Genomic DNA, 72,089 nt, shown 5'->3' with positions numbered 1-72,089 from the left:
TAATCCATAAACACTCTCCAAGTTGACACATAAAATTAACTATCATACTTGAGATGGCTGCACAAAGTCTGTTCTCTCTCTTAAGACTGGGAAAAAATTAGGAAAAAGAATGCTCTTTACGAACTATGAGCATATAAGTTTCATCTTAGTAGCCTTAGTGCACCGTTAGCCACAGATTCTTTGGAGGACCTCACATAGCTTTGGGCCAGTGTTTGCTAGAATTAGATGCTTATGTGAAGGAAGATAGCACTTTTCAAAGAAATGAACAACTTTCCTGTCATGCCTAAGCAGCTGTGGCTTCTATTCTTAGCAGACAAGGGGATAATTTACTAAACAAAATATATTGAGGCATGAAAGCATCCACGCCTGACAAGGTGAAGCGTTATTGCAATGACAACTTTATTGCTTTTTATCCCTCACCCTGAAATGAGTTTCCTAGGGATGGGGGGGGGAGGGTGCCTTCCATTCACCAGCTGCCATGCACCCACTCTATCATGCCAGTGATTGTTAAGAGCTACTATAAGACCATGGATGACATAATCTGAATATGACTTACTCATTTTGGAGACTGGTGAAAATATCATTCAGATTCTCCCAAGATTTGGGGTGAGGCTGACAACCTGGTCTTCTCAGAGGCAGATTTCTTCTCAGTGGGTTAAGATAATGGTTTCTGAATGATGTTATCAGACACAGCTTTGACCAAATACATTTCCTGACCCTTGGATGGAGCCAGAAACAGGCTGACAGTGTGACTGTTGCAATTCAGAACCTCCAGGGCCCTTTTCTACTTCTGGGAGAGCAACATGGCTTGGAATTGACAATGGACTGTATTTATTCTTATTTTTCTTTCATATTAATAAAATTTCCAAACATGCACAAATGTAGAGGATAATTTAATGAATATACCCATCACCCACTTCAACAATTCATTTCGCCAACCCTGTTTCATTTATAACCCTCTCACACACCCGCCTTCCTTACCTTCTCCCTCAAGCATTTGGAAGCAGATCTCAGACATAATATCACTTTATTTATAAATACTGCAGTCTGTTTCTTTAACAGACGATATTTTAAAAAATAACCATAATGGCATTTTCACATTCAACAAAACTTGAAATAATACTTTAGTATTATTATATATTATTATATATACAGTCTCAACAAATCTCCAGTTTTTACAGCTCAAAAATGGCTTTTAAGAGTTTACCCACTCGAATTAGGACCCCAAAAGTTTCAACATGGAGTTGGTTGGTATGTTTCTTGTGTCGTTTTTTTTCTCTTCCATCTTTCTTATTTATTTATTTATTTTTGTTTTTTTTTCATCTTTCTTTCTTAAAATAATATTTATTGCATTAAAAAAGTTTATTTATTTATTTATGAAAGAGAGAGAGAATGAGCATGCACATGAATGAGAGAAAGGCAGAGAGACAGAGGGGGACGGAAGGGGACGGAGGATCCTAAGCAGATCTGTGCTGATAGCAGAGAGCCCCATGCAGGGCTCGAACTCACAAACTGTGAGGTTGTGACCTGAACCAAAGTTGGATGCTTAACCGAATGAGCCACCTAGACACCCCTCCTTTTCTATTCCCCAGGCCACACAGTCACTGATGAGAAGCAGATGGTTTAAACAAAGTAGAATTGACTGCATGTTGCATCCATGAAGGTATCTTCAACATGTTGTAACTTGTGCTTAGTGGTTAGATCTAGAGGCTTGATTAGAATAAAACACTTTCTGGGGCCCCTGGGTGGCTCAGTTAACCATCTGACTTCGACTCAGGTCATGGTCTCATGGTTGTTCATGAGTTTGAGCCCCACGTGGGGCTCTATGCTGGCAGTGTACAGCCCACTTCGGATCCTGGGTCTCCCTCTCTCTGCTTCTCCCCTGCCTCTCCTCTCTCCCTTTCTCTCTCTCAATGATAAATAAGCTTAAAAAAATAGAATAAAACACTTTCTTGTTTTTGGCAAGAATACATCTCAGGTGCTGTGGTGTGCCTCCTATTGCATCACAACGGGAGGCACATGGTACCCCATTGTCCTACCTTCACAGGTATGGGTTTGAGCAATGGGTTCAAGTGTTGCTGGCCTAATTGAGCAGCCTAATGTTGCCCTTCAACTTCTTAGTGGTGTTCATATCCACCTGTGACCGTTTCCTAGCTCCATTGTCTCATTAGGGTCTGCCAAGTGGTGCTTTTCTAAGGCCATCACTCATTATTTAATAATTAGAATTCTTCTTTGAGGAATTTTCCACTTTCAACTGTATGGATACTTGAAACATGTTTGTATGAAAAATGTAGGATTTTTGATTCTTATCCTTTTCCTTTATGTACCAGTTTTCAAAATAATGAGCCAATACCTTAGCAGTTTCCAAAAATGTCCAATAGCGATCATTCTGTTTCTAGATTTTTCTGAAGCATGAGTTTGTATGGATTTGATGTTTTAATCAATTGCAACATCCCCCCCCCCGCCCCCTCTGCCCCCATCACTGCTCAGAACAGCTCCCCTTGATTGTTGGGAACTCCTTCCTTCAGGCTGAGTCCCTGACAAAACCCCCATGGCTCTCTACAGCCCTCTTGCTTTCTGGCCACATGAAATGTGCTGGACTTATCTTGAATAGTCCTTCCTCAGACTTGGAGTGCAGTTCCTTTTAGTGGGAAAATGTACCCAGTGGCCACATTCATGTGCAAGGTTCATTAAATGCTACTAGACTGTCATTAAATCTACTTGGGCTTTACAGTGGATACAGCTAGAAAATATGTCCTTGTTTTATGAAAGCAAGAAAAATAAATCAAACATAACATGAAAGAGTTTTTATGCTACTGATTTGTAATTATACCTCTTTTACACTAAAAATCTTTGTTCTTAACTCTATTAATATAATTGCTTACTTGTTCAATAATGTTATTATTTGCACAATTAAATATTTGCTCAAATATGTATGAATTTCAAAATAGCACCAATACTATTAATAACTGTAATTACTAAATGTGTTTGAAATTTCTCCATGTGTGTTTTGTCCTTAGAGCATAGTATAGTAAAATCATTGTATTTTAGAGTCATGAAAATATTTTTTTTCTTTATGGTTAGGTTACTAATTGGGTATACAGTAAAGGTCATTTTGTTCATTAATTTTCTTTTTTTTTTTTTAATTTTTTTTTTTAACATTTATTTATTTTTGAGACAGAGAGAGACAGAGCATGAATGGGGGAGGGTCAGAGAGAGAGGGAGACACAGAATCTGAAACAGGCTCCAGGCTCTGAGCGGTCAGCACAGAGCCCGACGCGGGGCTCAAACTCGCGTACCGCGAGATCGTGACCTGAGCCGAAGTCGGACGCTTAACCCACTGAGCCACCCAGGTGCCCCACGTTCATTAATTTTCAAATTTTAAATGTAGATTTTGGGCTATGATGGGGGTGGGAGAAGGCAGACACATCCCACTCCCCACCCCCACCAATGACAATGACAATCCTTTTGTCACCAGGCACCTCTGTCTCTGGGGAGGGGGGGGGTCTCCTGGGCACAGACACTTTTCCAGGGTTCCCACTAGGAATAGCACTATGCTTCCCATCCTCACCCTTTCAAGGATCCCCTGGGATACATGAAGCAAGATCTGGGAGAGGCTCTTTGGTGCAGTTCACTACTTTCTTACATTGCTTGCACTCACCCCATCTGTAAACCTACTACAAATTGTACTTGAAACAGTACTAAAGCTGATCTTAAATTAACCTCCAAATCCAGATCAGCTGGAAATCTCAAGGTTTTACATAGCTTTGTAAATTTAGCATGCTGCCTACCTTACAGTCCACCAACACATCATTCTCCCAAATGTTCCCTATTTTCCCAGCACCTGGACAACTCAAACTGAGGTTGATTTCACAGTTTCTATTCCAACCTGGACATGCCCTGTGGACCAGTTCATAACCCAAAGCACCTCAGTATTCCCCTGGTTTGACCCTTTCTACGCCTTTGCCAAGACCAAGTTCATAACATGGTCAACATTGCCCTTTGGTCTCCTTCTTTTCACCTTGGTGAGGATTTCTAGCCTGGGTGGATATTTGCTGGCCTGGAGCTGGAGAGAGTATGAAAGAATGAATGTTCACCTTCCTTCTTCCTACCTCTTTTTCCAACATCTTGTATAAAAAGCTGAGTATGGGGGCACCTGAGTGGCTCAGTCGATTAAGTGCCTGACTCTTGATTTCTGCTTAGATCATCATCTCACTGTGGGATCGAACCCCGTGTCAGGCTCCACACTGACAGTGAAGTGATCCCTGCTTGGGATTCTCTCTCTCTTCCTGTCTTTCTGCCCCTCCCCCAATCTCAAAAGAAAGAAAGAAAGAAAGAAAGAAAGAAAGAAAGAAAGAAAGATTTAAAAAAAAAGCTGTGTTTGTTCTGTTCTGTTGCCCCAATACAAAGTTATAAACTCAACCATGTCCCATAGCTGCAGGTGTTTGTCTCAGTGGCATAGTGGCATTCCCTTTCATCACACTTGAGGTTCCTTTCAGATTCTTCTCTGGCTACTGTAGCTCACAGAAGCCCAAGGGCCTTTCTTTTCAATGCTGCTGTGGAGCAGACACTCTCTGGACATCTGAACTGGCTTTGCAAATACCTGACCCAGTTGGACAGAGACGGAGGATGTCCAGTGGCTGGGTACTACACAGAGGTTGCCGTAAAAACCATTTTATTTCCAAAAATTTAGAATCTCTCAGGTATATTTGCCAAATATAGAACTTTGGGTGATAAATAGTTCTTTAAATGTTCAAACTTTGCAAGATTCATATCACCAGAGAATACCTTTGCTAGCTGAGCAGTCACTGGTTCACACTAAGAACTGCTTCACTTGGCCATAAGTAAGAGACATTTATCATTTGTTATCTTTAGACCCTCTCCATCCTATCTCGGCTCTAGAAATATATTTCACCAAAGAGCTGTCCAGGTAAATGGATGATGCTTCTCTGTGTTAAAATTATGGCTCAATTACAATCAATCTTACACTATCAGCTTTCAGTGCCTGTATGTAATTAATATAAACAAAGTAGTGAACCATCATTTCTTATGCCACCTTGTTTCATACTGAAGAAAAAAAAATGAAATCAATGCCTGCTTTATAAATAATTGGCTCCAGCATATGATCTTAGATTGTCCAGGTAGGCATAATGGGAAAAAGAATTATTTCTTTGGGTATAATGTATTCATTTTGTGGGTTTATAAGTGACATTCACCTTGGTTAAGTTAACAGTTCAGATCATTGTTTTCTCTCTACCCCTCACCATTCTTGGAATATTAATTGGGTTGGGGGAATCAAACCTGCAGAAGTCAGCTTCTAAAACTTCCATCTGAAGTATGGAAAGTGTAGTGCTCAGGTGAGCTGTATCATGTTAGATGTCCAGCACAAAGTGACTCTCTGATTGTACAGTTACATGTCACTCATGAAGCATTGTGGGTGAGCATTTATATCTTACTACATATCTATCATGATAGATCATTAAGGCAAAGCCTTGTTAATGATTTGCCTTTTAAACCAAAAGAATGCTATGCATTAAACCAATTGAACACATTTCTCTTATTATAACAAGGCCATTCAATTAAAACAAAATGGCTCACATAGAGTGACTTCCTGGCATTTAGATGTTTAGAATTCTGGATCCATATGCGCAGCTGTTGGCCATTTATGGTCTATGGCATTTTAGGGTCTATAAAAGAGATTGGACCTTAATTTTTCCGCTGAAAACTTTATTAAGCTTTCTTTTGTATGGCCAGATAGACATCTGTGTTTCCAGATTAATGTATTAAGCATTTTTAAATCCTAGAGACACATTTAGCTGCTTTGCAGACATTTCAATATGTGCCCAAAGGATTATCACAGATCTATAGAGGTTATTATTATGTATATTCATTTGCTTCCCTGCAAAAGACTGAACCTTACAGCAAACCTTTATTTAAAAAAAAACAAATCAGCAGAGTTTGTGTGTTTTGGCAATGGTGTGGATTGTTTGATAATAGATGTCACCTTGGCCCTTCACTCTGAGAGTTCTCAAAATGTATTTCCTCCTGAATTTAAATTGCTGATACATGCAGTGTGACTATATTTATGCTGCTCTAAAGAACAGAAGAATATTTAATGGAATAAAAATTAAACAATTTAGAATTAACTCAAACATATAAAAATGAAAGTCAAATGAAAAAACCAGCATCGTATGGTAACACATATAGTAATGTGTTAACTTCCCTGTTATGTAAAGCATCTATATGAATTAAGAAAAGAGTGCACATTGTAGTTAGAAAAGTTTGGGTGAAAAGCATGAACAAGTAGTTTAAACACAGACAGGGAATAAATACACACAACATGTCAGCCTTGTTAGAAACCAGGAAAAGGCTGATTCAACAATGAGAATCTGTTGTTTTCTTCTGAGATCCCATCATGGGGAGGCTGTGGGAACACACACACTTCCACACTGCTGGAGTGAGCACAGAGCCCTCCCATAGTGCCATTTCTCAGCCTGCAGTTAAGGCTCTAAATGAGTGAACGTTTCTTCAATCCATCAATTAGAAAAGATCACAGAGTGCATATGTGTAAAATGTCCCTATATCACAATGTTTTGGAGAGGAGGAGAAAATAAAAAGAACTGAAATCTATAAGGATGGGATATTGATTAGAAAAATGACAGTATAATCATTCAACAGCACCTCATCCGGTAGCTTTACAGTAAACACCTTTGCTTAGACATCTCTGTTCCCAGCATTTTCACTGCAAATATTTTCACCATGCAAACCACTGGCTGTAAGGCAATTTTGCTGTAAAGGAGAAAAAATAGTAATTGGTTGACAGTTTGGTTGGACAGTTTGGTTTCATTTCTCCATTGATGTAGTATTCCAATTTTTATATGATATAAATCTTAGCCCTTATAATGGTCTAAACTGTGGCACAGATTTTTGAAACCACATGTCCCATGGAACTTTGGAATATCCATCAACAGACATGTGACCATATGCCAAGAAATGAACAGAAGTGTAGAAACCATTTACAGCACACTCTAAAGCTCAGTTACAAATATACATCCTAGTATTTGGAAACCAATGCCTCCCTTAATGAAGAAATTTTACTGATAAAGAGAACACATGAGCACTGAGTAATGCATAGAATTGTTGAATCACTATATTGTACACCTGAAAGTAATATAACACTCTATATTAACTATATAGGAATTAAAATTAAAAAAAACAGAAAAAAATGTGATGCTCAATGAGAAGAATCAACAAACAAAAAAAAAAAAAAAAGAAAGAAAAGAAAAAGAACAAGTTTAAAACAAGTTTGAAAACAAGTGCTTAGGTACAATCCACAAAATAAAATCTGTTATTTGAGCAGCATTGTCATGAACCTACTCACATTATAAATGCATTCAAATATTTTATATTTTGCAATAACATGTTTTTAATTTTATTATTCATTTTTCGTGTTTCATTATAAAAGAATGGCCCTCTTTCATTGTTCATGATTTTATCTTCTTACAGTTAAATTTCCTTACAGCCAATTTGTCATGCAACAAAATATTTGCAACAAAAATAGTGGTGGTGAAAACACTTGCAGCAGAGAGAGTTATAGTGAAAGTACCTAAAGCCATATAACAGGGTGATAGACAGCTCCTAAAATGAACTTACAGAAATTTATTTATTGACATGAAAAGATGTTGATTGTATAATTTCCTGGAAAAAAATAAGTTCTAAAATATCCTGGCAGTGCAAAATTATTTTCAAATAAATTGTAATATCAAAAATATTAAAAAGTTTGAAAGCGTATACGCCATGTCAATGGCAGACTGAAGCATGGTTTCTTTTGCTCCATTTGGCTTCCCTGTACTCTCTTCCTCTCTTTCTTTCTTTAGTTAGCAAATAGAACTTTTGCAATATAAAAATAAAAGTTACATACTTTTAAAAAACAATTCATGCATCCAAATAGGCATTATCTCTTATTGCCACCTTGGGAAACTATAAAAATCTAATGATTTGGTATAAAATTACTTTGTGCCTCTTCACTGGACTCCCGTTCCTACCAAAAAAGGATCAGTTTTCATCAATCTTGCTAAGATGCCCTGTTAGTATTTATTTATTTTTTTTTAATAAAGAGTATACCCTTTTTTATTTTTAATTTTTTACATTTTTTAAATGTTTATTTATCTTTGAGAGATAGAGAGAGAGGCATAGTACAAGTTGGGGAATGGTAGCGAGAGAGAGGGACACAGAATCTGAAGCAGGCTCCAGGATCTGAGCTGTCAGCACAGAGCCTGATGCGGGGTTCGAACCCACGAACCGTGCGATCATGACCTGAGCTGAATTCGGATGCTTAACCAACTGAGCCACTCAGGTACCCCTCTCTTAGTATTTATTTCCTGTGTTTTCTTATGAAAAGACCTCACCCCTGGAGTAACCTGTGTACATATCTGTCCTTAGGCTGCAAAGATCTTAAAACATCTCTGTAATGTGATTAAGAATGAAAAGTTGCAATGATGAAACTATCAATAAGATTCCTTTGATAAGACCTATGTATATTTTTGACATCGTGTATTGTTTTTCTCAAAAATGTAAGTGCACAACTGTTATGGTTTTGTTAAATGAACATGGTAAGTAACAGCCCCAGGGTAAAGGATGATGAGCCAAGTTTCAACCAAAAATTCCAAACGAATTGAAATGAAGAGGTATATTATTCACACATACTAATGGGAGTATACAGCACACATCAATGAGCCATACCGGGAGGCCAAGGTAGGGTGCAGGCAGACAGAAAGGCAGGACCTGGGGTGCATGCCTTTATTAGTATCCAAGAGTAGAGTGTTTTGGGTTTCCTGAGTTAAGGCTGGATTGGCCAATTCAACCCAAAAGATGTGGTTTGGTAAGCTCCATGGGGTCTTATCTAACGGGTGCATAATGGGAAGGTCCTGGATGGCAGAGGAGACTGAGCACAAGGACCATTAGGGAAGTCCTATTGGGGACCAATATTTACTTGTGACTCTGCGGCTGCTGTCTAGGGCATAAGCTTGCATGAGGGGCTAGTGTCAGTGTAATGCCCCTTCAGGCCACTTTGGCCACACAGAATGGATGCCAAGGCAGTGATACTATGGAGTAGCTGAGCTAAACTCTTGACCAGAACCATTTAAGATACATTTTGAAATTATGCTGCTCATTGTTTAAATTTTAAAAACGAGTGCATAGAGGTTAAGGGGAAAATGATGATGTTAGAGGAGCCAGGTTCCCCACCCCCTCACAAAGATCAAGGATTGAACAGCCAGCTCCTGAGCAAAGCAGTTCTGGGAGACCTCTTGGGTCTTTCCTTTGGGGTTTTAGCAACACCATAGAACAAATTAGGAAAACAACTTCATTTTTTGCCTGCCTCATCTCATCCCCCAATCTGGTATTATTCAGAACCAGGGAGAAACTTCCCAGTTAGAAAGAGTGCCTCTCACCAGGACAAGAAGAGCAGGGTGAGGGATCAGCTTGTCCAGCCTCTTGGGGTGCTGTGTGAAGGTGCCCCTTTCAGTTTTGTCCCACTCAGACTGAAAAGCTGGTGAGGAACACGGAAGAAAAGCAGTCTATTATTAGATGACAGGCAGTGGGACCAATTGGGGTTCACAGAGACCTGCTCTGCAGACAGACTCAGCAGAATTTTGTCACTGATGGAGCCAGTGGTCAGCACCACCACCATAGACACCCTGCAGATCTGATCAGTTTTGCTCCATAGTTACATTTGCTGACACTAACCACCTGAGTCCTTCCCTACTCCCTGCCCCCTCTACTCCCGCTGGAGCCCGAGACCTTCACCAGGAGCCATCCAAGTTCTCTGTAGCTGTGCAAGTGTAAGATGCTAGTCCCTCTCCACCCTCACCAGAACCAGGAAGCCACACTCGCAGCTAGCTTGGGCTTCTGTGGCTGCTTGGGTATAAGACACCAGACTCATTGGAGCCTCAGAAAGAGAAGAGAGGAGGAAAGTTGGTAGAAAGCTTATTTAAAGAAATAGTAATTAAAAACTTCCCAGACATGGGGAGAAATTTGGACATCAAAGTTAATGAAGCTAATAGGTCACGCTAAAATTTCAATCCAAAATGATATGCTCTAAGGCATAATAATAAAGCTGTCTAAAACCAAAGGCAGAGAAAGAATTTTAAAAGCAGCAAGAGGAAAACAAAAACTCATTAAAAGAACACCCAAAAGACTACAGGCAGATTTCTCAGCAGACCAGGAGAGAATGGAACGATATATTCAAAGTAAGAAAAGGACACCTGGATCAGTTGGTTGAGCATCTGACTCTCGATTTTGATTCAAGTCATGATCCCAAGGTCGTGGGATCAAGCCCAACATCAGGTTCTATGCAGAGCATGGAGCCTGCTTAAGATTGTCTCTTCCTCTGCCCCAATACCCCACCTACACACCCCTTTTCTCTAAAATAAATAAATAAATAAATAAATAGATTAAAAAGGAAACTGTCCATGAAGAATACCCAGCAAAGTTGGCCTTCAGAATGTGATAGAAATGGGATATGAATGTGCTATAAAGATTTCCCTAATAAGATATGAGGGAATTCATCACAAACCTAAAATATTTTATAAGAAATAATGAGGGGCGCCTGGGTGGCGCAGTCGGTTAAGCGTCCGACTTCAGCCAGGTCATGATCTCGCGGTCCGTGAGTTCGAGCCCCGCGTCAGGCTCTGGGCTGATGGCTCAGAGCCTGGAGCCTGTTTCCGATTCTGTGTCTCCCTCTCTCTCTGCCCCTCCCCCGTTCATGCTCTGTCTCTCTCTGTCCCAAAAATAAATTAAAAACGTTGAAAAAAAAAAAAGAAATAATGAAAGGAGTTCTTCAAGCTGAAACAAAAGGATGATAATTAGTCAGATGCAAACATATGAAAATATATAACATGCTGGTAAAGGTAAGCATATAATCTTAATCAGAATACCCTAATACCGTAATTTATGATGTGTTAACTTCTTCACTCCATACAATTGTTAAAGACTAAGTACTAAAAATAGCTCTAGCTTCAACAATGAACAAATTGTTGATGCATACACAACATAAAAAGGTGTAAAATGGTGACATCAAAAACATAAAAGGTGCAGAGTAAAGGAAAGCGTTTTCTGTATGCCATCAAAGTTATACTTATCCACATTAAATAGACTGTTACATATAAAATACACATTTGGTAACCACAAATAAAATAGATGCACAAAAGACAAAAAGAAGGGACTCAGAACATACCACTACAGAAAATCATCAATTTACAAAAGAAGGCCTCAAGATAGGAGGAAAATAAAAATGGAGCGACAAAGCAGTCAGAAAACAATAAGTAAGATGGCATTAGTAAGTCCTTATCATCAAAAATTAATCTAAATGATAATGGATCAGATTTTCTAATCAAAAGGCATACAGTGAACAAAAAACAAAACAAAACAAAAGCATAAGACCCACTTCTATGCTGCCTACCAGAGACTCACTTCAGCTTTAAGGATACACATGGGCTCAAAGGATGGCGAAAGCTATTCCACGTAAGTGGAGACCAAAAGAGAGCAGGCATTGCCACTATAGTTGTATCAGATAAAATATACTTTACAAGAAAATAATGACAAGAGACAAAGATGGTTAGTATATAATAATAAGGTTGTCAGTTCATCAAGAAGATATGGCTATATATATATGCAACTGACATCAACTCCATGCACCTAAATATATTAGGCACATACTAATAGATCTAAAGGGACAAATACACAACAATAAAGGGGGACTTCAACATCCAAGTTACAGCAATTGATAGATCGTCCAGACAGAAAATCAGCAAGAAAATGTCAGTCTTTAAACATATGCAGAACATTCTCTACAAAAGCAGCAGAATATACATTCTTCACAAGTGCACACAGAACATTCTTCAGGATATATTAGATGACAGCTCACAAAATAAGCCTATGCAAATTTAAGAATATTAACTTCCTATTAGATATTTTTTTCTGACCACAGTGGTATGAGGCTAGAAGTCAATAACAGAAGGAAAGGTGGAAAATGCACAAACAAGTGGTAGCTAAATCACATGCTCCTGAACAAACAATGGGTCAAAGAAGAAATCCAAAAGGAAATCAAGAAATACCTTGAAACAAATGAAAATGGAAGCACAACACATCAAAACCTATATATGCAGCATAAGCAGTTCTAAGAGTAGTGATAAGTGCCTATATTAAGAAGAGAGACCGGGGCGCCTGGGTGGCTCAATCGGTTGAGTGGCCTACTTCGGCTCAGGTCATGATCTCGCGGTCTGTCCGTGAGTTCGAGCCCCGCGTCGGGCTCTGTGCTGACAGCCCAGAGCCTGGAGCCTGTTTCAGATTCTGTGTCTCCCTCTCTCTGACCTTCCCCCGTTCATGGTCTGTCTCTCTCTGTCTCAAAAATAAATAAATATTAAAAAAAATTAAAAAGAAGAGAGACCTAAATAAACAATCTAAATTTACCTCTCAAAAACCTTTTAAAAAACCCAAACACAAATATAAGAACTAACTAAAATAAAAGCAGAAGGAAGGAAATAGCTAAGATCAGAGCAAGAATAAATGAAATAGAGATCAGAAAAACAATTGAAAATTTCAATAAAACTAAGAGATGGTGTTTTGAAAAAATAAACAAAATTTACAAGTCTTTAATGAGACTAACTCAGAAAAAAAGAGAGATGACTCAATAAAATAAAATTAGAAATGAAATAGGAGACATTAAAACTGATACTACAGATATATAAAGGATTTTGAGACATACCTCTGAATAATTGTATGTCAACAGACTCGATAATCTAGGGGAAAAATGGGTAAATTTCTATAAACATACAACCTCTTGAGTTTGAATCAGGAAGAAATAGAAAACCTGAACAGAATCATTATAAGTAAGGATTGAGTCAGCGATCAAAAACCTCCCAGCAAGGAAAAGCCTAGGACCAGATGGTTTCACTGATGAATTCTACCAGATATTTAAAGAATTACACAATTCCTATCAAACCCTTCCAAAAAAATTGAAGAGGAGGGAACACTCTCAAACTCATTTTACAACTCAAACTCATTTTACAAGGACGGCATCACCATGATACCAAAGCTAGATTAGGACACTACAAGTAAAGAAAATTACAGACCAATATCCCTAAAAAATATAGATGCAAAAATTCTCCACAAAATATGGAAAAAAACAAAATTAACAGCACATTAAAAGGATCATACACCATGATCAAGTGGAGTTTATCCCTGGATGCAAACATGATTCAACATATGCAAATCATTGAACATGACACACATTCATAGAAAGAAAAGTAAAAATCATACATACGGTCATCTCAGTAGATACAGAAAAAGTATTTGGCAAAATACAACATTCTTTGGAGATAACAATTCTCATCAAAGTGGTATAGAGGGAACACATATCAACACAATACAGGCCATGTATGACAAGCCCAAAACTAATATCATCCTCAATGGTGAAGTGTTGAAATCTTTCCTTGTAAAAGCTGGTACAAGATAAGATGAGATAACTCACATCACTCTAATACAACATAGTACTAGAAGCCCTAGCCAGAGCAATCAGGCAAGAAAAAGAAATAAAATGCATTCAAGTGGAAAGTAAAGTGTCTTTGTTTGCAGATGATATAATCTTTTATACAGAAAATCCTAAAGAATGCAACAAAACGCTGCTCCAATGAACCAGCAACTTCTGAAAATCAACAAACAAAATGGTTATGCTTCTATACTTTAATGGCAAAATATCTAAAAAAAAATAAAATAATCCCATTCACAGTCACATTAAAAACAGTAAAATACTGGGACGCCTGTGTGGCTCAGTTTAGCATCAGACTCTTGATTTTGGATCAGGTCATGGTCTCATGGGTTCATGAGTTTGAGTCATGCATGGGCTCTGTGATGACAGTGGGGAGCTTGCTTGAGATTCTCCCTTTTTCTTTGCCCCTCCCCTGCTTACACTTTCTGTCTTTCTCAAAATAAATACATAAACTTTTTTAAAAATACTAAATATTATTTAGTAATAAATAAATGTGGAATTAATTTAACCACAGAAGTAAAAGATCTCTACACTGAAAACTATAAAACTCTGATGGAAGAAATTAAAGAAGACATAAATAAATGGAAAGATAGCCTGCATTCATGGATTGGAAGAATTAGTACTGTTAAAAATGTTTATATTACCCAAAGCAATCCATAGATTGAATACAGTCACTTTCAATACTTTAATCACATGTTTCTCTCAGAAATAGAAAAGAATCCTAAAATTTTTATAGAGTCACAAAAGAGCCTAAGAGCCAAAGCAATCCTGAGAAGGAATAAAACCAGAAGAATCATGCTTCCTGATTTCTAACTATACTACAAAACTATAATAAAACAATATGGTACTGGTGTAAAAATAAACACATAGAACAATAGAACATAATTGAGAGCCCAGTAATAAAGTCTTGCATATGTGGTCAACTAATATTTGACAAAGGAGCTAAGAATACTCAATGAAATTGGATCTGTCTGTCACACTACTCAAAAATTAACTTGAAATGGATTATAGATTTAAACATAAGGCTAAAAACTGTAAAACTCCTAGAAGAAAACATAAGGGAAAAGTTTGTTGGCACTGGTCTTGCAGCAGTTTCCTGGATACGACACCCAAAGTGCAAGTAATGGACCACATCAAGCTAAAAGGCTTCTATGCAGACAAAGAAACCGTCAACAAAATAAAAAGGCAATGTTTGGAATGGGAGAGGATATCTGTAAGTCATATATCTGATAAGGAATTAATATCTAAAACATATAGGGCGCCTGGGTGGCTCAGTCGGTTAAGCGTCCGACTTCGGCTCAGGTCATGATCTGGCGGTTCGTGAGTTCAAGCCCCACGTCAGGCTCTGTGCTGATGGCTCAGAGCCTGGAGCCTGTTTCAGATTCTGTGTCTCCCTCTCTCTCTGACCCTCCCTCGTTCATGCTCTGTCTCTCTCTGTCTCAAAAATAAATAAACATTAAAAAAAATTAAAAAAAATATCTAAAACATATAAAGAACTCATCATCCAAATTAATGGCAAAAAGAAAAAAGAAAAAAGAGAACAAACAAAACAAAACCCACAAATAATCCAATTAGAAAATGGGCAGAGGAACTGGATTGTCTAGTTTCCAAAGAAGACATTCAAGTGGCCAACATGTACATGAAAAGGTACTCAACATCACTAGATATTAAGGTAATACAAATAAAAATTACAATGAGATTTCACCTCACACTTGTTAAAATGGCTATTATCAAAAAGACAAGAACTAACAAATGATGAGGATATGGAGAAAGGGGAACCTTCATGCATTGTCGGCAGGAATGCAAACTGGTGCAGCCACTGTGGAAAACAGTATGGAGATGCCTCAAAAAATTAAAAATAGGTGATCCACAATCCCAATTCTGAGTATATATTTAAAGGAATTGAATGGAATATTATTCAGTGCTGAGAAACAAGGAAATACTGCCAATTGGAGCAACTTGATGAATCTTGGGGGCATAATGCTAAGTGAAATAATCCTGACAGAATAATATATACTCTATGATATCACTTTAGGTATGGAAGTGGACTCTAAAAGAGATGAACTCTGAAAAATTGAGTATAGTGACGGTTACCAAGGACTGGGAGCTGGGAATATGATGAGATACTGGTCAAGGGTATAAATTTCCAGTTACAAAATTACCAAATTCTGGTGTTCTAACATCCAGCATAGTCATTATAACTAATAATACTGTATTATATAGTTGACTGTTACTAAGAGACTAGAACTTAAATATTCTCATCAATAAAAAATGGCAATTATGTTGCAGATGGAGGTTTAGTTAATGTTATGATGGTAATCATTTTACAATATATAAGTATATTACATCAACATGTTGTACACCATAAATCTACACACTGTTATATGTCACTTATATCTCAATAAAACTGGGAAAAGTAAAATATAATACAAAAAATAAATTCAAAGAATGTAAGCCCACCTTGATTCCAAGAACACACACTCATATATTTCACCATTAGCTATCTTCAGATTGTATCGAATGAAATCAAATGATGCTTCCCATGGGATTTTGAAAGCATAATGTCAAATCAACATCTGGACACTGGATTACATATCAAACCAATCTGGAGCACATGTGTCTTGGATAAAAGATAAACAGACTAGTATTAGCTGCCATTTATTGACCATATATTATATGCCATACGTTTTATATTCATAATCGTTTTTATTCTCATAATAATCCTGAGAGATAAGTAATGTTGTCCTCAAATGCTGAAGCTTAGAGAATTTCAGTGACTTGCTCAATTTCACATTCTATTAAGTGGCAGAACCCAGGAAGTTCTGACTCCAGAGTACTTGCTCTTCACACTACATTACACAGCTAGTAATGAGGAAAACACAATTAGAAAAGTCTCTAATCTGCTATTTGCGTTTATCTTGTTGTGGTCTTTTTTCTCCTTTCTCTTAGGGAAAAATGTCTACTTTCCTTAAAATTAATAACATCCATAAACAAGTGACAGAGTAAGCACATTTGACAAGTGTATTTAAATCTAAAATGTTTATTTTCTAAGGAGTGACTTAGAATGAGTCCATTCATTTGATACCTATACAATATTTTACTGATATTTACAATCAGGACAATTATTTATTACACACACAAAATTAGGCTTCTATCTGTAAGCAAGGCAGAGAATTTTCAGCAAACTGACAAGTGATTACATTTTGCAATAAGAAAACCCTCTGGGGTCCTATAGAACACTCTTTGTTTCTCTACTATTTTACTTAAAATATCTTATCTTGAATTATAATGATATGTGTGAAAGTCATTTAAAAAGTTTATTAGATTTGTGATGATAAGGCCCACAGTCTGCTCACTTTTGTATACCCTAGAGTATCCAGTCCTTTGCTCTTATGAAAGAGAGTGGGTATTGGGGTGGTTCCCAAAAGTTAGGCATCATCTGAGAGGCAGACAGATGGAAGAGGATTTCTCACAGTAGAGACTAATGTTAACATAGGTGATCTCATGGGAAGTTGAATGACATGCCAGGACAGTGTGGGTAAACCTGTCTGCTGGAAGCTGAGGATGTGTCATCTGGGATAATTGTAGAGCTATGGACAGAGCCCATCATGTCTGTCAGTATATGCTGTGCATGGAAATGGAAATGTCATGATCATATAGGTGATCTTTGAGATGTAACCAGAATAATAGTGAGCAGTTCAACAGGGAAACCTGTTCAATCAAGTTCTTACGGAGGGGTTCAAAATAATCAATGTGGATTATTGACCAACATTTCCTGGTTGATCTCAAAGAAAATTCAGGGTTTGGGAGGGTAATGCTGAGCATCTTGCATTCTGGTGAAGACCTTTAAGTTTTTAATTTTTTTTATGTTTATTTTTAAGAGAGACAGAGAGACAGAGAGACAGAGAGACAGAGAGACAGAGCACAAGCTGGGGAGGGGCAGAGAGAGAGGGAGACACAGAATCTGAAGGCTCCAGGCTCCGAAATGTCAGGACAGAGCCCGAGGCAGGGCTCAAACCCATGGATCGTGAGACCATGAGCCAAAGTCAGATGCTCAACCAACTGAGCAGTGAAGACCTTTTACATGTCTTTTTGATTGTTTATAAACCAGAAAACTGTGAAATATGGACTGGCTCATTCAGAAGCACTGTGATAAAGCCATTAATACATTTAAATGTGGTTTGAACATCTGTTATATGAATTACACCCATGCAAACAGCAGCTCAGGGGCTTCAACTGAGGGTGGTGAGGCTCAGAGAGGGGAAACCAAACTGGTCCCTGGATATGCTGGGCACATTCCTGGTGTCCAGAGAGATTTTAATTTTTTTTTCTTTAAAAGGGATCTGTAGGGGGTCACCTGGGTGGCTCAGTCGGTTAAGCATCTTATTTTGGCTCAGGTCACAGTCTCACAGTTCGTGGGTTCAAGCCCTGCATTTGGCTCTGTGCTGACAGTTCAGAGCCAGGAGCCTGTTTCAGATTCTGTGTGTGTGTGTGTCTCTCTCTCTGACCCTCTCCCAGTCTCACTCTGTCTCTCTCTGTCTCTCAAAAATGAATAAACATTAAAAAAATTTTTAAGGGATCTTTCAGTCCTAATATGATCATTATTCTAAAGACTTTGATTCACTCCTTCACTCAGTAGGTAATCAGTAGGTAATCAGAAACCACCACTAGGGCTGCGACAGGACTTCCCTCCCCTCGGTCACTTTTGCAATCATGAGCTTTATTCCCTCCATACAAAAAAAAAAAAAAAAAAATTAAACATTCTATTTTACAACTACATTGGTATAAAATAAACATAATCCAGGCTGGATTCATTATTATATACCCATTACTATTATATTAATTTTTGTCTTTAGATTTTAGATAAATTAAAATGAAAATATTGTTGTGGCCCCTAAAATGAATGGATGGCCCAAAGCACTGTGCCCTGTGCCTAACGGAGAGGTTGGCCCCAGCCACATTTTTGCTCTCCGTGCTATGCATGAGATCCAGTCTCTTGTGCACTTAGGAGATGAATGGTAATACTTAACCAGAAGGGCTTATTTCTCATGGTCATGCATATTTATTTTAGCAGCTAGGTCATGTGAAAGTGGGATCCACTCTTTCTATGGATCTGTGGATGATTTCCTCCTATCTGCCCAGCTATGTTCCTTTTTATGGACAGCAGTGAGTCCGTGAAGGGAAAATCAGGGTCAGGATTAGACCACTTGCTCCCATTTCTCTAGTAGTTAGATGGTCAAGAAGATACAAGGGGTGACAAGGACCAAAGAAGGTCTATGCATTCCCTTGTGACATCCATTCTGCCCCAAGGCTGATTTCCTCAGTGGGCAGAAACCAGTGTCAAGGCACAGAGGTGACTGTTTTTGGGGGGACTCATTTGTACTACCCAAGTCCACAGGCATCTAATGCATGAACCAGACTCTGTCACTCTACCAAATTGCTCTCTTTATCTTCGTCATGACACTTGTCATTAGCTGACATTATTGCACTTATTTCTGTATTAGCTCTTGTGTTTCTGCCAACTAGAATGTCACCTTCTGAAGAATCTTCTATTCCTACCATCTAAAATAATGCCTCAAAAATAATAGGCAACTGATTATTATTTATCAACTATCTTATTCAGATATTAGTGTCTGAAACTGTTGAAGAACGCTTTGAGGAAATTTATACAGCTCATTTTTTGTTAATCAGGGCTTTGTCAAAATACAGGTTTTCTTTGAGATCCCCTCAAACACACTCTTTCTGAAGCACTGGGATATCTCACAGATTCTAGACATTTCAGGTTAAGACCCTTAATCATGATGCACCTTGACAAGTGATGAGTGTCAGGGTTCTTGAAGTGGCATCATCAGAGATCAGCTGTCCCAAGTTTGGGCAAGGTCAAGACTTGTAAAGAGGTGATATTCTGTGAGAACAGCAAAACATCAATTGCAGGCACAGAAGAGAGGCATGGTGTGAGAGCCTTTGGGGGGATATTTGTGGTCTCCAAAAAGTCTTTCTCTGTACATTAGGGTTTCTGCTGGCAGACCAATGCCATCTGAGAACATGAGTGGGCTGGCCCAGGCTTAACCTCAGTGGGACAGAGCAGGACAGGAGAGGCCAGGACAGGCTTGCTAATGTGGGCAGCATCTGAAAAGACAGTGCCAGTGGTAGATTCTGGATATGTTACCTGAACCAAAGGCAGTAACAACAGACAGGAGGTAGAGCTTTCTGAGCAGAAAGAAGACTCAGCACTAGTAAGCTGACATCTTGAGAGCAGCAGGCCAGGCATAAAAAATACGCATGACCTAGATGAACAAATAAACACTAAGAATGAAGCATGTCAGCCCTTAGAATTAACAATAAAACATAGCAAACAAATTAAAACAAGTGAAACAAAACCCAAAGATCAGATATCCTACTAGAAATGACTGGTTTCTAGTTGAGTAGGGAATTCTCAAGGCTAGCATGGAATTGATAGAGATGACACAGCCACTTTTGTTGGCATGGCTTCTTTAGGACAAGATGTCTCTGTTGTAGAAGGCAAGTGACCTTATCTTTCTGCATAGACCAGACTGGAGAGCCCATGTGTGTGTAGTCCCCTTCCCTGGCTTCCCTAAAGCCTTGTGCTCACCGCTATTACAATATAATAACCTAGAGTGTGTTGGCTTCTTTACTTTTCTTCTTGAGGATCTCGAAGTATGGGTTGGCTCAGGGAAGAGGGCAGAGGTATATGTACCCACATGGTGCAAATGCTTTCCTGTAGATGGTTGTTCTCTCCAGGTGTCTCAAGGAAACCATTTTTGGCTGTCCCCACCATTGGCAGGGTGGTTCCTCACCCTTTTGGCATACTCATCTGCCTCCGCTAATAGCCGTTTACCCAGTGAAGGCAGTTTTCCTTCTGTTACGGGGCCCCCAAGACCAGGTTCTTGAGTCTCAGTGTCATAAAAATGAACAGTGAACTTGAGAGAAAGAAAGCAGGTAGAGTTTATTAGAGATAGCTTGTGTACAAGGGAGCCAGCAAGAAAGAGGAATGTCACTCCCAGAAGGGGTAGCATGCAAGGCTTATGAAGACACTTTTCCAAGGAGTGATGGGCAGGGAGTAGAGAAGCATCCTTTAGTCCTACTGTCATTATCTTGTGATTGTTACTCTTAGTGGACACAAGACAGTAACAGGATGCCTTTCTCCACAGTTGACATTCTTTTTAGGGCTCCTGGAAAATAGGAGTACTTGTGCACACAGGCTTTAAATTGTTACTTCTAATTTTTCCCAGACAACCAATACTCCCTGATGGCTGTTACCTATCATTTCTTCTCTTTCCCAGAAGGATGTATTTGTCTCGTTGTGTATGGAAACTTTTAACCCTTGCCTTAGGCCAGTGGCTTTACAGGAGTTAAGATCTTGTTTTCCCCATACTGTTCTCACATCTGCCCCCCCATCCAGTCTTTTATAATTCATTCACAGCCTCCATTCTTTTGTTTGTCTGTTTACCATAAACATTTTGTCAAGATTTTGGGAGGCAGCCTAGGATGGTGATATGATCTTGAACAGACCTGGTTTGAATCCTGTTTGGGCCAGTAAGCTATGGAGGCTTAAGGAAATCACTTACCCTTCTCGAAGTATCAGCTTCCTTTCCATGAAGCCAATACTTGTCTTTCTCCTTCCCTATCACCATCCTCTCACCCCAGGATGGCAGCCCAAGCCAATATGGGTTATGGACAAATATCAAATACACTTAAAAAAAATTTTTAACCTTTATTTATTTTTGAGACAGAGACAGAGCATGAATGGGGGAGGGTCAGAGAGAGGGAGACACAGAATCCGAAACAGGCTCCAGGCTCTGAGCTGTCAGCACAGAGCCCGACACGGGGCTCGAACTCACGGACTGAGAGATCACAACCTGAGCCGAAGTGGGACGCTTAACCGACTGAGCCACCCAGATGCCCCTCAAATACACTTTAAAACTATGGAGAGCAATAAAGAAATCGAAGGAAACATGCTTCAGTTTTTTAAAGAAAACTTTCAAATAAGCAATGCAAAATAGCAGTAGTTCCAATTGAACGAAATGCGCATCATCTCAAGGTGACCCAAGGAATGGAGCAACATCTCTTTGGTGATGAAAAATGGAACCCATTTGTTTAAAAAAAGAGAGAGAGAGAGGTGGGGTGGGGGAGAGAAAAATCAGTCACGCTACTTTATAGGATGCCTCATACATTTTCTGTTTCAAATCTCACTTATAGCAACAGATAAATGTTTCTTTGCAGCTCTTCAAAAAAAACTGTTTTGCATTTAAATGCTGCATGTTTAGCTCAACCAAGTTTTCCACTAGAATAGATAGTTTTTTAAAATATACTGTGGATGAAAATGGTGATTATACTGTCCAGAGTTTGACATAAATCCACTTACAAAATTTGGGACAAAATAATACAGTTAAATTTTTCTTTCAAATCATAAAGTGGGACAAACTGCTCAGAATTAGCTTCATGTTTAGAATGAAACTTTTAGCCACAAAGTGCACATACATTTGCATTTGCAGCCTGATCGGGATTTGCCTCTATGCCACCCTTGTTTCTTTGTTCCCCTAGAGATCCTTGAATTGCTGAAAAAAAAAAAACAAAAACAAAAACATAATGAAAGAACTTTGGGACTGATTTCTTTGCAGTCATGAGTACATTGCTTCACAAACCTCCCAGTGACCTGCCGTCTTCTCTGTCAGGATTGATCACCTCAATGGAAGCTGGAGACTGGAGTCCAGAGAGCACATATACCATTCACAAAAATAGGTCTTGAAGCAGTAGCAATTTCCCATGTTTTTAATTTTTGTGTATGAGTAATGCATTTACATGATTTATACACCAAAAAATTAGAAGCAGGTTCTTGGGTGGTTCAGTCAGTCAGTTAGGCATCTGACTTCAGCTTAGGTCATGATCTCATGGTTCATGAGTTTGAGCCCCATGTTGAGCTCTGTGCTGACAGCTCAGAGCCTGGAGCCTGCTTCAGATTCTGTGTCTCCTCTTTCTCTGCCCCTCCCTCACTTGTTCTCTCTCTCTCTCTCAAAAATAAATAAACATTAAAAAAATTGTAAGAAGAAAGACAATAAAAAGCTCCTTTCCTACCCTCTGCATGTTCCATATCTATTCTGTCTCCAGCACCCACATCAGGTAACTACTGTTCATAGTTTATTGTTTATCTTTTTGGTGGAATTGTATGTACATGCAAGCCTTTCCAGGTATTCACATACACATATACATGCACACCCTCATAGACATGTGTAAGTACATATAATTAGTTTTCTTTTGCTGCTATATTGATGGTTTAAAACAATCACATGTATTCCCTCACAGTGTTAGTGGGTCGGGAGCCTGGACATGGCTGACCAGGTTCTCTACTTAGGGTCTCACAAGGCTGTAGTTAAGGTATCAGCCAGACTGTGTTGGGAGCTTGGGGTCCTTCTCTGAGCACATGGTTGTTGGTAAAATTTAGTTCCTTGTCCTTCTGTAGGCCTTAGCTCCTAGAGGTTGTATGAAGCCCCAGCACAAGATACTGTCTGTAGGCAGTTCAAGTCATGACAGCTTGTGACTACAAAGCCATCAAGGAATTCTTAGGAGGGTCCAGTCTCTCTTTTGAGTATTCTGCCTGATTAATTCAGACCCAACTGGGATATCTTCCCTTTTGATGGACTCATAATCAACAGATTTGAGGCTTGTGGTTTCTGCTTTGATAGACAAAAAACTTGGAAATCACTTATATTTTCACAAAAACAACTGAGAAATATGAACAAACCAAATTAACACTTTTATTAGATCAATCAGAGAGTTGAGATTACAGAGCAAACTGCCACCCTAAAAATTGGGGAAACAGATTACAGTGAATCACAGCTTGCTGGGAGCAGAAACCTGGGGTGGGGTGGGGCAATATAAACTGAAAGTAAGCATGAGAGGAATAATAATGAAAGTCCAAGATGGCAGCTACCATCACCTCCTCCCATGGACACACAAAATCTACAGTTATATATGGATCATTTCTTTCTGATAAAGATCTGAACACAAGTTGAACTATTTTTTCACAACAAATAATAAAAGAAGCATGTCAAGATGGGCAGGTGAGGCAGAAACATGTCCTCACAAAAATAACCTCACTGTCTGCATAGTGACACATAATAGGGAGATTTCTCACCAGTTTGGCACTTACTTCTCCTAGAGGGGCTGAGGCGTTGGTGGTACACATCAGGCACCTAGGCCCCTGGGATCTGCACTGGAGAGACAAACCCCCAGAACATGTGGCTTGTAAAAACAATGGAATTGCTGTCCAGGGATCCCAAAGTGCTAGAGGTTACTGAGATTCCCCTCTTGGAGGACTCATGTGTGGTCTCAATTACCCTGAGGCCCAGCAAAGAAACAGCAATTTAAATTTTCTGGACTGTAAGTGAGGGAAATTCATTTGTTAATCTGAGGACATCAGCTGGAGGGGCAGGGGCAGTTGAAATGCTCCCCAGAAATGATGGCATGGACAGATACCATTGTTACAAGTTCCACATAGCCTGATAGCACAAGCTGGCAAACTTGGACATGGACCTGGAATTTGCTCACTCCTTGGCTAAAGTTTGCAAGCTCAGACAGTTGTGACACTTCTCTGCCCCCAGCAGGGGCTAGCACATATGAGTAGTAGCAGCATTCTCCCACTCCCAGCCTAAAGCTGGTACTCGAGCACAGACAAGGCATTCTCCCACTGCATTTCTGATGCTTGTGGGCTGCACCATCATGGCCTTTCCCCACTGTATCTCTGAGGTTGGCAAGTGTGCCTCGCCCCACCCACTCTCCAGCTGCCTTGCTAAATTCAGTAACAGTGCACAACCCACGTAGAGGATGCCTCTTGATCTCCTGACCCTGGTGACCAAGGGGACTAGCATTCCAGAGCTCCACAGGACTGTAACAATTGGAAAACCAGTTGTTTATAGGCCACTACCACCAGGGCACTGCATAAACAAACTAAAACACAACTTCTGTCTTCCTTTGCAAAAGGTCTATTTACTTAGCCTAGAACTTCAGCCTGAGGGACAGCCTTCAGTTTCCCACACATGTAGAGGCTGAAGAGGTGCTCCCATGGAATGTAAGCAGGGAGACACCATAGCTGTGCACTCCCTTGGCCTCACTACATCTTGATGAGACTTCCCCAAAAGAAGCTTATACACTTGTCTGGAGCACTGATTTTTGCAACTGTCACCGAGGAGAAACCTCCAAATCACCTTGTCTGAATGCCAGCAGGGATTGTAATTGCAGCCCCACAGGACTGTATATATTTGCATATATTAAAAGCTGCTGCCTGAGGGTCTGACTTCCAATCAGCCTGAAACTAGGAGCTAAATGAGATTTCTCTCCTTGGATCATTGACAGGTCTTGGCACACCCTAAACAATGGAGGTATATTAAGAATAAATCGGGTGGTTTAGACAATCAGAATGGGTCAAGAGACAACCAAGAGCTAGGGAAAGTTGAATGAGAAGGATCATCATCTACACAGGCCTGTTCCTTCAAGACAGAGAGGTAGTTGTTTTCAATTAATACATAAAAACATAGAAAGTCATGCAAAGTAAAAACATAGATAATCTGTTTCAAATGAAAGAACAAAACAAAACTCAGACAAATACCTTAATGATACAGAGATAATGTATCTGATAAAAATTCAAAGTAATGGTCATAAAGATGTTAACTGAACTTGAGAAAAGAATGAATAGACACAGTGAGAACTTCAACAAAGACGTAGAAAATATAAGAAAATATAAGAAACTACCAAACAGAGGCGCCTGGGTGGCTCAGTCTGTTGAGTGTCCAACTCTTGATTTTGGCTCAGCTCATGATCCTAGAGTCATGGGATCAAGCCCTGCATTGGGCTCTGCACTGAGTGTGGAGCCTGCTTAAGATTCTCTCTCCCTCTCTCTCTCTCTTTCTCTCCTCCCCGCTCTCTCTGTCCCTCTCCTCTCTTCCCCCTCCTCCTCTCAAATAAAAAAAGAAGCAAGGAAAGAAAGAAAGAAACTACCAAATATAAGTCATAGAACTGAAGAATACAATAACTGAACTAAAAAATACACAAGAAGGGTTCCACAGCAGACTGGATGAAGCAGAAAAACAGATCAGCGAGCTGGAAGATAAAACAATGGAATTCACACAGACAGAGCAGCAAAAAGAAAAAATAATTTGCAAAAGTGAAGATAACTTAAAAGGCTTATGGGACAACATCAAGTGTAATAACACTTGCATTATAGGGGTTCCAGAAGGAGAAGAGAGAGAAAAAGGGGGGAAAACTTATTTGAAGAAATAATGGCTGAAAATTCCCTAACCTGGGGAAGGAAACAGACATCCAGTCCTGGAAACCCAGAGAGTTCCAAATAAGAACCCAAAGAACACCACACCAAGATACATAGTAATTGAAATGTTGGAAGTTAAAGAAAAAGAGAGAATCTTAAAAGCAGCAAGAGAAAACAAATTGTTACATACAGTTAGAAAATAAATAAGGAGACATTTGCTTTAAATGACACAGTAGACCAAATGTTCCTAGTATATATGTATAGAACTTTCCAGAACATTCTATCCAAAAGTAGCAAACTATACATTCTTCTCAAGTGCACGTGGAACACTCTGTGGGATAGATCAAATGTTAGTACACAAAAACAAGTCTCAATAAATTCAAGAAGATAGAAATCGTACCAAGAAGCATCTTTTCTGAGTATAATGGTATGAAACTGGAAATTAATTACAAGAAGAAAATAGGGAAAAATTACAAATACATGGAAATTAAATACATGTTATTGACCTACTATTTGGTCATAGAATAAATCATAGAAAAAAGTAAGTACAATACCTAAACAGAAATACGACACACCGAAATTTATGGGATGCAGCAAAAATGGTCTTAAGAGGGAAGTTCATATCAATACAGGCCTGTCTTAAGTCAAAGAAATCTCAAAGACACAATTTAACTTTACACCTAAAGGAACTAGAAAAAGAACATATGAAGCCCATGGTGAGTAGAAGGAAGAAATAAATTCAGAGAAGAACTAAACGAAATAAAGACTAAAACAACAAAAGAAAGGTCAGTGATGGGACACCTGGGTGGTTCAGTTGATTAAATGTCTGACTCGATTTTGGCTCAGGTCATGATCTCACGGTTCATGAGTTTGAGCCACACATCGGGATCTGCACTGACAATGTGGAGCCTGCTTGGGATTCTGTGTCTCCTGTCTCCCTCTCTCTGTGCCCTTCCCCTGCTCACTCTCTCTCTCTCTTTCTCAAAACTAAATAAATAAACATTAAAAGGGAAAAAAAATAAAGGTCAGTGAAACTAAGAGCTGATTCTTTGAAAAGATAAACAGGGGCACCTGGATGTCTCTGTTGGCTAAGCAGCTGACTCATGATCTCTGCTCAGCTCTTGATCTCCAGGTCATGAGTTCAAGCCCTGCACTGGGCTCCATGCGGGGTATGGAGCCTACCAAATAAATAAATAAAAATAAAAAGCAGACAAAATTAAAAAAAAAAAAACTTTACTAGACTCACAAAAGAAGTGAGGGGGAGAAACGTAAGGGGCTCAAAGAAATAAAAATCAGAAGTGAAAGAGAAGTTACTACTGATAACAACAGAAATACAAAAGACTATAAGACTACTATAAACAATTTAACATCAACAAATTGTACAACCTAGAAGAATTGAATAAATTCCTGGAAATATAAAATCTTCCACAACTAAATAATGAAGAAATAGAACATCTGAATGGATCAATTACTAGTAAGGAGATTAAATGGGTAATCAAAAACCTCCACAACACACAGAAGTCTGGGACCATGTTGTTTCACTGGTGAATTTTACTAAATATTCAAAGAAAATATAATAGTTATTTTTTTCAAACTCTTCCAATAAACTGAAGAGGAGGGAAACCTTTCAAAATCATTTTACAAGGCCAACATTATCCTGATACCAAAACTGAGCAAGGATATCACATAAAAGAAAATTACAGGCCAATATCCCTAATAAATAGAGATATAAAATCCTCAACAAAATATTAGTAAAATGAATTCAACAATACATTAAAAGAATAATACACCATGATCAAATGTGATTTATTCCAGAGATGCAAAAATGGCTCAACATTCATAAATCAATCAACATGATATACCACATTAACAAAATGAAAAATAAAAACCATATGATCATCTCAAGAGATGCAGAAAAAGCATTTGACAAAATTCAACACGAATTTATGGTAAAAACTCTCGAAAAGGTGGGTGTAGAGGGAAACTAACTCAATATAATAAAAAGCACATATGACAAAACCACAGCTAGCATCTTATTCAATGATGAAAAGCTGAAAGTTTTTCCTATAAGATCAGGAATGGCAAAGATCCCTACTGTCCCCACCTTTATTCAATACAGTATTGGAAGTTTTAGTCACAGCAATCAGGCAAGAAAAAGAAATAAAAGTCACCAAATGGAAAAAAAAAGTAAAACTGCCATTATTTGCAGATGACATGATACTAAATAGAGAAAATCACAGGGAGTGCCTGGGTGGTTCAGTTGCTTGAGTCCAACTTCAGGTTAGGTCATGACCTCACAGTTTGTGAGTTCGAGCCCTGCATCAGGCTCTGTACTGACAGCTCAGAGCCTGGAGCCTGCTTTGGATTCTGTGGTCTCTGTCTCTCTCTGCCCCTCCCTGGCTCATGCTCTGTCTGTCTCACTCTCTCTCTCTCTCTCTCTCTCTCTCAAAAAAAAAATAAAAATAAAAATAAAAAAAAGAAAAAAGAAAGAAAATCCCAAAGATTCCACTAAAAAACCTGTTAGAACTAATAAATAAATAAATTCAGTAAAGTTGCAGGATATAAAATTAATATGCAGAAATCTGTTGTGTTTCTATACACTATTAATGATCAGAAAGAGAAATGAAGAAACTAATTCCACTTACAATCATATCAAAAAGAATGAAATAACAAAGAATATATTTCTATTTATTTAAAAATAATATGATTATCTCAATAGATGCAGAAAAGAATTAAAAGCAGTGAAAACTGGGGGCGCCTGGGTGGCTCAGTCGGTTGAGTGTCCGACTTTGGCTCAGGTTATGATCTTGTGGTTTGTGGGTTTGAGCCCTGCGTCTGGCTCTGTGCAGACAGTTCAGAGCCTGGAGCCTGCTTCATATTCTCTGTCTCCCCTCTCTCTGCCCCTCCCATGCTCATGCTCTGTCTCTCAATAATAAATAAATGTTAAAATTTTTTTTAAAAATTTAAAAAAAACAGTGAAAACTGTATGACGTTCATGATGGAAATTGGACACGAATAAATGGAAATATATTTTGCACTCATGGATTGGAAGAATTAACATTGCTAAAATGTCCATACTACCCAAAGCTGTCTACAGATTCAATGTAATCCCTACTAAAATACCAATGGCATTTTTCTCAGAACTATAACAGATAATTTTAAAATTTATGTGGAGCCACAAAAGACCCCAAATAGCCAAAACTATCTTGAGAAAGAACAAAGTTGAAGGTATCATGCCCTCTGATTTCAATCTATACTACAAGGCTATAGTAAATAAAACTGCACCAAAGCTCCAAACTCTTAGCACACGCTCCATTGTTTCAATAAACTTCACTTACAAAACACAAATTCAAAGATAACATTATTAAGAATTTCAAGGGGTGCCTGGTGGCTAAGTCAGTTGTCAGACTCTTGATTTGGGCTCTGGTCATGATCTCACGGTCATAGACCAAGCCCTGTGTCAGGCTCTGTGCTGGGTGTGGAGTCTGCTTGAGATTCTCTCTCTCCCTGTCTCTCTGCTCATACCTCTCTCAAAAAAAATTTCAAGATGGTGACCATTAAAGCATTAAACTCAAGTGTGAGGCTCTTCTGAGTGTGGGAGTCTACGTTGGTCCCTGGTCCACAAAGCCAGCCCATAATGGAGTAGTGGTTTATAGGATGCTTCCCCAGAGCCTATTTTGGAAACTATGTCAAGGTGTTTTGAACTGTCACAATAATTTTGAAGTGTGATTGGCATTTTTTGTGTGGTGGAGTGCCAGAGACACTAAACTTCCTGAATATTACATGATAAACATTCTTCCAAGCCCCCAAAGCATGAATGCCAATTGTCCCTAGACAGTCAAATAGATGAAAACCTACTTACAAGGATCTGAACCTAATTCTGTTTAAGATACATACTTAAAAAAATTTTTGCACTTTTAATATACTTTGGGTTTTCAAAGACAGCAACTGCCAATTCAAGTTGTACTTGGTGTTGTTTGGAATTTTCTTGAGTTATTTATCATTTTGGAACATCATATCTCCAATGACACTGACCTTCACCACCTTTTCCTGTCATAATTGCAATGGTCATATAGACTTATACCTATGTGGACACAAGTATGCTTATTTATCCCTTTGGTCAAAATGTCAAATGTAAAGAAAATTATTGACAATATTTAGTTCAGTATTTGTATTCTCACCATTACAATTTATTATAATTTGGTGTATACCTATGAGTCTTTCATTTGTCTTCAAATAGAATAGTGACTATGCATTTGTGTCTGAAATAAAAACAATTTTTTAAATGTAAAATTTTATCACAGTGTGGACATAATACTGATGCACATTTTCTTTTGAACTTTTATGTGGAGGTAGATTACCGTCTATGAATTTCATTCCAGGATAGGTTAGCCCGTCACACACACAGCATCTGTGTCTTCATTTTGACTTTAGTGGTAAGGCTTCTGGTGTTTCCCTTTCAACAATGTGCTGACTTTTGGGATAAGATAGCTGTATTTTATTTATTTTGCTGAATAAAATCTCTTAAATCAAGAGTGTCTATTGAGTTTTGTCAAAGCCTTTTTTGACAAAGACTTCACAGATGGCTATACAATGTTTTTTCTTTATACCTAATTGATGTGCTGAATTATATTAATAAATTTTCCAGCGTCGAGCAAAATTTCCTGGTTTCTCCGGTAAAACCCTATGTAGACATCCTTACTGGGTGAAAAACAATGCAAGGGAAGAAGTTGGGATGTTCACTGTCATCCCAGCACATCAGCCTCTAGAATGCAATTTTTGATTTGGCAAATTTACAAACACCAGCCAATCCCAAGATTTGGCTGTTAAATCTGCAAATGTTCCAGAGTTTGACTACACATGCTGGGATAATGACAGACCATCTACTGACAAAAATGGTCTTGGAGAGAGTGAGAATGTCTCTATCCAATCCCCTTTCTAGGTCCCTAAGATATTGTCTCTGGGATTGGTTTCTCTGGGAGCATTTTTCTCCTTCTCCCTTTTCAGAACCCATCACTGTTTGCAACCTCCTTGCACACTCCAAACAATTTGGCCAGGCTGGAGGCACTTGTTCCTGCACACATGGCGTAGAACAGAAGACAGACAAGTCAATCAACCAGATGACTGGATGCAAACAGGCAGTATGTTTACAGAATGCCTTTCCAGGCAGTACGTGATTTACATTCACAGCAGCCTCTGCATGGGTGCTATCCCTTTTCCCATGCTGCCCACCAAGCATCTGAGACTCAGGGTTCTTTTGAGCTCAAGACCATGGTCAACAAAAGGCAGAGCCAGGCCTGGGTCCTGGTACCTATCCCTCACTGAAGAAGCATTTCTGGAGTATACACATTGTTGTTGTCTAAGTGTACTTATGGCACCAAATGTGCTCAGATGGTAAGAATGGGGCTTGTTGAGTATGGGTCTTCTAGAAAGTGCAGGTGCCAGTGGCAGTGGGAAGGAAGATTGTGGGACTCCAGCTTGGGGGGAGCTGGCAGGGAGAATGTGGAGGATGCACTGTCTTTCTTTCCCAAGCCAGTGCTGCTTCTTGCCATTCTGTGGGTCCTGGGAAGCTTTCCACAAGCTTTCTCTCTCCATGTAGAAACAAGGGAGTGAGGGAGAAAAGGGAGGAATGAATACATGCATTTAAACCTGTTACTATTTTGTTTTATTTTTAATATTTTATTTGGAAATAATTTCACAGAGGGGTGCCTGGGTGGCTTAGTTGGTTAAGCGTCCAACTTCAGCTCAGGTCTTGATCTTGCTGTCTGTGTGTTCAAGCCCTGCATCAGGCTCTGTGCTGACAGCTCAGAGCCTGGAGCCTGCTTCAGATTCTGTGTTTCCCTCTCTCTTTCTTTCTCTGTCTCTCCCCCAATCGTACTTTGTCTCTCTCTCTGTCTCAAAAATAAGCAAAATATTAAAAAAAATTTAAAAAAGATAATTTCACAGAAAAGTTATAAAATAATATAAGCAACACCATGACACAGGTTTACCTTTTGTTAATATTTTATTCTAGTTGCTTTACCATTCTCTCTTTCTCTGCATGCGTGTGTATATACTTATGTGTGAATACATGCACAGAGACTCACAGAACGTTGTAAGAGCCATCTAAGTGCAAGTTATGTAATGGCCATTCATATCTAAATATTTCTGCAGGTATTTTCTGCAAATAGAAGTATTCTCTTGTGTAACTATAATACAGTTAACAACCTCAGTAAATTCCATACATTTAACACTGATACACCATTTTCATCTAATCTGTTGTTCATATTCCAATTTTGCCCATTGACCCAATAGTGACCTTCAGAACATTCTCTCCCTTTCCTTATCTCGGTTGTCATGTGTCTTTAGTCTCTTTAATATGGACTTCTCCCTCAGCCTTTCTTTTTTCTTTACAATATTGACATTTTTGAAGAATCTCTGATGTTGTTTTTGTTAGAACATGCCTCATCTCAGGCTTGTCTGATATTTATCCCTCATCTGAGTCAGTCTGTGCATTGCAGACTGGTGATAAAAGCTTTTATCTGGTGATAAAAACTTCTTATTTACTTATTTTTTCTGAAAAAGCTCATCACATATTCAGTACTAACCTTCCTCTCTGGAAATATTATTGCAACAGCCACTTTCTTGGTTGGGAAATGTTTATGTTATGCCACACTTATATCTGACTCATTCCTTCCAATGAAGGAAACTAGCCTTCATGCACTGTTGACTGTATGTACATTGGTACTGCCATTGTCGAAGACAATAGGGAATTTTCTCAAAAAATTAAAAATAGAAATACCTTACGATCCAGTAATTCCACTACTGGGTATTTACTATACCCCTTAAATGAAAACACTAATTCCAAAAGATATATGCACCCATATATTTGTTGCAGCATTATTTACAGTAGCCAAGATACGGGAGCAACCCATGTCTTGTGTCCATTGATAGATGAATGGGTAAAAAAGAGGAGGTATATATACACAATGAAATATTACTCAGCCATACACAAGGATGAGATCTTGACATTTGTGATGACATGAATAGATCTGGAGGGTACAATGTTAAGTGAAAGAAGTCAGAGAAAGGCAAATGCCATATGATTTCACTTACGTGTGGGATCTAAAAAAGCAAACAAATGAACAAAGAAACAACAAACAGACTCAAATACAGAGACCAAACTGAAGGTTGCCACAGGGGAGGTGGGTGGGAGAAGAGTGAAATAGATAAAGGTTATTAAGAGGTACAAACTTCCACTAATACAACAAATGATGCATGGGATGAAAAGGACAGCACAGGGGGTATTGCCAATAATATTGTAATAATGTTGTTTGGTGACAGATGGTGTCTACACTTATCTGATAAGCAGTGAGTAATGTATAGAATTGTTGAATCATTAAGTTGTACACCTGAAACTAATACAATATTGTATGTTAATTATAGTTCATTTTAAAAATAAATAAACAAGTAAATAAAAATAAGGAAGGAAACCCATTCATTTGTAGTTACTAACATAGCAACTAGCTTCATTATTCCAAATTAGGCAATTCTCTTCATTTTGTACTTTGAAACAGCCAATATCCTCATGTCTCCAGGGTTCTGCCTCCTTCAAATTGCCCTGATGCAAGCCCAAAGAACATAATCCTGTGTGGTACATGAGATTTGTATATCAGAAATGTTACTAACTCCAATACATAGAATTTGCTGGCTGGCACGGTTGATTATCAAAACAAAACAAACAACAAAGATGGTCCAACATGGAAAAGTAGACTTCTTATCATTATCTAAGAGTGGCACTTCAATTATTTTTTTTAATTTGCCCAGATATATTAATTTATCTCTTTAAGCACAGCAGTACTTCCTCATTCCCACAAGTGTTCATTTTGCACCAACTAGACCCAGTGTGCTAGGCACTGGACCATGCCCCAGAGATAGAAAAACTGAATCAGGCAGTCTATTTCCTAGGGGAGCATACTCTCTTTGAAGGAAACACCTATGTGAACCAGTCATAAGCTCGGTGTTCCAACACTCTCTCTGTCCTGTGATTCTCTAATAAGACCTTTCTTCTCCCAAGCATCAGTCATCTGGCAAACCCATTAGATACTGACCAGTTCTCTCTGCTTGGACCACGCTTTCTTTGAATGCACACTTATCCTGGTCTAGCTAGCTTTCCTCCCTTGCTCTCCCATAGAACCTATGAGGTCCTCTATCTCAGCACCTACCTTCCTGTGTTTGTCTGTGTATCACCACTGACCCAAAATAAACAGAGAGAAATGTCCAGAGACAATTGTTCTTTTCAGTTTGCATCCCTTGTGCTGAGAGGGAGCACAACTAGAGCAGTGAATATTTGTTATATGGACAGTGCAAGGACAGATGAGGTAGGACATGATAGGAGTTTTGAAAGATCATGGAGGCAGTCAGAAAGAAAAGAGGGAAATATGGAAGGCAAATGCAGGAGGTTCAACTTTTTAGTAAATCCTACAACCCTTGTTTGTAGTCATGGCTCTAAGATAGATAATCGTGCAGACCAGTTGTCTAAGTGGGCTCTCTGCTCATTCCAGGGATGTGTCACGCTTCGACACAGTTTAGAATCACCTCTGGGAGACCTGGGTTTAAGTCTTCAGCACATTTTTCTGAAAGTTCTTTATGCTGGCAAATCTGTTCTTTGAGGTTTGATTTAAAATTTGGACACAGGTCAAAGACATTTCAAGCAGAAACTATTTTACTGCAGAGTTCCTAATACTTAGAGTAGTGCCTGGCACACTGTAGGTGTTCAAAAATGTTTATTGGATATATGAATGAAAATATTCTTTTACTCCAAAATCAAGCTTGGCTAAAAATAATTATGCCATTTTTCTCATGTGACTCAGAGGCTTTATCTTAAGGCTGTTCCCATGGAAAATTCCAAAACTGTTTGAGGAAAAATTGTAATATTTGACTAAGACTATAGCCACCTATGTCACTCCAAAGGACACTCAGATAAATGATAATTGAAGAAACATTAGTCTGTATATTGTAGTTGTATATGTAAATATATGTTTAATATCCATTTTCAATGAACAAATGAATCACTCAGCACTAGGCCACTGAATGAGTAGGCTGAGAATTTCTGAGAGTCCAGACAGAGGTAGAGTGGCCTCCAACATATTTTCAGAAAATGGTTTGCTTTATGAAATTTTTGCAAGTTAATTTTTTTACAGAGAAGCATCTAGAAAAGGGAGTAATAACACAGAGACAGGTAATGGTAAAAGGTAAAAATTCATAAGTGAGTAGCATTCATAGACTTTTTCTCCTGCTCTGTCCAGGAGAAATATACAAACACCTTTTTTGATGTGAAGGAGGAACCAGATTAATAATTGACTACATTTTTTTTTGATGGTGAAGATGCTAATTGTTCATGCTAAATTATTACTGGTTGTAAAGAATGTTTGGACAAAATGCTCATAATCATCTTTTACTCCTAGATTTCTCTCAAAACCTATATCGAAGGCATTAGAAATTCTGTTAGTGCATTCTTAAATATAAATCAGACCATTTTAAACATAAATTCTAATCCATTAACACTGCCATCGGTTTCATGACCTGCTCTAGATGAAGCACTTTATAAAATTTTCTCTTTTTAAGCTTTATCGCATGACCTAGTATCATCTTTTTATTATGTCTTTGATAATCCTTATACCTCCTGTCATTTCCACTTTCAAATGATGTTTGTGCTTAGCAAGTATAAAATCAATTGCCTTTCTTATAGTAAAAAATTTGTTTTATCATAAGAATCCTCTCAGGTTGTTTTTAAAAGATATCTTGAGTTTGAGAATTTGGAGGAAGAGAGGCCCAAGGACCAGAAAGGGGGAAGCCAAGGGCCAAGAAGCTAGAAAGACAGAGAGAGGCTGAGAGTGGTGGTAACCAGTGCCACTCCTGACATGGGGCAGATCGTGTCACCCTTGATGACAACACTACATTTCTATGAGTAATGCCTTTTCAGAACCTCTCAAAAAATATTAATTGTATTCTTAGGCATGCTTTGAGGAAATGGATAATTGGGGGCAATACAATATATGGAAAACCTAGGCTCTTTTAAGAAAGCAAGCAGCAGTTTGCAAAAGTAAGATAGGAGTTTCCAAAACCTGAACGGGAGGATTATGATTTTTTTAGGACTTGGAACAGGTGATTTAGGGGTGAACAAGTGATCACATCTAATGAAGTCTAGATTTCCCAGGAATCTGGGGGCTCAGCTGACAGTCAAACTGCACAAATGTTTTGTTTTACCAAGTATTCAAGGAGCTGGACTCTCTGGTACCTTCAGAAATTTTCACTGAGCAGTAGAGTTTTAAATTTTTTATTTTATTTGTTCTCATTTATTTGTGAGAGAGAGAGAGAGAGAGGCAGAGCACAAGTACAGGAGGGACAGAGAGAGGGAGACACAGATTCTGAAGTAGTCTCTAGGCCCTAAGCTGTCAGCACAGAGCCTGATGTGGGGCTAGAACTCGCGAACCGCGAGATCATGACCTGAGCCAAAGTCGGTTGCTTAACCGACTGACCCACCCAGGCACCTCCCCTATTGTGTACTTATAACTTAAAGAAACTCACATTTAAAACTCTACCACTCAAGGGTGCCTGGGTGGCTCAGTCGGTTAAGCATCCTGCTTTCGGCTCAGGTCATGATCTCATGGCTGGTGAGTCTGAGTCCTGCATCGGGCTCTGTGCTGACAGCTCAGAGCCTGGAGCCAGCTTCTGATCTGTGTCTCCCTCTCTCTGCCCCTCCCCCGTTCACACTCTGTCTCTCTCTGTGTGTGTCAAAAATGAATAAACACTAAAAAAAAATAAGTGGGCTTGGGATTTGAGAGAACATCCGGACCCTTTAATCAAATGTTGCACGTCGTGGTCTCAGGCTTTTCTTAGCTATAAAATGAGTTTGATGGGTTATTTAACCAAATAATAGAATAAAATAGGAAATGTCAGTACTCACATGGTAAGAGTAAATATTGTTTAAAGAAATTTTATTTCCTTTATGTACATGTGTTTATATATGTACATAGGTGAATATATATGTATATATGAGCTCAGCAAACCCTTTTTTGTTGTTGTTGGAAAAATGCCAAATATTAACATCAGTATATGGCTGAAAGAGGGAAAATTTGATGACACCATGAAACAATAAATTTCTAATATATAAAAATAAATCTTAATTTAAAAAGATATTGTTTTCAGGGAGTCTGTTGGCTTTGTTGGTTAAGCACTCAACTCTTGATTTCAGCTCAGGTCATGATCTCATGAGAGTTCATGAGTTTGAGCTCCATGTAGGGCTCTGCACTGACAGTGCAGAGCCTGCTTGGGATTCTCTCTCTCTTCCCCTCCCACACGTTTGCTCGCGCTCTCTCTCTCTCTCTCTCTTTCAGAATAAGTAAACTTTAAAGTATATATATTATTCTCTATGTTATTACAAACTTCAATGGCCATATTTTCTAAGCTGCACATTAGGTACAGGAAAGAATGTTGAGCATCACCCGTGTCTGGACTGGCCCTGAATTCACTACCTTGCACATTCGCAATACGGGAAAGGACTAACTTTAACTGAGGTTGCTGGACGGCAAGCTATTTTGGGGTACCATCATTTTTCCTAGCAGTCTATTCTTTTCTTTGCTTTCTTTATATTATTTGTGTTACATGTGTACCTCAACTGACTGACAGAATGCACCATGTCTAGGGCTCAAGGATGAGTCAACCTAAATACCAGGACAGTTTTGGAGTACAAATGAACGATACCACAATGCCAGTCCCACATCGAGGGAAAGGGTTTGGACTTTGCACCTCTGTGTCAGTCGGTGGTGGGCAGAAGGCTTGCCCCTTGGGTTGTGATATGGTGGCGCTGTGTGGTAGTAAGTTACTCTCCAGGAGAGGGTCTCCCATTTGGACAAGTGCATTCTCAGAAGAAGAATTGGAGGCATCTGTGATTCCTTAGCCAGATAAAGAGGACTGAACAGGGCACTGGTGATGTCATGGCAACGTCCTCTCACCTTTAATTTATCTTCAGGCAGCTAGATTGTGAATCATGCTAGCTCCTTGTTTATTAGTCCCTGCACCAGCTAGATTTCTTCTTATGGCTGGGCACCAACCACTTCCCTGAACTTTCTGTGAGAGCTGTCTAATCATGTGCAGGATTATGGTATCTGTTGATGAGGTGCTATATTTTAATTAATGTAGCCCAAGAGCTCATTATCTTTTTTGGCAACACCTCACCAGTAAACACAACTTTTGTTTTTGTGTGCTGCCACAAAGCAATATTTGTCCCATCTTCCATTTCTAGAGTTATTTTTGGGACCCAAGTGCAAGTCCTGTCATCTTTTCTCTATTAAATTTCAACTTGTCAAATTTTGCTCTCATTTTATCCTGGGAGCCCTGATCCAATCAGCCAAAGCATTTGCTATCTTGTCGAGCTTTAAAAAAGACCAGGAATGCAATGATAATTTCTCTAAATTTTAATCCAAACCCTTCAGTCTTTTTCTATAGAAGCTTCTTTCCAGATTGATATCAGTCCTTAATCATTTTTATGGTTGCAAAGCCAACTGTCATTTACCCTATGCTGTCATTCAGCTTGTGTTATCTCAATTTCTCCTTAAAATGGCATAAGAGATCATTTCATATTAAATGCTGAACTAGAAATGTATAATGCCCAAAGTGTGTGTACAACCTAACTGCTTAAAAATACCGATAAAATGAAATAAAGTTAATATAGCATGTCTTGCTCTGGATCTAAGTGATATTCTTTCCTTTTCTATATACCCATGAAATGTCCTGGACAAAAGTTAACTTATAGTTTATGCCCACAGCTCTCTCATCCTTCAAAGGCAAAGCCACATCTCTCCATCAGCAGCTATTCTGTGTCTTTCCCATTCTTTGCCCTCCACTAGGGATCATCAGTAGACACTTGGAGATTTCACTCACAATTTCCTCAGTGACGGGCATATAATTCATTTCTGGCATAGACCTCAATCTGTTCAGTGTGACTGGGTACAATCAGACACATGCACACATACGTGTAAACAACCATGCACACGTACCTTTTCCATGTAGTTTATACTTCTATTCTGCCTTATGAGTGACTGTTTCATTCCTTTTGATCTCTAAGTCATTTTCATCAACATTGAAGCTAGCTACAAAATAGTTAAGATCCAAGTTTTCTTTGGACATCAGTCAGACAGCTTGTAAGAATGGGACAACTCCATTTTTGTTCATTTTGTTCCAAATATGACTTGTTTTTCAAGTTTTTAAATTTATTTTGAGAGAGATGTAGAGAACATGAGCAGCGGAGGGGCAGACAGAGGAGGAAGGGAGAATCCCAAGTAGGCTCCACATGGTGAGTACACAGAGCCCAATGCAGCCTCAAACTCATGACACAAGGAGATCATGAACTGAGCTGAAATCAAGACTCAGATGCTTAACCGACTGAAGCACCCATCTCCCCTCCACCAAATATATCTTTAAAGAAGTATTTTTGAATCATTGGTTTGTTGATTTCAGATAGTCTTTCGTTTTGTGAATCTTTGGGACTGTAAGATTTAGGACATTTCCTTTTTATCATTTTATTCTTTATCTCTAGATCCTTCTTGGGCGGAGTTGAAGCCCTCTTTCTCTGTTAGTGCAAGTTTTTCTTCATAGTTTTCCAACTGTCTTCCTTGGACCAGCCAGTCTGTTCCCATGTTGGCTGCTTTTCCAGCCCACATCTGTGCCCTGACCATGTGCACACTTAACCTCAGTCCTAACCCGGAGAACTGTGACCTGAGAATTCAGTTGCCTCTTCTTTCCAAACTGTGGCCACTCAGATGCATCATCTTTACCTACAATGTCAAATGAATCCCTCTTCTCTGAGGGATTTTGCTGTACTTCATTTCTGCCATCACTCGATCTCCTAAAAACAGCATGGTATAACCCTTTCACAATTCAAATAACACTACTCATAAATAAACATTGGTAATGAAATAAAATTTATGTAACTGGGTAACTCCTTTACTTCCTTTGCATTTATCCTATTTAAACTATTCTTTGTGTCAATGTCAGAACTAAATGAGAGTTAGGGAACAAAACAGAGAATCACCACTAGCAAATTCATTAACTAAAGTCATGTTTGCATTCTTACTATCAGTTTTATTTGAACCGAATTCTCCTAAATTTAATGTGATGTTTAAGCTTTCTTACTAAGAAATGGTATGCCTGAGTTTTTGACTGTATGTGAGCACAGGAAACCTGCATTTCTGACAGAATATTTAATGAATTAACTGAATAAAGCACTTTGAACAATCCTTGATATGTGATAAGTGCTCAATAAAAGCTAGTTTTTAGAATAATATTTTTTTTTACTTTATTGACATGTTCACATTATAAAAGATTGTCACAGGGTTTCATTTAATGATGCATATTGTTGTTTTAACAATAGTACAGGAATCTACACAATGACTTTGCTGATTGGCATTCTTCTGTTCTACCTTATGTTACTTACGATCCATAGTATAATATTGTCATGATCTATACCAGAGTTGAATATGTTTTCAAATGTCAATTGTTAAAGAAGTATCTTGCCTATGAAGTATGTATTGAATCCAAGAATAGAAAATATACAACTCACACCAAAGAAGAATTGTCTACAAAGAAAATTTACCTTTGGGTTTCTCTAAGTAAACATGTCTACCACAATAGCATCCGATCCTTAAAGTCTTTGATCTCAGTTAATGTGTAGATAAGGGTCCTGGCTCAGAACTGCAATCAACACACTACTTTATCAAAAAGACCTCACTACCAAAAAAGTGTCAGATAAGTAAAGAGGTTCCTAACGATGCACTTGATTTACATACTGGCCTTATCTCAGTATGAAACCAGCTGGCAGTAACAAACTACTGAAGAATTGGCAGTGGTTGGCAGACTTTTGGTTTGAAATAAGTCAATTAAAATTTTTGCTTCTTAGATAATTCAGCCTGTGAGAAAAATCTACGCTTGGAGGCAATAAGTAGTTTGTATAATACTTAAGCTATCAAATGACATGACTTCTTTTTTTTCTTTGGTTGGACAGCATTAGACTAGAATTTTATTACTGTAATTTGAGTTGTGCTTATGATTATTACCTAGGTAAGGTCGCCAGAAATAGCAAATAAAACTGTAGAACACTGGGTTAAATTTGGATTTTAGATAATCAATAAATATTTTTTTTAGTATAAGTTGGATCCATGCAATATTAACGACATACTTTTACCAAAACAAGAAAAATATTATTTATTTGAAAAATAAATTTAACTGGGTGTCTCGTATTTTATCTGGCAAACTTATACATAGACTTATGAGCTTACTCATTGGAACTACCTTACTGCAGTATTACAAGTGGCCAATGACTACAAAACACCCTTTTTTTTTTCCCTCCAAAATCTCTGACTTTAATTTCCTGGATTGGCAGGAAAGGTTAATTTGTTGATGTAGAGTTAAGAATGATGAGTAAATTGTGAAAACTTTCATGAGAAGGAAGTTTCTGTTGTATTATCCATTAATCTTGATATGGCAGGTAACTAGAGAGATTCCTTTCTAATACTGTTCAAGCATGAAATGACAAAGCTGATAGACAATTGAAGCAAATTTCATTTTTGATTGCATAATGAGTTTTGGGCATATTATTAATAACCATTTTACTTACATTAATTACAGGAGCTTTATTTCTCCTGCTGGGCTTTTAGAATAGAGAGTATGCTTTAAGATTCCCTTTCAGTTGAAAACTTCAGTTGCATGAAATATGGAACACAGAAATTTGGGCATGATCCAACTAATTATATCAGCTAATCTTAATTAAGGGTAAATAGAAATGAGATGAGATCATTTTAGCTAATTTATTTCTACTTACTTATTTTTAAAAAATTCAACAGTTTTAAAAAATTAGACACTTTCACGTGTATTTATTTTATTTAAATGCACAATAACACACAGAATGTAATTAGCCAATACTTGGACTTGAATCTAGGTATGCCTGCTCTAGAACCCACGCTTTGAACCATGCTGCCTCTCCATATCCTTCCTTTCCTTAGACTAGAACAGCAACTGGTTTTAGTGTTTCTAATGACAGTAGACCATGATCTTCATTTGCCACCCCATTCCCCCAGAATCATCCCATTATGTATATATTCTACGCTCACATCTGCATTTATTTCCCTGTATACTCAAATTACTTACTACTTCAAATTAGTCCTTGAGTCTACTCCTGAAAATAAGCCAAACTCTCATAGTAATCTTACAGAATAGTAATTTAGGACCAAGCCACCAATCTAAGTTTAAACTGTTTATCATGAGGAACTAAAGTTCAGAATATCTAACTCTATTAAAACAACAATAACAAAACCCACTGGATTTTATTTACTTTATGTTATAAATACTTTTTTTTTTAGAGGAAAACGTGCTTGGTAGATGATCTGCAAGTGAACACATTCACATAACCACACCTACATCAAGAAATAAAGTAACCAGGATGCCAGAGGCTGATATACCTGACACACCGTCCTGATTCCTACTTACCCAGCTTCTCCAAAAATAACCACTCTCTTGATGTTTTACTCCATAGATTAGTTACCCCTGGTTTTGAATTTTTTAAAGAGTGGAATCATGCATTATATATTCTTTGTAAATAGCCTCATTTACTTAACATTATATTTGTGTGATTCATTCACACTATTGCATGTGGCAACCGTCCGTTCATTTTAATTGTTGGGTGGTACCCTATTGTAGGAATATACCAACCCTCAGCAAATCTGTTATGCTCTTTCCATTTTTAAGTACTATAAGTAATGTGCCAATGAAAATTCTTCTACTTATCTTCTGGGTATAAATATATACATATCTGTTGTTTTCATATTCAGAAATCTAATTGTAGAATAACAGGGTAAATGAGTTAAGGTTGGTGCAAGAAAAAAGATGGCACAAGCGAACTGGGATAATTCTTGGCTTTTTTATTTCCATATGAATTTTAGGATTTGCTAGTAAAAAAATATATAATTGATGATATTATGATTAAAATGGCATGAGTCTATAGGTTAACTTGGGGAGAATCAATACTTTTAGAATATCTAGTTTTTCAACATAGCTTATTGCTCTGTTTATTTAGTTCTTTAAAAATATGGGGAGCCTGAGTGGTTCAGTGTGTTGAGTGTCAGACTTCAGTTGTGAGTTCGAGCCCTGTATTGGGCTCTGCGTTGTCAGTGTGGAGCCTGCTTCCGATCCTCTGTCCCCCTTCTCTCTCTGCACCTTTCCGGCTCCTGATCTCTCTCTCAAAATTAAATAAACATTTAAAAAATAATGCTTTAGAGTTTTTTTATGTAGAGAAAAAAATTTTATTTTATAGTTTATTAAAATATAGTTACTATTTGTATATCGATCTTGTACCCAGAACTCTTGTTTAATCAATATGTTAATTCTGGCAGATTACCCATGAATTCTTTTGGAATTACTATACATAGACAAACTTTTGTTCTGTAAAGAAATTACAGTTATATATTTTCCATATGAGTGTCATTTTTTTCTTTCCTTTTTTTTTTTTGGCGGGGGTGGGGTCTTATCGCAATGACTATGGCCACCAGTGCAATGTTGTAGAGATGCTATGATGTCAAACAATCTTATTTTATTCTTTGGCTTAAGGGGAAATATTTATAGTAGGTTACCACTAAGTATAATGTTCACTGCAAGGTTTTTGTATATACCTTTTATTAAATTAAGAAAATACCCTTTATCAAAATAGTTTTTCTGCATCATTTCATTTGTGTATGGTGAATTTTGTTTATTGATTTCTAACCTTGTACTGGAGGAATACATTTTTATTGGTTGTGATGTATTATGTTTTTATATTATAATATATTCAGTTTGTTAATATTTTCCTTGGGACCTGAGGAGCCTGGGTGGTTCAGTCGGTTAAGCATCTGACTTCGGCTCAGGTCATGATCTCACTGTTTGTGAGTTCAAGCCCCGCACTGGGCTGTGTGCTGACAGCTCAGAGCCTGGAGTCTGCTTTGTTTGGATTCTGTCTCCCTCTCTGTCTCTGCCCCTCCCCAGCTCACGCTCTGTTCTCTCTGTCTCTCAAAAATGAATAAACATTAAAAAAATTTTAAAAAAATTCCTTAGGACATTTTTATATGGTTTGGAAGAGTTCACCTGGATTTAAACATTCCTTTTTTTAATTGTTTTTTTTAATTCTATCTAGTTAACATGCAGTGTTTTATCAGTTCCAAGTGTACAATATAGTGATTCAACACTTTCATACATCACCCAATGCTCATCACGTCAAGTGCATTCTGTCATCCCCATCACCGATATCCCCTTCCCCCCAATCACCTCTCCTCTGGTAACCATCAGTTTGTTCTCTACAGTTCAGAGTGTGTTCCTTGGTTCCTTTCTCTCTCGCTCTTGTTTTTTGTTTTTTTGTTTTTTTGTTTTTTTTCCCATTACTTTCTTAACAGCCACATGACTCTGAAAACAGTCCTTTTCAGAGCTAGGTGCCAAGGATATGCTGCACTCATAATAAGTTGATAAATGAGCCTGTGGTTCTATTTTCTAATGAAATTAGTTAAGGCTCTTATGATATCTCTCTAAAGCATTTGGTACAAATCATCAATGAAACCAACAAGGTTTATAGTTTCACTTGTAGGAATCCCTTAAATTATAGATTCAGTTTCTTTAATAGATACAACATTGTTCATCTTTCATCTTGATATATGGTGCTAATATAGGACTTTGTTTATTTTATTTAAAATTTCACTAAATTAAGAGTAAGAAAGTTTCAAAATTTCATTTTATTATATATATATATATTTTTTTTTTTTAATTTTTTTTTCAACGTTTTTTTTTTTTATTTATTTTTGGGACAGAGAGAGACAGAGCATGAACGGGGGAGGGGCAGAGAGAGAGGGAGACACAGAATCGGAAACATGCTCCAGGCTCCGAGCCATCAGCCCAGAGCCTGACGCGGGGCTCGAACTCACGGACCGCGAGATCGTGACCTGGCTGAAGTCGGACGCTTAACCGACTGCGCCACCCAGGCGCCCCAAAATTTCATTTTATTATATATTTTAAGGCCCATAGACTATCTCCCTTTTTATTCTTGATATTGGTAATTTTGCATTCTTTCATTTATACTTGATCATTCTTACCAGTAGCTTCTCAATTTTATTTGGCTTCATAAATAATTGATTTTTGCCTTTCCTTTTATGATTACACATTTGTTTTTTCTCTTCAGTTATATTATCTTTATCATTTTCTTCCTTATATCTTTGGCTTTAATATATACATGGTATGTTTGTTTGTATGGTATCTTCATTTTTTGTTTTTTGTTTTTTTGTTTTTTGTTTTCTTGGTCAGCTTCTTGGGATGCAAGTCAGGTCATTGATGGCTTTTCTTTTTCCAATATATGCATTTGCATTCAAATATTTCTCTCAAAATACAGCTTTAGCTACATCCATTAAATTTTGACATGTTATTATTATTATAATCCACTTCAAAATATTTTCCAGTTTCCACTCTGATTGTTTTACCTGTGGGTTATTTGAAACTGCTGTTTTATTTTGCAAAGCATGGGAATTTTCTTGATAAGTTTGTGTTAATTTCTCTTTGTTAATCATATTTATTTTCACTATGATCAGATGTTGTGCTTTGTATGATACAATCTTTCAAAATTTGATGAAGCTTGCTTTATGACACAGTGTGTGGTCAGTTTCAGTAAATGTTTTGTGTGCAAGAGAAACAATGTGTATCATGCAGTAGCTTTGTGCACTCTTTTATGTAAGTGAACTACAATAGGAATGTTAAGGTCAAGTTGGTTAATGGTACACTTCAAATCTTTTAAGTACTTATTGATTTTTTTTTTCTGTGCTTGTTCTGTTAAGAGGTGGGTATTAAAATTTCCCATTATAATTGTATTTGTCTATTTCTTTTAATTCTGTAAATATTTGCTAACTATATCTTGAGGCTGCATAATTAAGTACCTATACATTTAGAATGTTTTTGTCTTTCTAGTGATTCAATAATTTTATCATTATAAAATTTCTCTGTTTTTCTCTGGTAACACTTGTTACTCTAGTAATTTGCTTTGTTTTGAGTTAATTATAGCCACACCAACTTTCTTTCTTTTTCCTCCATTTCACTTTTCACCTTTTCATATCCTAATATTTTTAAGTAGCATATGGTTGTGTTTTCTAAATTTTAAAAACTGGCCAGTCTGACAATCCATGTATTTTCCTTAATATTTTTTATTTAAGGATAACTTGCATATAAGAAAGGTGTTTTCAACAAAAATGTATAGCTTCATATAAAAATAAACTATTAGGACTACATCAGAATGAAAGTCTTCTGCACAATGAAGGAAAAAGCAACAAAACTAAAAGACACCCTACTGAGTGGGAGAAGATATTTGCAAGTAACATATTCAATAAAGCGTTAGTATCTAAAATATGTAAAAAACTTACACAACTCAACACCCAATAAACAAATAATCCAGTTAAAAATGGGCAGAAGACATAAGAGACATTTTTCCAAAGAAGATATCCAGATGGCCAACTGACACATGAAAGATGCTTAACATCACTCATCATCAGGGAAATGCAAATCAAAACTACAATGAGATATCACTTCACACTTGTCAGAATGGCTAAAATCAAAAAGAAACAAGTGTTGGCAAGGATGTGGAGAAAAAGGAACCCTCTTGCTCTGTTGGTGGGAATGCAAACTGGTGTAGCCACTGTGGAAAAGAGTATGGAGGTTCTTCAAAAAGTTAAAAACAACTCTTGGGACACCTGGGTGGCTCGGTGGGTTAAGTGTCCAACTTCAGCTCTGGTCATGATCTCATGGGTTTGTGATTTCAAGCCCTGTGTCGCCTCTCTGCTGTCAGCACAGAGCCTGCTTTGGATCCCCTGCCCCCCTCTCTGCCCTTCCCTTGCTTCTGCTCTCTTTCTCTCTCAAAAATCAATAAACATTAAAAAAAATAATTCTTAATTTTGGCTCAGGTTATGATCTCACGGTTGGTGAGATTGAACCCTGTGTTGGGCTTGGCACTGACAGTGTGGAGACTGCTTGGGATTCTGTGTCTCCCTCTCTCTCTGCCCTCCCCCCTCAAGTAAATAAACATTAAAAAAATAATAAGAGTTAAAAAAATTTAATGTTTATTTTGAGAGAGAGAGAGAGAGAGACAGAGTGTGAGTAGAAGAGAGGCAGAGAGAAGAGACACAGAATCTGAAGCAGGCTCCAGGCTCTGAGCTGTCAGCATGGAGCCCAAAACGAGGCTCAAACTCACAAACTGCGAGATCATGACCTGAGCCAAAGTCAGATGCTTAACCAACTGAGCCACCCAGGTGCCCTAATAATAAAAGTTAAAAAAATTTTTTTAATGTTTATTTATTTTTGAGAGAGAGAGTGAGACAGAGCATGAGCAGGGGAGGGCCAGAGAGAGAGGGAGACACAGAATTGGAAGCAGGCTCCAGGCTCTGAGCTGTCAGCACGGAGCCTTGAAGTGGGGCTTAAACTCACAACCTTGGAGATCATGACCTGAGCTGAAGTCAGATGCTTAACCGACTTAGCCACGCAGGTGCTCCAATAAAACTTTTTCAAAAAGTTAAAAATAGAATTACCCTATGATTCAGTAATCGCACTACTGGGTTATTTACCCAAAGAATATAAATAGACAAATTCAAATGGATACATGCACTCCTATGTTTATTGCAACGTTATTTACAATAACCAAATTATGGAAGCAGTCCATGTTCATCTGTAGATGAATGGATAAAGAAGATGTGGCATATATACACAATGGAATATTGTTCAGTCATCACAAAGAATGAAATCTTGCCATTTGCAACATGTATGGACCTAGAGAGTACAATGCTAAACAAAATAAGTCAGAGAAAGATAAATTTCATATTATTTCACTCATATGTGGAATTTAAGAAGCAAGTAAAGGAAAAAGAGAGACAAACCAGAAATCAAATTCTTAACTATGGAGAACAAGCTGCTTAGGGAGGGGTGGTGCTGGGGCGGGGCGGGGGGGGGGTTGGGAAAACAGGTGCTAGGGATTAAGGAGTGCATTTGTGGTGACAAGGACTGGGTGTTGTATCTGAGTGAATCACTATATTGTACACCCGAAGCTAATATAACACTGTATGTTAGCTATAGTGGAATTAAAAAATAATAAAAATATTAAAAATTAATTAACTCATTAAGTCAAAAGCGTATAGCTTCCTAAACACATCAGTGTTACCATGTCTTGGATGAAGAAATAAAATATAACCAGCACTGCGGCTGTCCTTCTGTGCCCCTTTCAGTCATTACTGTTGCCATCCAAGGCCCCCATAAAGCAAAGGAAGCCACAACCTGTCACTGTCAATTCACCATTTTCCTCCAGGGTTTTCTACTCTAGGTTTTTTTCACAGATTCTTGCCCGTGGAGGGTCTTTGTCTCCCAGCACTGGGAAATCTCCACTCTTCAGATAATTCCTCTTTTCCTCTGTTAGGCCAAGTCAAGATGCTGGGTCTGTAGCCCTGCCCAGAATTAGTATGTGCAGCCAAAGGGAAGCTAAAGCTCCTTGACTCACCTTTGCAAGTTGCTCTTTGGAACCTGTGTTCCTCTAGTTCTTGTGCCAACAACTTTCAAAGTAATCTGATTTTATATTGGAATCAGTTGTTCTCACCAGGTCTGTTAGACTGCCATGACCTTTTTCATCTTACCTAACAGCATAAGCAAACGTACATTTCTCATCTTTTGGTCTATTTTGTTTAAATTAAAAAAAAATGACACATATTTGGTTTTAGACCTTCTTTTTTTTTCTACCCAATTTTTATTTGCCCCATCTGTTCAATATTATGGCTATCAACCTTCGCCTTCTTTTGGATTATTTAAGTATATTTCATCATTATGTATTTTTCTTCTAGCTCTATTGCTTTTTTAGTTATATACATATTTGTTATTTTTTGGTGATTACCCTAAGGATTTCCACATATATTTTTAGAATATTTTGAATAATACAAAGACCTTAATAAACTTAATCACACTTACCCTTCTCCACCAACTTGTTATGTCTCTGTTTTTCATTCTTTTATAACTTAAATGCCACACATTATTATTGTTGTATTTCCTAGCATGCATACAGATATTTTTACATAAATTTACCCTTTCTGTCACTTTTTATTGCATCTCTTGAGCTGCCATCTGGGAACATTTTCCTTCTGTCTGAATTTCACCATTAATATATCCATTAGTGCGGGTCTGCTGGTGATAAATTATCTTACTTTTTTGTTTTTCTGAGCAAAATGTTCTTATTCCATTTTCAATTTCAAGAGATGTTTTCACTCTAGGTTGCTGATATTTTTTTTTCCAGCAGTTTGAAGATATTTTACTGTCTTCTGGTTTCCTGGCTTTCTGTTGAAAAGTTGCACATCACTCTTATTCTTTTTTGTTTCTAATTGGATGCTTTTACATTTTTCTATTTGCCTTTGTTTTTTAGCAGTTTAACTAGGATATGCCCAGGTATAGTTATTTTTTTTTTTGTTATTGTTTTTGTGCGTATATTTATCTTACTTTGGATTTAGTAGAACATTCTGAACTTATTTGTAGATACAGTGATATCAGTTTTGGAAGATTCCCAGTTGTTAAATGTTTAAATATCGCTGTGGTGCATTCATTCCTTCTTTTCCTTCTGGAATCCCAACTCTAGGTATTAGAACTTCATCCTTGAGGTGTGTCTCATCTGCATTTAACTTATCCAATGTATTCTTAATTTAAGGATTTTAATTGTTGTTTTTCTTTAGTTCTAGAATTTCACTTGATCCTTTTTTATAGTCTCAATTATGCATCCAAATATTCTTATTTTTTTAATTCCTTGAACGTATTCACTATAGTCATTTTATGCTCTACTTTGAAAATCTTATTATCTAAATTTTTGTAAAATCTTTTATTGTCTGCCTTTTCTCCTAATTTCTGTCATCTTGTTTTCTTGTTATTTCTAAGTCTTTTTATTTTTTATTGAATGCCAGACCTTGTTTATAAAAATTCTAGAGGCAATTTGGGCTTCTGAATAATCGTGTTTCTTTAAGAGAGTTTTACTTTAGCTCCCAATGGGCTTTTAGGCTATAAATCTAGAAATCCTAAATTATTTTTATCTAATTAAGGCCTGAGGTGAATGGGTTGGGCTTTGGCCCCCAGAAGATTTATTTCTGGTTCACTTTTACTCCCTAACATAGCCTTTCATTGTTCCAACTGTAAGTCTGGAATATTGAAATGGTACTTCCTGTTTGGCACTTTATGTTTTCATTTTTTTGTACCTTTAGCTTGAAACTCTGCTTAGCTGCTCAGCTTCTCAAGGATTCCTTTCAGAATTGGTAAATAATCCAGAGAGAAAAGCAGCACAAATGCTTGTCTTTTCAGTAGTCATTATACAAATTCTTTATGTTCTACAGATTTCTTTTTCATTTTCTTTCTTCTTTTTTGTCTAATTAATCTAGTTTTTCTATCTATGGCTGGTTTAGTTAAGAAAAACCTGATACATTATGCCTGGAAATACAAGTCCACTTGGTAGAATATTTATGCACCAAACATCAGAAATTTTAAATATATTAAGCAAACATTGATGGGATTGAGAGAGAAATAGATAACAGCATAATAATAGAGACTTTAATACTCAGCTCTCAATAATGGATAGAACAATCAGACAGAAGATCAATAAGAAAATAGAGGACTTGAACTACACTATAGACCAACTGGACATAACAGACATCTACAGAACATTCCATCCAAGAACAACAGAATAAACATTCTTAGGCACATGTGAAGCATATCTGCAAGATACACTACATATAAGATGACAAAATAAGTCTTAACTAATTAAAAAAGATTAGAAATATATAAAGTGTCTTTCTGATCACACTGGAATGAAACTAGAAATCAGTAGCAGAAGGAAAACTGGGAAATCCGCAAATACATGGAAATTAAACTCCACACTCATAAACAACCAAAGACTCAGAGAAACACAAAGGAAACTATGAATTCCTTTATGACAAATGAAAATAAAAACACAACATAAAACAACTTATGAGATGCAGTGAAAGGAGTAGTAGGAGGGAATTTTATAATGATAAATACTTTCATTAAAAAGAAAAAAAAGATTTAAAATCAACAACAAAATTTTACATTTCAAAGAACTAGAAAAAAGAACAAAGGAATCCCAAAGCTAAAAGAAAAGAAATAATAAAGATTACAGCAGAGATAAACAAAATAGAGAAGAGAGAAAAATCAATGAAATGGAGTCAATTTTTTAAAAGGTCAACAAAATTGACAAAACCTTATTTAGATTAACGAAGGAAAAGAAAAACTCAACTAAAATCAGAAAGGAAAATCAGAAAGGGGACTTACAATTGATGCCACAGACTAACAATGAAAATTCAACAGCACCTTAAAAGGATCATTCACCATGGCCAGGAAGGATTTATTTCTGCAATGTGAGGATGATTCAAAATTAAGGACAAAACCATATGCTTATTTCAACAGATGCAGAGAAAGTATATGATACAATTCAACACCCTTTCATTATAAAAACACCCAACAAACTAGGAACAAAAGGAAACTACCTCAACAATATAAAGACCCTTTATGAAAAGCCCACAGCTAACTTCATACTGAATGATTAAAGGCTGAAAGTACTTCCTCTCAGATAAGGATAGCAAAGTCACTATCACCACTTCTATTCGGCACAGTACTGGAGGTCCTAGCCAAAACTAACAGCGGGAAAAATAAATAAAACTCATCCAAATCATAAAGAACAAAATAAAAGTATCTATTTGTGGATGACATGACCTTATATTTAGAAAACCCTGACGTTTCCACAAAAAAAAGCAATAAAAACTAATGAATGACTTCAGCAAAGTTGCAGGATATGAAAACAACATGGAAAAATCACTTGCGTTTCTATGTGTTAACAATAAACATTCTGAAAAGGAAACTAAGAACACAATTCCATTTATGATAGCATCAGAAGGAATCAAGTACTTAAAAATAAAGATTGCCAAGGAGGTGCAAGAGATGTACACTGAAAACTACAAAACACTGCTGAAAGAAATTAAGGAAGACACCTTAATATATGAAAACATAATATTGTTAAGATGTCAATACTACCTGAAGTGATCTACAGATTCAATGCAATCTGCATTTACTATAACCCCAATGATGTTTTTGTAGAAATAGAAAAATCCATCCTAAACTTCAAATGGAATTATAAGGAACCCTAAATAACCAGAACAATCTTGAAAAAAAAGAACAAAGTTAAAGGTCTCACACTTGTTTTCAAAACATATCACAAATTAATAGTCATCAAGATGATATAGTTCTGGCATAAAAACAGATGTAGACCAATGGAATACACTAGAGAGTCTATAGTCAAGTGATCTTAGACAAGAATGTCAAAACCACCCAATGGGGAAAAGATAGCCTCTTCAATACACAAAATGATATCTATATTCCAAAGAGGGAAGTTAGACTCTTATTTTACTCTATATACAAAAATTAACTCAAAATGGATTAAAGAATTAAATATAAGGCCCAAAACTTATAAAATTCCTTGAAGAATAGTCTATATGTCTGTGGAAAACAGTATGGAGGTTCCTCAAAAATAAAAATAGGTATGATTCAGCAATTCCACCTCTGGGTATATATCCAAAGGAAATAAAATCACTATGTAAAAGAGATATCTCAACCCTCATGTTCATTGCTCTATTATTTACAATAGCCAAAACATGGAAACAACCTAAGTGTTCATTAACAGATGAATAGATAAATAAATTGTGGTGTATACATACAATGGAATACTATTTAGCTATACAAATAAGGAAAACCTGTTATTGGTGAAAACATGGATGGAACGTTAGGGTATTATGCTAAATAAGTCAGACAGAAAAAGATAAATGTTGTATAATTTCACTTTCCTGTGGAATATATTTATTATTTATTATCATTTATTTTAGAGAGAGTGAGAGTGGGAGAGAGGGACAGGGGAGGGGGAGAGAGAGAGAGAGAGAGAGAGAGAGAGAGACTGAATCTTAAGCAGGCTCCATGCTCAGCATGGAATCCGAAGTAGGGCTTAATTCCACGACCTTGGGATCATGACCTGAGCCGAAATTAAGCGTTGGACACTCATCCAACTGAGCTACCCAGTCGCCCCTCATGTGGAATACATTTTTAAAAACACATCATAGAAAAAGGGATCAGACCTACTATTACCTGAGGCTGGGGGTGGGGGCATGGAGGAATTGGATGAGGTGGTCAAAGGCACAAACTTCCAGTTATGAGATAAATAAATACTGTCAATATAATTTACAACATGATAACTATACTTAACACTGCTGTATGGTATATTTAAAAGTTGCTAACAGAGTAGATCCTAAAAGACCTTATCATGAGGATAAAAATACGATTTTTATTTTCTTTTTTCCCCCTCAATGAGATGATGGATGTTAATTAAATGTATTGTGGTAATAATTTCACAATATATGTCTGTCAAGTCCTTATACCGTACACTTTAAATTTATACAGTGCTAGGGGTGCCTGAGAGCAGAGTCTGCTTGAGATTCTTTCTCTCCCTATCTCTATGCCCCTCACCAATTGAGCTTTCTCTCTCTCTCAAAATAAATAAAAAAAATAAAGAAAGAAATAAAGATATATATATATATATATATACATATATATATATATATACATATACACACAGTACTATGTGTCACCTATATCTCAGTCAATCTGAAAGGGAAAGATAAGTGGCTTGAATATACATTACCCCAATTATGATATACAAGTGGCCAATGAGCATATGAAAAAAATTTCTCAACATTACTAATCATTAGAGAAATGCAAATTAAAACCAAAATATGGTATCACCTCACATCCATCAGTATGTCTACTATAAAAAGAAAAAAAAGAACAGAAAATAACAACTGTTGGTGGGAATGCAAAACTGTATAGCCACTGTGGAAAACAATTTCTCAAAAAATTAAAAATGGATTCACATGATCTTTCAATTCCACTATACCTAAAGGAGTTGAGGGCAGATTTTCAAAAAGAGATATTGTACATCCATGGTCACAGCAGTGTTACTCACAGTAGTTAAAACATGAAGCAACCCATGTGTCTATCAATGGACAAGCAAAATATGATATATACATACAACTGACTTTTAGCCTTAGAAAGGTTATTCTGACACATGCTACAGTATGATGAACCTTGGAAGTATTACGCTAAGTGAAATAAGCCAGTCGAAATTGACAATTAATTTCTGATCCACTTATATGACCTACGCAAAGTAGTCAGATTTGTAGAAACAGAAGTTAAAATGGTGGTTAGTAGGGGCTAGGGAGGGGCAATGGAAAGTTACCATGTGATTGGTACAGAATTTCAATTTTACAAGATGAAATTGTTCTAGAGATTTGCAGCACAAAAATATGAATATACTTAACACTATTACACTCTATATTTTAAAATGGTTAAGACACTAAATATTGTCTTATGTTTTTTACCACAACTTAAAAAAAAAACTTTAATGATTAAAGAAATAATAATCATAGTAGTCTCTGAGCTCAGAGTACAATCACACTGGTATTGGGGGCCAATTGATAAATCTTCCAGAAGGAAAACAGAATGATTGCTACAATTAAGTTATCAGGAGGTAATATGATAACAGAAGTACAACCTCAGTACCATGGTAGAAAAAAGTCAGAGGGAAATTAAATACACAAATGATGGATAAAGTGGTAAGTCAGAAGGGTTTTGAAGCATACTTAAGATTTTGACCATGAAGTTGAGGAGGGAAACCCAATTCACATCAGGGGAGCAGTTCATAAAGCACTGGGAATATGTGGATGTATGGTGGTGATTGAAACTGGAGCTGTTTGGAGGTGAGTGGTGGCTTGGTCAGTTAAGCATAGAACTCTTAATTTTGGCTCAGGTCATGATTTCACTGAGGTTTGTGAGTTCGAGCCCCATGCAGGATTCTCTGTCTCCGTCTTTCTCTCTGCCCCTCCCCTGCTCTCTCTCTCTCTCTCTCTTTCAAAATAAATAAATAAATATTAACAAAAAAGAAAGCCTTAGACTGGAGATGTTTGCTGTAGTCAAAGTCTTGAGTACAAGATGAATGGGCAGGGTGAGGAGTTGGTAACAGCCAAGGGAAGCTGGAGGTGGTTCAGTGCTTATGTTATTTGACATAGGTGTGCTTTACAAGGAACACCTAGCAGGAGTGGATAGGCTGACAGGCTGTGATGTGGGAAAAGAGTGTAGTCGGGAGATTCACAGCCTGGTGACCGAGACACGACAAGACGAGCTTTGTCTGGGACTGAGGCTGCCCACCCTGTGCCCGCAACCACGGTGCTCAGCTGAGGGACAGTGGGGGCTAGAACCAGCTTGCTTTTTGCTCTCCAAACTGCCCCTGGGCAAGGGATGCCTTTTCTTTATCTGCAGGGTGGTGCATTATTGGTTACCGGAGAGGCCCTGAAAAATGGGACCAAACCTACACACATTGGTTTTAGGATAAATCACAGATGCCTCGGAAAGTTCCAGTTGGTGAGCCAGTGAGAATGGGGATGATAGTAACAGAAATTGGGTGGGGGATGGTGTTCAGGAAGAGAAAATAGGTATGCTTAGGTTGTAGGTTGTTTAAGAGAATGTTCAGAGCTTCAAATGTTGCATAACAACAAAAGCAACAAGGTCTAATGGAAACACGTTACAAGGAGGCATTGTGTATTACATGATAGTAGATGTTAATGGAAGTTTGCAGACATGGGGTAGTAACAGTGCATTGTACCATGCCAACAACCCATCTTCTCTTTATTTCTTTTCTCCCCATGCTTGCTGGCAATTGGATGACCTTAGAGAACCATGTACAAAAAAACAAAAACAAACAAACAAAAAAAACCAACAACAAAAAAACAAACAAAAAAAACCCCCAACTTTCCCTTAGTTATTTTTTGCCACCCCAGTAAATTGCAAGTAAAAGTGTAATTTATTTACAATTTATCTGAGTTGTAAAGAAATAATATACTTTGATTTGCAGCAGCACTAGGGGGAAGTGGTCAGGATGGAAGAAACAAGAAACATTCTGATAAAGGCCCTTGTTTTTCTGAATAATATTCCTCCAACATTTTACCAAAAAGAATTTTAGTAGTTTTAACATTTAATTAAACATTTTATGTGGAAAATTACACTTATAGGAAACTTGCAAGAATATTACAAAGAACTCGCATATATTAATTTCCTAGATTCACATGCTGTTAGCATTTTCCCTTATATCTCTCCTTTCTATGTCTAAACACATTTCAATTTTTATTTTGTCTGAACCATTTGAGAGTAAGTTTTCATAGATCATGATCCCTCATTCCTATATGTTGTCTTAAAATAATTAAAGATATTCTTTCACATGTAAATGCTTTTAAAAAGAAAAGAAGAGAGGGAGGCAGGACTGGAGAAGGAAGGAAGGAAGGAAGGAAGGAAGGAAGGAAGGAAGGGAAGAGGGAAGGAAGGGAGGGAGGGAGGCAGGAAGGGAGGGAGGGAGGAAGGAGGGAAGGGAGGGAGGGAGGAAGGAGGGAAGGGAGGGAGGGAGGAAGGAGGGAAGGGAGGGAAGGAAGGGAGGGAGAGAAGGAAGAAGAGAAGGGGGATGGAGGAAGGAAAGGAGGAAGGAAGGAAATGGAGAAAGGGAGGGAAAATAACATTTAAATAATAGAGGAGACTCATTCTTCCATTCCATATAATAAGCTTCTTAGTGAGCATCAGGCGGAGATGGGGGCCTAGGGTCCTTTAATTTGGTCTCAGGGCCCAGTAGCCTCTTGTAGGATGAGCATCTAGGTGCACTAAATCTAAAGAGATCGTTTTAAAGAGTAATTTTGGCTAAAGGTGAATTTTGCTTTGTGTTTCCAAGGACCTAAGCTCTATGAAGTGCATGAGTTAGTTCACCACACCCACTAACAACAGCACATTAGCAGCAATTTTGTAATAAGTGATCAAATCATATTTCTATGAATAGTCTTTTTGTTGCCTCTTTTTTTTAATGTTTATTGATTTTTGAGAGAGAGAGAGAGAGAGAGAGAGAGAGAATGCAAGCAGGGGAGGGACAGAGCAAAGGGGGTGGGACAGAGAATCCAGATCTGAAGCAGGCTCTGAGCTGACAGCAGAAAGCCCCAAGCGGTGCTTGAACTCACCAACCATGAGATCATGACCTGAGCCAAAGTCAGACGCTTAACTGACTGGGCCACCCAGGCATCCCCATTGCTTTCTGTGTTTTAAAAAATTCTGGTATTGAATCAAATAGCTCCATAACATGGACTGAAAGGTCAAACATCAGAGATCAAAAAATGACTTTATTATAAAGTGAGAAAAAGACTTTTAATTACTTGAATGATAATCCATTTTGTGATCAAAGCAAAGCAATCAAGTTGACACATATGAAATAGAAAACACATAATGTGTCTTTCTTCTATTGGAATCAACTTTGGATTCATTAAAAAAAAACCTTAGATTTTTTTTAAACGGAGAGTTTAATTCTATTGGTTGACTATATAGAATTTGCAAATTAGTTCTGTATTTATTGCCTTATGAAAGACAGATTAGACTTTTTATATCTAGTTCTGATGATTACATATTTCATATCATGAAAGTTGATGCTGGTGCTTGGCAAGAATTCTTCCCCTGAAAAGGAGAACATGGCACAGGCGTGGGAGTGCAGGGCAGAACATGGGCTCTGCTGTGTGTATTCAAACTTGCATCTCTCTCTGAGCCTCTCTGAGCCTTAACTTACTTATCTGTAGTATAGGGAAAGTATGTTACAGGGATGTGGGAAGCACCCAGTGAGGCAATATAAGTGAGAACATATTGAACAGGACCTGGCACAGAGTGTTCATCAACCTTGCCCTTCTGCTTTCAGCTGATGGGCACCCATGGCTTCCTTTCTTTCCACAGGTCCCAGGGCACAGGACAGAGCCCTCTAGGCCTGGTCACTAGTTGTAACCCTTGCTCCTGGAGATCAGGAGGTGGCTCAATGAGTCTGCTCTGTAGGTATCTCTTGCTCTGTTCACAAGGTTTTTCTATTCCGGTCCCCAGCCCTTCCTACTTGTTTGGATGCCTTCTTTTCTATCTTCTCATCATCTGTCTGCTTCTCAGTCTTTCTCCCTTGCCCTGCATGCTCATTCATTGACTTATCATCCACTCACTCATTTCTTTAAAGCTCTGTGGTGGGCAGGATTCTAAGATTCTCTCTAAGACTCCACCCCTGGTATGCATACTTTGTGCAATCCTCTCTCCTGTCATGTGCGTGGGCCTGAATACTTTTATTTTATTTTTTAAAAGTTTATTTATTTATTTTGAGAGAGAGAGAGAGAGCATGAGCAGGGGAGAGGGGCAGAGAGAGAGGGAGACAGAAAATCCCAAGCAGGCTCTGTGCTGTCAGTGCGGAGCTTGAACCCAGAACTATGAGATCATGACCTGAGCCAAAATCAAGAGTCGGACTTTTAACCAGCTGAGCCACCCATGTGCCTCCAGGGGAACCACAAAAGTCAGAGAGATTCCAAGCTGCAGCGGATACTGTCCTGTTGGCCTTGAAGGAACGAACTGCTATGTTGTGGAGAGGGTCAAGGGGCAGGAAACTGTGGGTGTCCTCTAAGACCTGAGCATGGCTCCCTGCTGGTGGCCAACAAGAAAGCAGGGGCCTACTACTATAAGGGACTGGATTTCATCAACAGCCACATGATCTTGAAAGAAAATCAAGACCTCCAAAAAGAAAGACAGCTTGTCCAAATAAGGCTTTTGTTTGTTTCAGCTTCTTGAGACCCTGGGCAGAGGATCCAACTAAACTGAATTGACATTTTTGATCTATAGGAACTCTGAGGTATAAATGGATGTTCCTTTAAGCCTCTATGTTTGTAGTAAGTTTTTGCACAGACATAGAAAATGATACAGGCTGTCCATGATTCCTGTTAGTTCATCTCTGGACCCGAGTTCTAGAGCTTCCCAATTCCCTATCCCTCTTACCCATACTGGTACCACTATCCTGGAGTTTCCAAAGGCATAGCCAAGATTCTTGATTCCCTGGCCTTAGACAGAATTCTCTACTGGGAAACTCCTCTCTGCTCTGCTCATCTCTCTGTTTTGACTTAAATGCATGATTCCCAGGGGTAGTTCGGTTAAGGATCTGACTTTGGCTCAGGTCATGATCTCACTGCTTGTGAGTTCAAGCCCTGCATCGGGCTCTGTGCTGACAGCTCAGAGCCTGGAGTCTGCTTCAGATTCTGTGTCTCCCTCTCTCTCTGCCCCTCCCTGACTTGCACTCTGTCTCTATCTCTCTCAAAAATAAAGAAACATGAAAAAAAAATGCATGACTCCTAAACCAATGTCTGTACTAACTTCCTGGCTGGTTCATCTCTGCTCACAAATTTCATACCCATCTTATCCCTTACCAGTCCAATGGGGTAGACTAACCTTTCTTGTCGCTACTCATCTGAGATCGGCTATCAGAGAGAAGAAGGACTTTTGATCAACAAGTAAAAATGAAATCATCTCAGGAGAATAGATGTCATTTTTTCCTGGTTGAGATAACCATCTAATTTAGTGAAGGGCAACATAAAAATAATGCCTCATCAACCATGAATAACTAGTTCGTTAGCAAGAGATGATCTTGAACCTCTCAGAAATGTTTGAGAAGACCTTGCAGACACCAATTATTTGGGGTAAATTCAGGGTAGTCGAGGAGCTTTGTTGCCACAATACCTCACTTGCTGAGGCCGCAAGGCACGCCATCCCCCAGCTGGGTCCCATTGCCTCCATTCCTGTAAACTCTCCTAGTGCCTCTTTTAGCACTGGCATTGGAGCTGCTCTCTTTGGGTAACAGAAGAGACGGTCCTGAGAGTTAGGGCTTGTGGAAGTTCCAGGTAGAGGCAGCAGTCAGGTACAGAGATATTTGTCTTCTGCAGCAATTCAAATCCTAGAATTCATTTCTAAGGTACTGTAAGGTAATCCAAAAATATATCTTGGTCTCTGGCCTTGGTTCCTGGCACCAAGTGTCTAGACCCTTATAATTTCCTAAATAATAAGAGCACTAGGAGCATCTTTTGTTCCAATATTTCTTCTCTGACCTCCAGTTATTAACATGGAGATCCTAAATCCCTTTGAATTTCCTGGATAATAGGAGCACCTTTTGTTTTAAGGATGTGGCTCTTTGTGGGCTCTTGGATGAGGGCTGGTCACCAAAAAGAACAAGCTGAGATTACAAGCTTTGGGTTTTCAGCCTCACTCCCCATTCTTCAGGTGAGGGAGAGGGGCTGGAAGAGGAATTAATAGTTTATCATACCTGTGTGATGAGGCCTCCATAAAAAATCCCAATAGTAGGGGGTTCAGAGAGTTTGCGGGTTAGTGGACACATCCATATACCAAGAAGGTGACATACCCCAATTCCACTGGGACAGAAGCTCTTACATTGTGGACTTTTCTGGACCTCACCCTATGTACATTTTCATGTGGTTGTTCATTTATACCCTTTATTATGTCTTTCATAATAAAGTGGTAATATAAGTAAGTGTTTCCCTGAGTTTTATGAGCCATTCTAACAAATAATTGAACCCAATGAGGGGGTCATGGGAACCTCAGTTTCTAACCAGTCAGTCAGAAGCATGGGTGACAACTTGGGACTTGCTCTTGACATCTGAGGTATATGTGGGGAGCAGTCTGGGACTGAACTCCTGACCTGTGGGATCTGACGCTCTCCAGGCAGATGCCATCAGAACTGAGTTGAACAATGGGACACACCTTGCGGGTGGGGTGCTCCGTGTGTCAGAAGTGAACATGGCAGTGGTGACAGTAAAGGAAGTGAACAGGAGTCTGGTGTTTACAGGAATCTGCAATTCTCTCTTCTATTGGAGTTTTCTCTCCCTTATTCCTCTCGCCTTCTGTAACCTCTGCTTTTTTTGTTGCTTTTTCACATCTATAGGAGGAGAATGCCATTTTCAACTGAGGTGATGAGTCATCATCTTTCATTTACACCTGTGTTTTTGGGAAATTGTGTGATGCTTCATATGGCAAATGCTGCATAAAAGAAATTGCATGACATGACTAGATAAGGAACAGCATTTTTTTTTTTTTTTTGGAAACAGCTACTATGTTGGAAGAAAATTACTTAAAAATTTCAATATAACTTTTTCAGGATTTTTTTGAGGGGTGGAAAAAATACTAAAACAACTGAAATTAATGACAAAAAGGATGCACATATTTTCTAAAAAAAATTTTCAGGACAGAAGTCTTGCCAGCAAAATTAAGCAATGGGATATTGATAATATTTTTGTGAGGTGAGTTATATTGAGATAGTGGCTGCATTTGCCACAGTTAGAGTATAACAAGTAGATGATGCGAAGGTTGAAAGTGCTTAATATATTTTCTAGATCTCTCTGAATCTTCCAGTGCTTCATTGACAGCCATTTAGAACAGACCAAATCCTAAGGGTTAGGGGGAGATCTCAGACACTGAAAAGGAGGTAAATGTGTCTTCACCCCTATGGCAAAGTACACCCGCTATCCTTTGCTCCCTGGAGAATGTCCAGTCAGTTCACAGGGCTTTAGAGCTGTGAGCTCTTCTGACCAAAGTTAGCAACAAAAATTTTGAGAACAGTTGCAACAGATTTTCTTTAATGAAAACAGGTTACATCTAAGACAGTGTAAAATGAATTACCCTAAGTACAAACTTCTCAAATTGTCATCACATATGAAGACGTTGGTCTCAAGAAATACAATTCATGGGTTTAGCAAAATGAATGATTGGAAAGTCATCTTGTGATTCAGGTTGATCATGAAGGTAAATAAATAAATAAATAAATAGGTGATGTGTTGATTCTTTGATCAATTAATTTAGAGAAGATGCAGAGCCATTCTGGATGAACCATATTTACAGTGAATTCTCTGAGCTGTCTTCACAGATTAAGGATTACACTTTGGTATTTTCCTACCCTCTAACAAACTAGCTTTGTGCTTCATATTTATACAATTCTTGCAAAACAAAGTAGCAAGGGGAGCAAATGGAGAGGTCAGAAATAGGGTAGGGCTGGCCCTTCCTCAGACTAAGATTGTATTAGTGAGGTAGCTGTATTTCCTTAGGCTGCTTGCAAGAGCTTTTTTAAAAGTCAAAAGGAACTGTAACTTTAAGAAACAACAAATCCAGAGAGGGCAGACACCATATAATTCAAATCTATATATTTTCAAACCTGCGATTGCCACCCTGTTACATTTCATTAACTTTGAAATGAGTTTACAATTTATGCTAAGATGTACCAAATGTAATTTACTTGGAGCTGCAGAGCAGCTCAGACTGGCTTGTTAGCCTGGGCTCTGAACCACTGAATAAGAGGATTCGTAATGGGTGCGCAGACATATTCTTAACTCCGTAGTGGAGCCCACTAAATTGTGGTAATTGCTCTTTGGTCATTTTCAGCTCGTAGGTATCACTTTGATGGTTGGTACAACAAAGCTGGTTCTTTGTTTCCTTTGATCATAGAAAGTTGGATTCTTAGGGATACAGTTTTGAAGGTTTTTCCCCTTGATGAAAACATAAAGGAGGTAGGAGCCTTAATTCTGTCCGTTAAAGTGGGACAGAAGCCTCAACTCACAAGAGGAGGGCAGTCATTGAAAAATGGGAGCTCGGGTTATTGGCCTCCATTGGACATTGTTTTCTGCAAAATGGTTGGGTTCTGTATGATCTCAGTCGTACCCTTTCATTTTGGCCTCCTTGGCCATTCCACTGCCTTGCCCTAATGATTTGAGATCATTATGGGCACTGTTTTCATCATTCCTACCATTCCTTTTGTCAACACGCTGTCCTTTAAATATTCCACTCTTCATCTCTGTCACTGTGCTCACTCTTTTCTTATTTTATCAACACCTTGTTCTTCCTCAGGACAATTTCCATCTACAGACTACACTCAGTCTGGTTTGTGTCTCTCCCAGTGTTTGTCCCCACAACTGTGTATGTGACATCCTGATGCTAAATGGCTTTTTCCCAGAATGCCATCAATTTAACAACTTACAGGGTGCCCAGGACTTACAAACAACCTGAAGGATCCTCTGTCTTGCTTTCCATACGCTAATTCCTTTAAAAGATCTTCTGGTTTCAAAATCTGATGGTGGCTACTTCATGGGATAAACTAAGTAGCAGTTATACATTTTCCCCCTTGCAATCTAGCACTTTGTATTACGTTTTTTAAAATTCTCCAGCTGGCTCAAAATGGATAGCCCACAGTTTCTTGCACATTACTGCGATGGCTGCCTGTGCATCCTGCTATTCAGAGTCAGGAGTTAAGCGACAATCTTGAGCATTTTTGCTGTTGCATTTATTGTGATGTGCTGTATCTCTGTCAGACACACTTCGCATCTGGAGCAGAAACAAGGGGGAAAAGATGTATGATTTTAAAAATTAATGCTATCAGGAAGCACAATTCGCACCCCACGTCTTAATGGTAAATTTAAATCATATTCTGAGTTTTGTGGAGGCTTTTCCCAGTTAAGAGCTTTTTGTTTTTATGTACATAAAAATTCATTGTGATGCTTAAAAATGTTCTTTTTCTCACTAATCTTACTGAAGTCTAAAACCTTTCTAACATGCTGGGACTATTATCTGCCTGAGGGGGGTGGGGAACTAGAACTATCTGTAATTAGTAGATCCTATTGTGAAATGCAACCAGCATACATGGGGTATTCTCAGGCTGTGGGAGATTTAAAAATTGGTAATAAGCTATAAAGAAGAAGTTGCAAGAAAATGTCTTGACATTAGAAGTCTATCTCCAGATTGGTTTTTCCGCAAAGACAATCCTGCTGGAGACAGGAAACATCATACTGAAATGCAATGTGAAAGTATGTGAATTCCAAAGAAGGTCAAAATTTCTATTTAGCTTCATCAGAGCCACTCCTGTTTCTATACTCTTCATGCTGCATTTCAAACATACTCATGAATAATCATCTGAATAATCAAAGAATTATGCCAGTCATGTCATCAGACTTTTTTGGGGGGGGGGGGGGGGGGAGAGAGAGAGAGAGGGAGAATCTTAAGCAGGATACATGCTCAGCACAGAGCCCAATGCAGGGTTTGATTCCATGACTGAGATCATGACATGAGCCAAAATCAAGAGCAATATGCTCAACTGACTCAGCCACCCAGGTGCCCCCGAAATATTTTTAAAGTATAACAGCCAAGGTGCTTTAGAAAAAAGTCATTTTAATCATAATAGAATGATTAACTCATTGGCTGCATGCATACAGTGGTCTGTGGGAGACCCCGTACCTGCCAAATGGTCTGGGAACTCTAGGCACATGTGGTCATTTAGAGAAAGGCCCACTTAGAATCATGGGGCTCCTGGGCTTTTGACTATTGGTAATGTGCGGAGTAGGATCTGAAGGGATACTCTGACATAGCTTTCCAGCCCTCTGGGTTGAGGAAAGTAGAGATAGTCATTGTCTCACCCTGAGGCTACAAACAGGTTGGAAACATACTGGGAATTGAGTGAACTCCTGTTGAAGCTGTAAGCTCCACCCTGGCATTCCATCATCTTTCATGCTTTTGCCAGATTAGTTCATTTTTTTTTAAACGTTTTTTATTTATTTTTGAGACAGGGAGATACAGAGCATGAACAGGGGAGGGTCAGAGAGAGGGAGACACAGAATCCGAAACAGGCTCCAGGCTCTGAGCTGTCAGCACAGAGCCCGACGCGGGGCTCGAACTCACGGAGTGCGAGATCATGACCTGAGCCGAAGTCGGCCGCTTAACTGACTGAGCCACCCAGGCGCCCCAGATTAGTTCATTTTTAAACCAAATATTAGTATTAATGGTGGCACTGCAATAATCCAGACTAGGTTTTGAGGACCTTTATTTTGTCCTTCAAGCTTCTGCCATGGTCTTGCGTAGTAGTTTGTGAGACCATGTGCAGGATGCAGGATGCAGGATGCTTCCTTACCAGGCAATTAAATACAGAAGATGACCAATAATCATTTATCTTTCTTTTCCCAGACCTTTCTGGTTGCATAAAAACCAATGCCTTCCTTTCAATGCCAGTGTGCAAGCATTCCCTGCTAAAATCTAACCCATTGAGACACAAGTGGCTACTTAAGGTTTACTCTTTCTGGTTTGGGCACCCAGAGAAGCATCCAGTCCCAATGCCACGTGGCATGCCAGCCAGCTGTGTTGGTAAAGTCCTGGTGACCTTGATCATAATAGTCCCTGAAGTATGTGAAGGAGGTTGGGGCTGAGCAGGCCTCTTGCCAGAAATGCAGAGAGTAGTCTGGCTCTTTCTCCAGGCGTTTTGCCATTCATGTAGAGTGCAAAACTGCAACTGTATTTTTTTCATTGTTTGCTTTTTAATTTTGTAATCCATCCTTTCAGCAATCAGGAGCCTAAAAAGTGAAAATGGAAGCTTAATGAAAAATAAAGTCCCGCATCTTTGTTCCTCCAGAGAGTTGATGATAGACATGGAATCTGTAAAGAACAGTTCTTAATCTTTATCCTTCACCATAGGAATGCAGTGATTTCATAGACGTTTGAAAACCAGAAGACACACATCTGGTAATGAAACATCAGCTCCTATCTCTTTAGTTAGGAGTCATTTTATGAAAGGCACCAAAGACGATGTTCAAATGAGTGCAGTTGCAGAAGGTGTCCTGCTTCGTACTCAGTGAAACATGGCTTTTCATTTAGATCAAAATGACTGTTGTTCTAAATTAATTGTGTATGTTTTTCACTGCAAGGCTCTGTGCATGATGCTATGAGCTGATTGCTAGTGATGTGTTAGTAGGAAAGAACCTGGCAAACAGTTTAGTTATTCCTCTTTTCAATTAGTGTATCAGATGCTTCAAATATAAAATAAGGTAAAGCCAAAAATTGTTTAGTTGTTTTTTATCTGATTTATGAAACTAAAGTTTTACACGTCTTTTCCTGTGAAAGATAAAATACCTGGCATAATTTGTGAAGGCTAATACAAATTCAAGTAAAATTTAACTTTGAAGATAAAATTATTTGCTTTTGTGATTACATTATGAATATAAATTTTACTGGGCCAAAGTATCAAACAAACAATGTTCTTAACTAAATTAAAAAACCCACAGAGCAGGGGCACCTGGTGTCTCAGTCGGGTAAGCATCCAACTCTTGTTCTCAGCTCATGTCTTCATCTCAGGGCCTACTCTGGTCTTGATCTCAGGGTTGTGAGTTCAAGCCCATGTTGGACTTCATACTAGGTGTAGAGCTTCTGTAAAAAATAAATAAATAAATAAATGAATAAATAAATAAATAAAATCCCATAAAACAGACATGTACCGTACTTGACATGAGCTGTGGCGCAAACATAGTTCATAATGTTGAGTGGTGCATTATTCTGTGCAAGGAGAGTGGTGTAAGGAGGGTGCATTATTCTACCAATTGAAACAGATAAAAATTTATAAGTCCTTTGTGTCAAAATTTATACACCTTTATGTATGTGCATCTGAACCCAACTTTTTTTTCTGATAAAACTCTTGTTGAGTAAAAATAAACAAATAAAACTTTAGCCTTGTAGTTGAGATTTCTCTCTTTGCTGGACATTATAAATAATATTTTAGAACTGCTCGAACCTTTACAAAGGATTCCTTTTTTTTTTTTAACTCTCCTCCACCTCTCTCTGCTCTACTAACCATCAATTCATTCTCTATAATTAAGAGTCTGTTTCTTCATTTGTTTCTCTCTTTCTCTCTCTTTTTTTCCCTTTGCTCATTTGTTTTGTTTATTAAATTCTACATATGAGTGAAATCATATGGTGTTTGTCTTTCTCTGACTGACTTATTTCACTTAGCATAATACTCTCTACCTCCATCCATGTTGTTGCAAACAGGAAGATTTCATTCTTCTTTATGGATGAATAATATTGCATTGTATACATATACCACTTCTTTTTTATCCACTCATCAATCAGTGCATACTTGGCCTGCTTCCATAATTTGGCTATTGTAAATAATCCTGTTATAAACATAGGGATGCATGTATCCATTTGAACTAATGTTTTGATATTCTTTGGGTAAATACCCAGTACCCTGGTTGCTGGATTGAGGGGTAGTTCTATTTTTAAGTTTTTGAGGAAACTTCATACTGTTTTCCACAGTGGCCGCACAAGTTTGCATTCCTACCAATAGTGCATGAATGTTCCTTTTTTTCCCACATCCTCACCAATACCTGTTGTTTCATGTGTTGTTGATTTTAGCCATTCTCATAGGTATGAAGTGATCTCACTGTAGTTTTTTGTTTTTGTTTTTTGCTTTTTGTTTTTTTTAGTTTATTTAGCAGAGCCCCATGTGGGGCTCAAGCCCACGAACTGTGAGATCATGACCTGAGCTGAAATCAAGAGTTAGATGCTTAACCAACTGAGTATCCCAGGCACCCCGCATTGTAGTTTTGATTTGCATTTCCCTAATGAACATCTTTTCATGTGTCTGTTGGTCATCTTTATGTCTTCTTTGGAGAAATGTCTGTTCAGGTCTTCTGCTCATTTTTAAATTCAGTTATGTGGTTTTTTTGGTGTTGAGTTTTGAAAGTTCTTTACATAGTTTGGATACTAACCCTTTATTAAATAGGTTATTTGCAAATATCTTCTCCCATTCTGCAGGTTGCCTTTTAGCTTTGTTGATTATTTCCTTCATTCTGCAGAAGATTTTATTTATTAAAAAAAAAATTTTAACATTTATTTTTGAGAGACAGAGCAAGACAGAGCATGAGGTGGGGAGGGACAGAGAGAGAGGAGGACACAGAATCCAAAGCAGGTTCCAGGCTCTGCGCTGTCAGCACAGAGCCTGACGTGGGGCTCAAACTCACAGACTGCGAGATCATGACCTGAGCAGAAGTCAGATGCTTAACCAAATGAGCCACCCAGGAGGCCCTGCAGAAGCTTTTTATTTTGATGTAGTCCATAGTTTATTTTTGCTTTTGTTTCCTTTGCACCATAAGACATATTTAGAAAAAGTTGCTACAGCTGATGTCAAAGAAATGCTAGAACTGATACAAGGATTCAGTAAAGTCGCAGGCACAAAATCAATCCACAGAAATCAGTTGCATTTCTATACGTGAATAGTGAAACAGCAGACAGAGATATCAAGGAATCAATCCTGTTTACAATTGCACCAAAAATACTAAGACACCTAGGAATAAAAGTAACCAAAGATGAAAGACCTGTACTCTGAAAACTATAAAATAGTGATAAAACTGAAGACAATACAAAGGAATACTTTGAAATCAACCTAAGTGTTCCACAGTATTTTGAACACTTTTTGTAAACAAGTCCTCTAAATTTTGGATGAATTTTGTTCAAAACTGCGTGGAAATTTTTAATTAAATAATTCAACAAATGAATCACCAAAAAACTTCAGCTTTCAAAGCTTTTAGTAAATCTCCATTATTAAGAACAAAATTTGCAAATAGGAAGATAATATAGTTTATTCCTACAAAAGCAGAAGAGAAGAAATCAAATGATGATAAATCACAGAGGACACAAGAAATGAATTTAGTATTTGATGCCTTTGGAATACCTGGAATTATAGGAAGAATATTTTGATAGTCATATTTTTAATAGGAAATCTTATGTTCTGATCTAGCCTATAATAAAAGTGAGATCTACAATTCATCAAAATTGGACATAATATTCCAAAACATAATAGAGATAAATTTCATATGAGTTTTGTCTTTTTAAAATATTTAGAAGAAAACTATTTAAATATTAAGTAATATTTAAAATGACTTATTGAATGGAGTATTCTTTTTGATACCCAAATGATTCTAATTGAAAATATCCTCCATTTGGTGGAATTTGATCTGAATTTATTAAATATCTGAGCACTGGTAAGACTATTTTCTCCTTTAAAAATATTATTGTCTCCAAAGACAAGTCAACTAATTTCAAAGACAAGTCAACCGAATTCAAATATATTAACCATAAGTCTATAAGAAAATCTTGCAGATAATTTTGAGAAAAAACACTTAAAAATTAAGGTGGTATTGAAATTGTGAACTCCAGAAAAATAACGATGACATGATACAGGAGAGATATACAGCACAGAAACCCAGTAAAATATTGACCATGTTTCAAAATGTGTGTATGTGTGTGTGTGTGTGTGTGTACATATATATAATTCAGATAAACACTATACAGTTTTTAAAACTTTGCTTATTATGCTCATATTCACACATTCACAAATAAATTAAAAACAGACTTAGAGCAAAACTATTACTTAGGTCAATATAATAATATAAGACCAAGTAATCAGTCAATAAATAAATATACCAGTAGTATTATATTTGAATGATCACAAACATCTCATAGTTTGGATGATAAATTATCAGGCCACTCCAGTACTTGTGGCTGGTAGTCCCTCCCCTGTGTGTCTCACTGCTGGTGCAAGCAGCACACAGGGCTCACACTCACTGCTGCATGAGGCATTTCTGCCTATCTTGCTCTCCCAGCATCTAATTTCCTTCCCTGCCTAAGAGGCAACCTTGACCTCATGAGTGTTGCAGGCGGGCTCACCTACCACCAGAGCAGGTGAAAGTGTGAGATGTTGGCTTTCCAGGCTCTCATGACTTAGGGCCAATACCTGTGAAGTAGGCTTGGCTTGAGAGGCAACCCCATGGAGTTTGGACTAGGGGCAAATGACTCAGAGAAGTGGGGAGGGAGAGAAGCGCTTATGGTGGTGGGTGGTGAAGGCTGCAACCACAGCAACATCCAGATTTCAAGAACAGATCAGTGTTGGCTCCAGCAGTGGTGTGAAGAGTTCTGGCCCAGCAGCCACAGTGAAAGTTATATTGGAGGCCGCAGATGCCACAGTGGATGCCGCAGTGGAAGGTTCAGTAGCTGCTTCAGTAGAGGTTGCAGTGGAATTCAATAGAAGCTGCAGTGGAAGGTACAGTGGAAGGTGCAGTGGAAGGTTGCAGTGGAAGCTGTCATAGAAAGTGCAGTGAAAGGTACAGTGGAAAATACAGTGGAAGGTATAGTCGAAGCTGCAGTGGAAAGTGAAGAGGAAGGTTCAGTAGAAGCTGCAGTAGAAGTTTCAGTGGGAGGTTCAGTGGAAGCTGCAGTGGAAGGTACAGTGGAAGCTGCACTGGGAGGTAGTGGAAGCTGCAGTGGGAGGTACAGTGAAAGCCGCAGTGGAAGGTACAGTGGAAGCCACAGTGGAAGGTACAGTGGAAGTTACAGTGGGAAGTTCAGTGGAAGTTGCAGTGGAAGGTACAGTGGGAGGTTCAATGGAAGCTGCAGTGGAAGGAACACTGGGAAGTTTAGTAGAAGCTTCAGTGGAAGGTGCAATGGAAGCTGCAGTGGGAAGTACAGTGGAAGCTGCAGTGGAAGCTGTAGTGGGAGGTACAGTGGGAGCTGCAGTGGAAGGCACAGTGGGAGGTTTAGTAGAAGCCACAGTGGAAGGAGCAATGGGAGGGTTAGTAGAGGCCACAGTGGAAGGTGCAGTGGAAGGTTCAGTAGATGCTTCAGTGGAAGGTGCAGAGAAGCCTGCTTGTTCTGCAGGCTTCCCAGACTGACTCTACAGATTTGGCTGAGGTGCATCTCCTGTCCTGCTTTTCTCATCGCCACTCCTTTCTACAGCTACTTCTCCTCGCTGCTCTGTAATTCTGCAATCAACCCAACGTTTAAGAAAAAAATAATAATTCCTTTTTTTTCTTTTATCCACAGAGCACATTGGCTCACAACAGAGAACACTGGCTCCATGAACATCCATGAGCATCAAATGAAAGGACCAACAAAATCCTGCATCCCTAAAATTCCTCCTGGTCATTTTTGCTCACCAAAATCCCATTAATCCCATTAAATCTTCCATTTTCTTGAAGAGATTTTCCAATTTTTTCCCTTATTCCCAAAAACCTCAACTGATTACTTTTATTATGCTGATCAAATTGTTCTTATTTCCTCACTTTATGAGCTATGTCCCAAATCTCATTTTTTTTTCCTAAGTATGTGACTCATCCATGTATTGGCTAAACCAAAAACCAATCCCTACTCTAGTAGGTGATGATGCTTCTTTGTAATGGATGACAGAAGAGAGAGTTGTGGTTATAAATACAAGGGCTTTTTCCCCCCTCTACTATACTAGCTATAATAAAATAAAATAAAATAAAATAAAATAAAATAAAATAGGGGTGCCTGCGTGGCTCAGTTGGTTAAGTGCTGACTTTGGCTCAGGTAATGATCTCACAGTTCATGAGTTTGAGCCCCACCCACATCAGGCTCACTGCTGTCATCACAGAGCCTGCTTCAGATCCTCTGTCTCCTTGTCTCTCTGCCCCTCCCCCCATTCATGCTCCCTCTCTCTCTCTCTCTCTTTCAAAAACAAACATCTTAATTTTTAAAAAATAAAAACATTATAAAATTTTTAAAAATAAAGTAAAATAAGACTAAAATAGGATAGGATAGAATAGAATAGAGTAGACAAAATAAAATCCAGGAAAAATTCAGTTTGAACACCCAACCAGAGACAACCAGTTAGACAGGTCAGGTGGAGTAAGTAGATGAAGAGGGGAATGCAGGATGAATGGAAGACCCATAAGTGAGTGGAGGAGCCCCAGGGCAGAGACCCTCTCTCTCCAGCGCATTGGGAACCAGGGCAGGATTCACAGGTGCTAATAGAGCTGCATGCCTGAGCCAAAGTGAACAGTATGGGGAAAAGGTATGGAGCCAGGCAGAAACACTCAGAAAGAGGACAAGAAAGCAGGTTCTGGTGGGACTGGGAATCCTAACAGACCCGGCCGCAGAGCCCCTCCAGAGCAGTTTGGAACAGGCTCCAGTACACTGGCCGACAATGAAGCTTCAGAGAGAAACCACCAGGCCAGGGAGCTTGGCAAGTGGCTTGCCAGACCAAATCGCTGCTATACTGGAGTCATCCCTGGATAAGAATGAGGGCAACAAATCTACCCTTTTTTTAGATAGTGTGTTTTTTTTAATCCCTTGGTTTCTCCATAATGTTATTTTTGAAAAATTCAAAGTGAAATCAGAAAAATCAATACTGAAGGAATATTTTCCATGTCCCAGTGGGAGCAGGGGCGGGCAGCGGAGAGGCAAGAAACAAAGGAGGACACAAGAGAGATGCAGAAGGTGGAGGAGAAGAGGAGCCAGGCAGAGGCAGTGGAGATAAGGCCACAGAATAGGAAGATGGCCATGCTTGTATTTGCCACTTCCTTTCCCTCTTGGGCATCTCAGCTTTCTACACAGATTTGC

Source organism: Panthera uncia (genome assembly GCF_023721935.1).
Source record: "Panthera uncia isolate 11264 chromosome A3 unlocalized genomic scaffold, Puncia_PCG_1.0 HiC_scaffold_11, whole genome shotgun sequence".
In the NCBI taxonomy this organism is placed as follows: domain Eukaryota; kingdom Metazoa; phylum Chordata; class Mammalia; order Carnivora; family Felidae; genus Panthera; species Panthera uncia.
This window is presented reverse-complemented; position numbering follows the sequence as displayed.